Source organism: Thamnophis elegans, chromosome 2 (genome assembly GCF_009769535.1).
Source record: "Thamnophis elegans isolate rThaEle1 chromosome 2, rThaEle1.pri, whole genome shotgun sequence".
NCBI classification, from domain to species: domain Eukaryota; kingdom Metazoa; phylum Chordata; class Lepidosauria; order Squamata; family Colubridae; genus Thamnophis; species Thamnophis elegans.
In genome coordinates this window covers 23596547-23668635 of record NC_045542.1, presented here as the reverse complement: position 1 = coordinate 23668635, position 72089 = coordinate 23596547, and the positions used below count along the sequence as shown (strand labels likewise).

Sequence of the window (72089 nt, the reverse complement as noted above, 5' to 3'; positions counted from 1 at the left end):
TAGGTGGTGATTAAGGAAAAGACTTCTCCTTGCTGAGACAGCTTACCAATATTTTCCTGGGCCTCCTTGAAAAGAGAAACCTTGCACTTGTGGTCCAGCCTTTGTGGAGCCACTGAGAAAGAATCTGGACTGAGTAATCCAGTTTCATCTCTAAAGAGCCTGGGGAGGTTTGCGTCACAGGAGAAGGAGAATGGGCTGATGGGAAAACAATAGTGAATCTATGTGGCCAAAGCAGTAGCAAATGGAGAGATGTTCCATAACACCTATAGCATCACAGTTCCTTGGGGTCTTATGAGACAAGACACCCCCCCCCCCCCAAATCAGTGCATCCTATCAGGCATGACACAGTTCTCAGAAGAGCATCAGAGTGAAGTGTCATTTAAGCATGAAGGCTGCTGTGGGACCCCAGAATTCAAATAATCCCCAATTTTGTCAATATGGATGGGGGTAGGGACACATGGAGAGAAATTGTAACAGGCAAGAAGACCAATCTGGATAGCACAAGTAAGGCAGTTTTCAGGCAACACAAAGGTGGCATTGAAGATGGGAGATCTCTGCAGCATAATATAAGCCTTATAGAGAAACCAGTGTTCCCTGGGGATGCAAATAGGCATGGGTTGAAGCAGTTTTTCTTCAACTGATAGCTGCTGTAGTGGGGAATTTAGAAGTTGCTTCCTTGACATTTATTTATTTGTCTGTAGATTTGATTTGTATTCCACATTTCATTCAGGAGCTCAAGGCAGCATACAGTACATTCCCTTCAACATTTCCACACAAAACCTGGAAACAAAATGTGGGTTCAGCTGGCTCAAAGACACCTAGTGAATTTCCAAGGCTAAAGGGGAATAAAAACTGGGTTACCATTTTTCCTCTGTTTTAAACTCTCCATCCTGAGACAATTTTCATAAGGAAAGGCAAGTCAAGGTATATGTTACAAATAGTCCTCAATTTATAACTGTAGTTGCACTTGCAATTATGGCTGTAAGTCATTAAGCAGGTCTTCACATGACTCATGCATAAGTTGATAAGCAAATACGGTGGTCATAAAGCAAACACCATTGTTGTTAAGTGAATTCATTGTTCACTATGGGGATTTTGGGGGCAAAACTGGAACTGAACACTGGTTTCCAGTAAAAACATTGTAAATTGAGGTTATGTGCCCACAGGATGAGACAAATGACTGTAAATGTGGGCTAGTTGCCAAGTGCCCAAAATGTGGCCATGGGACCACAAGGGAGCTATTGTGGCTGTCAGAACTTTGAATCTGGGTCATAAGTAACTTTTTCAGGGATTGTTGTAACTTTGGTTGTTAAACAATTGGTCATAACAGCATTACAGCAGAGTATATAACCTGAAGCCTTGGCATTCCAAGTGCCTTCAAATTCATTGCAGCATTGGCTTTGGTCCCACCAGTGTCATCACATAGCCTTGGCAAATTATCTCCAGTGGAATGCAATACACAATAGCAAACAGCTTCTCTATCCATTTTATATATTCTTCCATACTCTGCTTTCATCATATCCCCTCCTTTCTATTTTAAATAAAACTGTACCATCTAGAAGTCTCCAATTGATTTGAGAATCATCCTCTCAACCAAACAGCACAATGTTTGATTTCCAAATAGAAAAGCCTTTTCTTCCGGAGATCCTCTATCCATTTAACTTGAAAGCAATTGCAGCTAAATCTTCCAAGGTGGCTCTCAGGTTGAACCTCTCTTGAGGCAGTTCAGTCAGATGGAAAGAGGGAGACAATAAAAGGCTTAATAAATGAAAGCTATCCTTTCATCCTTTGTTTCACAGGATAGTTCTGAAGAGTTCTGAGAGTAGAACAATCAGGGAAGTAAGACCTGAATGACTTACACTTTCTTCTAAGGTCTTGCTGTGATGAGGAAAATGATAGCAAGTTCATGCACTTTCATTTTTGGATATTCGTAGTCCCAATGCTTCAATACTGCTTTCAACATTTTGTTGAAAGCCCCAAGATACCTTGGACAAGCTACCTTTAAAGGAATTTCCATTTAGTTTAGTTTATAGTTTAGTTTAGTTTAGTTTAATTTTAGTTTTAGTTTTAGTTTATTGTCATTGCACCTCGTGCAATGAAATTAAATGCCGTCTTCAGTGTACATTAATGGTATTCTATTTTCTTCATTACTTCTACAAAAATAGAAAAATATTATACTTTTCTTCACTAGCAGTAGCATGCATGCCTGGGCATGCACAGAAGGTCCATGATGACATCTGGGTTGGTGGGCAGAGCCTCACACCGCCACCACTAACAGTTCTCCAGGACCAGTGCAAACTGGCAGCATACCCCCTCTGTTCTATATAATATATATATATATATATATATATATATATATATATATATATATATATATATATATATATATATATATATATATATATATATATATTTTAAATATATTTTTTATTCATTTTCACATTCAATTTTACAATCACTTATATACTGGATATTTGCTATAAAAAAAGAAATAAATAAAATAAAAAATAAAAAGGAAAACACGATTCATCATCATTCAGCATAAGACAAAACCCCACCTGACACTTCCAACCTCCATACACCCCATCTTCCCCCTCCAACTTTCCTTTCCTCCCTCTAACACTCCCCTTTCCTACTTCCCTTTCCCCTCAAACCTTCCTTCTTACACCCTCCTTACATTCCCCTCTCACTCCCTCCTTGCTCCTCCCTCTTCTTTCCTTCTACCTCTCCCCTTGGTGTATTCCTTTATTCAACTCTTATTTATTAATATTGAACTATAAAGATAGAAAATAGGAAACAAAATATGATAAAAAGAGAAAGAAAAAAAAAACCAAGGAAAAAAATATAAAGAAATAAAAAAAAGAAAAGACAACCGTATACAAGTGCATTCTTCTTCTTATTGAAACTATATTACCACCCACCCACCCACCCCCCATAGGTCCCCCTCCCTAGTCCCCCCCGACTTCCCAGGGCCCACACCTGGCATTGTCCTCTGTCAAACCCCTTCTAAAGTATCTTGTGATCCTATGAATTAAAAATAAAAGTAATATAAGAAAAAAATTGATACAAAAAAAATTACAAATTATAAAAAGGAAAAGAAAAGAAAAAAAAAAGAAAAAAGAAAAAAGAAAAAAGTCTTTGTATTAAGCTCAGCCCCCCATCTTTATTAATGTTTAAGCAGTATAAATCATTCTATATATATTTTATTCTCGTCTCTTGCTTCTTTGTTATTTACCCGAACTTCCTGTAGACTCCCCAGTTCATCTTCCTTAACCTTATATTCAAATAAAAATTTATGCAAATTTATGCAGACATCAGTTTTCGATCTAGCTCAAAATGATCTCACCAAACTTTCCTTTCTAGTAGGATTTAAACAGCGTGGATCATTCCACCTATTCAAATAATAATTTACCCAAGAATCAGTTTACATTCTGTCTCGAGATAATCTCACCAAGCTTTCCCTTCTAATAGAGTTTAAACAACATAGATTATTCCGCATGAATTTTACCCTCATCCCTTGCTTCTCTGATATTTACCACAACTTCCTGTAGTCACTCCAACTAATCTTTCTTAACCTTATTTTCGAATAATAATTTACACAAGAGTCAGTTTGCCTTTTAACTCAAAGTAATCTGATCAAGCTTTCGCTACCCCTCCACCTACCCCGCGTTACCCGGCTCCCTTCCTCCCAAACCAAAATTCAGTAAAATTACCATCTCCACTCTCTTCACTTTAAAGTCCTGAACAATTTAAGTTAAAGTTCAAACATATAAGTCCCGTGAAATGTGTTCAACATCCGCTCCACGTAATTCAGTCCCAATATCACACCACCAGTATCCAATTCCGCTTTTTCAACCGGAGAGAGATCGCAAACCCCCATTCAATCCACAACTTTGAGAAATATTTTGAAATGTCTAACAGGAAAACATCGTAGTCTAGAGACTGAATATCTTGCAAATTGTTGGGTCTAAACAGGATTACCGTATCTTAAACCAAACAAATATTTTGAAGACATAGCTAAATCCTCGATCTCCGCTCTTCTGCTTCTCCAGGAGGGGGAGAGCTACACCCTCCATCTTGCAGCCATGTGGTCTGCTGCTTGCCTTCCCCTCCGCCTTGTCTTTCCTCTTTTCCGAGTGAGTCAGGAAGTCCCGCCTTCAAAGTCTTATAGTAGAAATCTTGAGCTTCCGAAACAGAATTGAGACGAAATCTTTGATTCTCAAATGTGACCGTGATGCCAGCTGGTGCTTCCCATTTATACTGAATCTGGTGTTTTCTAAGCTCTTCAGTTAGAAAAGTATAGTCTCTTCTTGCTTTTAACATCTGGGATGGTATTTCTTTGAAGACAATCAAATCCTGCCCATCAACTCGCAACCTATTGTTGTAAAACTTTTGTATGATCGCATTTCTGGATTCTTTTGTGGAGAAATATATGATTATGTCCCTCGGGAGCTGTTGCTGTTCTGCTACCAACAAATTCTGGTGATAGATTTTCCGAATCTGCCAATCAAAATTAAATCCCGGACTTTCCACCGCATGGCTGAAGGCCTCAACAAAAGTCTGTTTCAAATTCTCTCGCTCCTTTTCACGCAATCCTCTGACTCTTATTGCAAATGCCTTCCTGTTAAAATTTATCATAACGAGCTGTTCTTGAGTATCTCTAATTTTTTGTTGTAATGTTTGCATGTTAGTAGTCAAATTAGAATTAGCCTCCTCCAAACTTTCCAATTTATTCTCCATTTCAGCGGTGTAATCTGTCAGAGCAGACACGGCTACAAACGTATTCGCCTTAATTTGGGCAATCTTAGTCTTTAAGTTATCATATAACTCCAATACAAATTCTTTAATTTCCTGTTTAAAGTCATTAAGCATTTGAAAAAAAAATTCCTGTGTTAAGAAATCTCCAGTAGAGGGCGTAGGAGACAAGGGCAGCGATTTTGTAACAGATTCTTTAAGCACATTCGTAGAAAAACGCTTCGGCTTTGACCTGGGAGCCATCATGAGTAAAGAGATAAACAAATAAACAGCGCTCTCGCTCCCCTCAATTTCCAAAAAAAAAATTTGTTTGTAGATTTTGGGTAGTTAATGAGGAATAGTCTCCAGGAAGGTAAAGCCGGCTAAGTACATCCCCTATCAGTCACCAACGGAGAAAAATCGCCATTTTGTAATGCATTTAAACAAAGAAGCCTCTAGGACAAACGAGGCTGGTGTTTAAGATAGTAATAAAAGTAAAACCTCTCAGGGGTGGGACCCGCTCGTATTAATCATAACTTCAAACAACTTTGCTTTGTCCTGAGGGGGGAGTCTCCTGTCTAGGGCTGCAAAAAAGGCAGCTGAGAAGAACTGGCTCGAGATAAGGGCTCAGCTAACGCTGGATCTAATCTCCGTCCACAGCCAAAAAAAAGGAAGAAGGCTGTGAACTACGAATAGACCCTAGCCACTGGGCTTCTCCCTGCCCCTTTCTTGCCAAAAAGGGGTGATATCTTTGATCTTATTTAGATATACAGACCAGATCTCTGAGAGGACTCCATTGAGCTCCCGTCGGTGACAGGCTCCTCCCCCAGAAGTCTTATATAATATATTTTCTATAAGAAGCATAGTTGGAAGTCCTTATCTTTTAAAACCTGGATCCTCTACTTCTTCTGGCATTTGGATGATCCTCAAGATTCTGTGGTTTTGACTCAGAAAAGAGTTAGTTGGTGCATAGCCTACTTGGGAGCTTCTCAGAAGTATCTCACCAAAAGCTGGCAGAATCTCACCAAAAGCTGGCAGGATTCTGGGCCTTTCCATATAGTTGAGTTGAAGTGTTCTCCAATCATCTTTGAGTCGATTGGCCAAAATCAAAAAGTGACCAAAAAATTAAACTTGTATATAATTTGTTATCCCCATTGCTGATCCCTATCATTTCTCGGAAAACATGTTTGTCATTTATTGGAATAATAAATTATAAGACTATACAATAATATTAAATATATATGGGTGGCCCCAACCCTTTTAGCCTTTTAGAAGGCATTGAAGACCTGGCTGTTTCCCCGGGCATTTAAATCAGTGAGAAATGAGCTCTGCTACTATTGATGGAGGTGGGGTTAACAGTTTATCCTTGAGCACTGGGAGCTGGGGATGAGAGTTATGTTTGTTTTATTCTTATATGCTGCCCAGAGTCACTTGTGTGAGATGGGTGGCTGAATAAATAATATAAATAAGGAAATAAATTGCATCATGCAGAACTATGCCAGAATATACACAATAGCTGGAAGCACCTGCAAGGGTCCATATATTGGATTAAGGTGCACGTTGGTCCTTCTCCAAAAATGTAGAAGCAACTAGGGAAAAAAATAACACCCTTCCTGTAGAACAGAAAGGAAATAAAAAGAAAAGTGGATGTACAAAAGATCAACTTCTGATTGATAAAATGGTTTTGGAGAATTGCAAAAGCTGATAAACCTATTAAGGATACGGTCTGGATTGATTACAAAAAAGGTGTTTGATTCATTACCAGACAGTTGGGTCATCTGTGTGACAACTGGTGCCACTAAAAACATTATGTTTATAGAAAAAATAATAAAGTAGTGGAAGACAGAATTGGCAGTTGAAAATGAAAAATGGCTTGTCAATTTCCAGGGTGACTCGTTATCACCCTTCTTATTTGTCACTGCTATGATCCCACTTTCTGTGATTTTGGAAGAAAGCAAATCTTGGCTATCAAACAGCAAAAAAAAATGCTAATAAAATCTCACATTTGCTTTACATAGATGTTCTGAAGCTTTATGAAAATTAGAAATAAAAACCTAATCATTAATAAAACATAGTAAGAATTCTTAGCATGGCTAACAGAGTGGAATTTGGCCAAGAGAAACTTGCTACCATAACAGTAAATCAAGGTAAAATTACAAATAAAGGAACTGAAATGCTGAATGACTAAACCACCAGGAACCATCAAGACTACAAGTATCTGGTCTTTTTACAGTTGGAAAGGATCAAGCATGGACAAATTAAAAATGTGATCAGTAAAGAATACATCCAAATAGAGAGAAAATTGCTAAAAACAAAATTGAATGGTGGAAAGTCATCAATACCTGAGCCATACCTGTGATAGGATATTTTGCTGGAATTATTGACACAAGCTTAATTGGACAGTTTGCACCCAAAAGTAAGCAAGCTAATGTATACACTACGCATTACATCCCTATAGTGATGCTGATAGTTTATACCTGCCACACAGAAATGGAATAGGGGTGGGTTTCTGTCGGCATTATTGCTGATTCGGTACGTGTGCGATTTGCACAATACATTAAGAATGTCAAAAATATATGATGCGGTGACCGGAAAACCGGTTCGCAGGCGGGGCGAGCCTGCCGTCCCTACCAGTTCAGTGACCCAGTCATAATTTCCACTACCGGTTCGCCCGAATCGGTGCAAACCGGTAGCAACCCACCTCTGAAATGGAAGCACGCATTTACCAACTTGGTAAAAAGTTGGATATAATTCTTTTGACAAGTATAGATTTGTATAATCCCTGTATATGATTTTATACTTTTGATTGATATACTGTATTATTTATTTATTTTAATTTAATTACCACATCTCACTTTCAGATTTGTATGTTCATTTAAAAAACAGTCTTTTTCATCTATATTGGAAGGCACTTGTTTTTTAAAGAAATCTTTTCCAAATTAAGAAAATAACATTAATTGTAGAGAAATGACAAAATTATCCACTCTGGAGAAGAAGATAAGGAAACAAACTATATGGCTCTAATGGAAATCTCTTTTTCCTGGGAGGCAATCTTTCATTAACTAATTTCAGGTAGACAACATAATGAATTATGGGTGTTTTTGAATTTTAGTGTAATCCCATGCCATCAGCCAATATGTATTTTAAAGCAATTTTTAACCTTTCCTGTTTAATATAATATTGCTCTGGAGGTTAAAGATGATTTTTTTCTTTTTTGGTAGAAGGACTGTGGATAATTGTTCTTTTGTTGTTAAATGATCTTCAGCTTTGTTCATGTAACATTGTTGGGTTTAATTGTGTTTTCCACTTACTAAGGGATCGCTATCTAGAATAAGAACAGATCTGGGTTTTAAAGCTAGATCTTATATGTTCAAAACCTGAGCTCCAACAATTATTTCCTTGTTTTTTTCTTCTCTAAAATTTTGAGAGAGACAAAGATGCTACTTTAAACAATTCCTTCATTCTCTTAGGATCCGATCTGCATGTTTGCAGACTCCTCTCCATCTATCTCCATCCACATTTGAAAAACAGCTGGTAACAACTTCATTCTTTTTACCTACTTTTCCTGGTGAAGATTTATTGGAAACGTATTTCTCTTTTGTTGATTTAGCTTGAAATAAGGATTTCAAAAATCTAAATCAGCTTGACTAAGCAGTGCCCGAAAAAATGTTTTCCAGAAAGCCTTACTTCTACTTCAAGGGACATTGTTAACACTAAAAAAGGTAAAATCTTGCTCAAATTGAGTTTCACGTGGAAGGCCATGATTTATTGGTAGCAATATGAAAACTTTTTCAATCTCAGAGTCTTATAGCCCTGGAATTTCCTACCAGCCCTATACTAATCAGGTTTAACCTTGCTTAGTTGTTTTAAGGGTGGAGGTGGTTGGTTGCTACTTGCTGTTATTGCTGCATCATCCCAGATGATACAGCCATTGTCCTTTGTGTATAAGTAGTCCTCGACTTAAAACCACAATTGGAATCAGAATTTCCATTGCCAAGCAAAGTTCTTGCTAAGTGAGCCATGCCATTCTATGACCCCTTTTGCCATGGTTATTAAGAGAATCACTACAATTAAGTGAATCATATAGTCATTAAACAAATCCAGATTTCTCCATTGATTTTGTTTGTGAGTAACTGGCTGGAAAGGTCATAAAAGAGGATCACGTGACCCTGGGATGCTGCAAGTGTCATAATTAGAAGCTAGTTTCCAAGAACCCGAATTTTAATCATGTGACCATGAGGATGCAGTGATAGTTGTAAGTGCAAGGAACAATACAATACAATACAATACAATACAATACAATACAATACAATACAATACAATAGCAGAGTTGGAAGAGACCTTGGAGGTCTTCTAGTCCAACCCCCTGCCTAGGCAGGAAACCCTATACTGTTTCAGACAAATGGCTATCCAAAATCTTTTTAAAGACTTCCAGTGTTGAGGCATTCACTACTTCTGGAGGCAAGCTGTTCCACTGATTAATTGTTCTAACTGTCAGGAAATTTCTCCTCAGTTCTAAGTTGCTTCTCTCCTTGATTAGTTTCCACCCATTAATTCTTGTTCTATCCTCAGGTGCCTTGGAGAATAGTTTGACTCCCTCTTCTTTGTGGCAACCCCTGAGATATTGGAACACTGCTATCATGTCTCCCCTAGTCCTTCTTTTCATTAAACTACACATACCCAGTTCCTGCAACCATTCTTCATATGTTTTAGTCTCCAGTCCTCTAATCATCTTTGTTGCTCTTCTCTGCACTCTTTCTAGAGTCTCCACATCTTTTCTACATCGTGGCAACCAAAACTGAATGCAGTATTCCAAGTGTGGCCTTACCAAGACATTATAAAGTGGTATTAACACTTCATGTGATCTTGATTCTATCTCCCTGTTTATGTAGCCTAGAACTGTGTTGGCTTTTTTGGCAGCTGCTGCACACTGCTGGCTCATATTTAAATGGTTGTCCACTAGGACTCCCAGATCCCTCTCACAGTTACTACTATTGAGCAAGGTACCACCTATACTGTACCTGTGCATTTTGTTTTTCTTGCCTAAATGTAGAACCTTACTTTTTTTCACCACTGAATTTCATTTTATTAGATAGTGCCCAATGTTCAAGTTTGTCAAGATCCTTCTGTATCTTAAGCCCGTCTTCTGGAGTGTTGGCTATTCCTGCCAGCTTGATGTCATCTGCAAATTTGATGAGTTCCCCATTTATTCCCTCATCCAGATCATTGATGAAGATGTTGAAGAGTACTGGGCCTAAAACAGAGCCTTGGGGTACTCCACTGCATACGTCCCTCCATGTAGATACAGTTCCATTGAGGACTACACGTTGAATGTGGTTGGTCAACCAGTTACGAATCCATTGGGTGGTGATGCTGTCTAACCCACATTCAGTCACAAGTCATTTTTTACAGTGCCATTGTAACTTTGAACAGTCATTACATGAGTGGTTGTAAGTCGAGGACTACCTGTAGTTGCCTCTGCTCCAGCTTGTGACCACAAAGAATTTTTTAAGTGCCCATAGTCGGCTCCATAGGCAAGTCATAGGAGTGCTGGAGACTTTAACCGCTGCATCCCTCCAATCTTAAAGACATTTAATTATGAATATCAGGCCTCTGCAGGATTGGATGGTGGCAATTTCATATCCCATTTGAAATAGCACTGCTTTAAATTGAGCTCACTAGGGAATCGACATGGGGATTCACAAAACCTGTAGGTTTACCCTTTCCGTACACAGAAGGGGTCCTATCTCTTGTATGTCCAGCAATCATATATCATAGCTTAGGGATTGCTAATAAGGGAGCCTGCCTATTTTAGAAATGATCTAATTTTCTATATATCACAGCAGTTTCCCCTATTTGCCCAAAGCAACCTCTTAATCATTAGTAATGAACTGTGTCATTGTTAGAATTATCAGTGTTGCTCTCTAAAGATGACATTGGGAAAGAAGGTGTTAGGGTTGTGAGTGTGGTAAGACAGCAGCTTTTTAGAGGCCACATTATCCTTCATGCAAGATACCAGCCTACACAAATATGGGGTCATATTACTCAAATTTCATGTGGATGTACATCCATGTCAGTTTCTTCACAACTACAATCTTAATAGAAGTTTTTAATATGTTTTCTTTTAAAATTTCAGCCTACGTCTTTTTAGACAAAGTTAAGCTTGCAGTGACTCTCTGATACATTCTTGGATGATCATCATCAACAACAGTATTAATGTGCGTGCGCAAAAGAGAAAGAACACACTCAGATGATTTCTTTTACAGCAGAAAACAATGTAAAGCAAAAATCTTACATTATACTTTCTCAGTTTGTTTTAGGCCTGTCTGTTCCCTGTTCTCTCTGCTGAAATACAAATGTGGGTATGCATATCTCCGCTTAGCTACCATTCATTTCATCAGGGTTTGCATAGATGAATTTCCCCCTGCCCTAAATTAGAGATCTAACCTGGCACTAGATGGATGGTTAATTGGCCCCCATATTAACATTTACAACCTTATTTCTAACTAGAATGAACCCAGCATCTGTTTTTAACCAGCTGATTCCTATCTGGGCTGAATTATGAACTCTCCCTGCTGCCATGAATCTCCTCCTTGCGGAGCTGTTTCAGATATTCTGCTTGCTTCTGGCCTGCCTCCTGCCTCCAGGCAGAGAAGGCCAAGGCTTGGGAAGAAGAGGCCACTGTGCTGTGGAGGCTCCCTCCAGGGGGGCCAGGGCCAGGCCTACCACGAGGCAGACTGAGGTAGCATCCAAGGAAGATTCAGAACCACTCTGGCTGACTTCTCATCATAGGTGGAGGGAGAAGAGTTATATTTATCCTTTGCCTTGGGGAATATAACGTCTTGGGCCAACCTTGAGACTATTCTATATATTTTTCCTCCTTGACAGATTTTATTGGCCTGCCTAAGAAAAATGACCGAAGCAGCTGTGGGAAAACACAGGCGGGTTCAAGAGAAAAATATGATTGTCAGGACCCCCTTAAAATTTCATGGATGGAGCAACCCAGATGAATGGGAGGAAAAAAATGCCTGGGAACACCCAGAGCAATGTTTTGTTTCTATTTGCGGGATGTGAACAGATTTACAGAGTTGGAAGGGACCTTATAGGTCATCTAGTCCAACCCCCCCACCCAAGCAGGAGACCCTTCCTACACCATTTCTGACAAATGGCAGTCCAGTCTCTTCTTGAAAGCTTCCAGTGAGGAAGCTCCCACAATTCCTGAGAGCAAGCTGTTCCATTGGTTGATTGTTCTCACTGTCAGAAAGTTCCTCCTTATTTCAAGGTTGACTCTCTCCTTGATCAGTTTCCATCCATTATTCCTTGTCTGGCCTTCAGGTGCTTTAGACAATGTGAGTTGTCTTCATGACAGCTACGTTCCTTTGTGCTCCCCCAATTCTTCTATTCTTCCCTCTATACTGGGATGTGGCTTACAACAGCACTGGGCTATTTTCTTTGGGCCGACAGCCCCCCCTTTGCTGCATGCACTTGAAAATGTAAGTGGTGCTAGGACAAAAGCTAAACTTGATTCAATCCAGAAGGAATTAAATATAGTGAATACGATTAGTCTTTGCCTATCAAGTAGCTTCCCCTTTCTGCATCAACAAGCTTTAAACATACAGGTTGTCTTTAACTTACAATCGCTTGCTTAGCAACCATTCAAAGTTATGATGGATGCCCCCAAAAGCTACTTATGACTAGAGGTGTGTTTCTGCCAGTTTGGCCTGGATGTGGTAGTAGTGGAGATGGTGATGGGAGTAGTGTAGTGGTGGCGGCAGGAGGCTCCACCCAGACGCTTCTACACATGCGTGCACACAAGAGAACCAGTAGTAAAAAAAAAAAGACCCAGTTTCAAACTTATGATGACTGTAGTACTCCCATGGTCACATGCACAAAATTTGGATTGATTCACCCTTACAACCGACTGATGGAATTCTGAAACAGCCACTTATTTTTCCCATCCTGCCCCACTGAGTCCCCGCAAACATTGGGCCTGCTTCCCACCTGACTATTCCCCCCCCCCCATCACCAATTGCTGCCTTAGCTTTCATGGATCTCTGGAGGTCTGTTGGGGCAAGAGAGCAGACTGGTCCACCTCTTAGCATCCCTAGGTTGTGTGGCACCATCCCAGAAGTGGGCACCATTTTTGAGCAGCAGCATGCAATGGAGGCTCACCTGTAGAAAACTGGGGAAGAGAGCCTGAGGACACGGCTTGTGGTTTAGTAGTGAGTGAGGTACATGAAGCTCTTATTCTTAGCTGTGCAGCCCTAGCTTAGAGTTTTACTTGCTCCACAGCCTGGAAATGCTTTAGGTATTTCACTTGCTTAAACTAGTATTTTTCATACACACCAACTTTAGGATATATGGACTTCCAGTTTCCAGAATTCTGAGTGTTAAAGTCCGAATACCTTGATGTCACCAAGATGTCACCCCCCATTTCAGTGAGGAATGGAGCACCTGCTGATGATGTTGAACTATCTGCTAGCTGAGGCTGCTGTGAGTTGTGGTTTAGCTGGCTATTGATTTCCTCAATGGAACCCTCATCTTTGCTTTAAGTGAATCTAAAATAGAAAAATGCATACATTTGTAATTTGGGTTTTCATTCCTATAAAATATAGGCTGGCTGAAATGTTGAAGTTACAATGAAGAGAAAAGGTGGCTGAATTCTAGAAGTATCAGCATTACAAAACCCCACTCCATAGGTAAAAACTTCAAATTTAGGATTTAAGATTATTTAAGATTATATAGAAACCTCATAGTGTGAATGTCTGTTTGGAACAGAGGTGGTATTCAGCAGGTTCTGACCAGTTCTGGAGAACCGGTAGCGGAAATTTTGAGTAGTTCGGAGAACCATAAATACCACCTTTGACTGCCCCTGCCCCCATCTATTCTCTGCCTCCTGAAAATGGGGATTTTGCAGTATCTTTCCCCTGGAGTGGGGTGGGAATGGAGATTTTACAGTATCCTTCCTCTGCCACGCCTACCAAACCACGCCCACAGAACCGGTAGTAAAAAATTTTGAATCCCACCACTGGTTTGGAAGTTACCGTAAAATTAGAATAGAAAACTCACTAGTCCCAGCATGATCAGGAAAAAGTTTCCATTGGCAATTTGAAAAGATAGAAAATCAGGCAGATAACCAAAAGCAAGACTGGATAGACTGTCGACTGGGCTCAGTGTTTTCTTAGAAATCCTGGGATTCCTAGCTTCTTGGACGCTAGGATGAATTAATTCAGTGAAATCAGCAGATGATGATTCTTTCAGACTCCAAAACATCCTCTACAGTGAGCAGTTTCAGGAGAATTACATCAAATAGTTAATATTGCATTTTCAGCCTATGCAGGATGCTTAAATTTGGCCAGTGCTCCATGTGCACTGAATCTGAAAAAAAACTCACTGAGCTATGTAATTGCTTTTTGTGTCTTTTATTTTGTATGTGTCTTTGATTTTCTTTCCCCGTGAAAGCTTTTTAAACATGGAAGCATCTTGTCTTTAATTCACAAGGAGCTCTTCTAAACAATAGTATATTCCTGGCAGTGCATTGAAGTATCCTCCTTCCGCATTAAAACCCACCATGTTGAAACAGTAGGCTTGCATTTGCAAATAATTTTATATATCTCCATGTGACAGTGTTGTATCATAGTCAAGGAGATGCAATTTCAAGAGAATGAAATGTTGCTTCTGAAACAACAATGGACTGCTGTTTTGCATTTGGAGGCATGGGCCTGTGCTTCCTCTTTAAGGATATTTTCCATTTATCCCACTTCCTGGTTTCCTACTGTGGCCATGTGCTGGCAGAGCCCAAGTGCAGAATTGCTGGTGCATCATTAGGAATTTGGAAGGCAATAGAAGTTTGCCACATTGTTTTATATCCTTTTAACAACTCACTTCCCTTGGCATAATTCCCTTCAGATTGCTCCTGGGATTTTATTACAAAATAAGGCCAGCTGTTCACCAATACATGCACAAAAACACATGGAGCATAGACAAGAAAGAACATTAACAGTTTTGTTTTGCAAATAGCTGGAAGGGATTTTATTTTTAGTTTTTTTTTTAAAAAAACCTTTCCCTTATTGGCCAGCTTGAAAAGAAAGAAAGTATTGATTGGCAGACAGTTTTCTGCCTTAAATTATTGGCTAGAAAAGGCAAGCAGCATCTTTTCTGCCTGACAGTTGCCTCAGTCTGTCTAATAGAAGGGCTGGCCCTGGAAATCATAGTCATGGTGTTCAATTGGTTCTTACTTGCTGGGTGGGAGATATGCAACCCTAATCCATATACTTACATTTTGCAGATTAATTGAGGAGAACTACAGGAGAGTGTAAAGATGCTGCAAGTGGACAATCCTCTCCAAACTGCTGCTGCTGCTGTATTTTCTTTGGCTCACAAGGGCCCCATCTACACTACCATGACAACTGGTGTTCTGCTGTGGAGAATAACTAAAACCTTATTAGCTAGTTATTTGAACCAATAAAGGAGAATATGTGTAGCTCAGGGTTGACATGAGGGGTCCTTGGTGCTCTCTGAGCTTGCTTGTTTTCTTGCAGACGTATCATTACCCTAACTAGGTAACATCATCAGTCTTTAGCTGACTAAAGACGGATGAAGTTACCTAGTTAGGGTAATGAAACGTCTGCAAGAAAACAAGCAAGCTCAGAGAGCACCAAGGATCTCTCAGTTATTTGAACCTTCACTCAGTTTTTGCTCTTCCAGCTTCCTGCCCCTCTCTTCCTGCTCTTGCCAGCATTAGACTCCTTGGACTCTCCTGGGGCAGGAGTTTCTCTCTTGGGATAGCCTATCCAGAGTTATAGAAAGAATAGTTATACTAACCTGAAGGAACACATCACAGGTAGTCCTCACTTATGATCATAATGGAGCCTGCACATTATCGTTGTAAGTCAAGATGATTGTAAAGCAGGTTGCCGCATGACTGGACCCAATGTTACGATCTTTTTTGTGGCAGTTGTTAAACAGCTGCTGTGCTTTTAAAGCTACTGCTGCAGTCATTAAGTGAACTCATTGTTTGCTACGGGACTTTTTTGTGTGTGTGCCAAACACTGAAACTAAACACCAGGTTTCGTAAGAATGTAAGTCACAGTCATATGTTCACAAGATGCTGCAAATGGCTATAAATGTGGGTCAGTTATGGAGTGACTGCAGGGGAGAGATGAGGCGTCAGAACTTCAAACCAGGTCGTAAGTACCTTTTGGGAGGGAGGGGTCTGTCATAACTTTGAACAGTCACTCAGTTACCAGTCATAAGTCGAGGACTACCTGAGCAATCCTGCCTTCCACATGCCAGGTAGCTCCATCAACAGTCTTTTTCATCTTTTTGTAAGAAAAATATGATGGAAAAAGAAACAATAACTATTGTACATTTATTCCAGGACATACACGAAGTCATAGGAATGGATCATGAATGAGAGCACATTTCTACCAATTAATCCAGCTTTTTCACCTTTTCTCCATTCCCCCTGAATGGTTCTGGTTTTGTTCCATTCTTGCCATGTCTGTTCCCTTGCTATTTCAAACATGTTATATGCGCATGTGCCTGCATATTCCTCGTGTATTGCTTTTACATGCGAACTCTAGCACATCTGCAGAGAGCCCGTCCCCTGGAATGCGGTCCTTGCACTGCATTAGCCAAACAGATGCCAAGCATGCCTTGTCCCTTTCCTTCCTTAGGCCAATAGATGGCACCATTTGCACAAGGCTGCTTTGTGAGGCCAAAAAAAAAAAAAAAAAAAGAGGAAGAGATTTCCATTAATGAAAGAAAAATCTTAACCCTTCCAGTTGCTAGGGCACAGCCCTGCAGAAATGCCATCTTTTTTCATAGCATGGAGATGACTCAGTGCAGACATTAAACAAGAGCCTGTATTTTAAAGAATTAGCTTGAAAGGGTGCAAGTACTCTCAATCCCTCTTATACTACATATGCCGTCCCTCGGCATAGCTTTGCATCAGAGCCCTGTGGTTGCAACTACATACCATGTTTCCCCGAAAATAAGATATTTTCTGTTGAAACCCCCCCCCCCACAAATAAGCACTTGGCCTTATTTTCAGGGAGGTCTTATTATTTTGGGGATGCAGGAGGCGGCGAGTGTGATCACCTGGCTGCTGCTGTGTTGCAATATTTTCAGGGGGGCTTATTTGAGTGTGTGTGCTCAAAAGCCCAATTGGGCTTATTATCTGGGGAGGTCTTATTTTTGGGGAAACTGGAATTCTAGACCATGGACATAATAGTTTTAAGCAGTGGTGAAATTTAATTTTTTTTACTACTGGTTCTGAGGGCATGGCTTGGTGGGCATGGCAGAGGAAGGATACTGCAAAATCTCCATTCCCACCCCACTCTGGGGCCAGCCAGAGGTGGCATTTGCCGGTTCTCTGAACTACTCAAAATTTCTGCTACGGGTTCTCCAGAACCTGTCAGAACTTGCTGGATTTCACACCTGGTTTTAAAGTTAGGGAGCATTCTAACAATGATATTTTACCCTTTAAGGTGTAATATATTTATTTCAGAATGTAGAAAGTGAGGTTACAATATTTGGGGGCCTTTCATCTGAGTTGGATCCTGGATTTTTACCCCAAAGTTCTCCCCTAACAGCACTGCCAGGATATGTTACCAAGATCCCTACCATGACGCTTTGGAAATAGCTGGATGAGGGGACCCTTAAGAACCAAATCCATATCTAAAGTGACTTTGTCAGTGGAAGATTGCAGCCCATCTAGAAAATGAAATTTCACTAGCAATTTTAGCATTCACCCAGTAAAATGTTTAAAATAGCACGAGAATCCTCTATTAAGAGCAGTCCTATGCAGCATGCACCATGCACCAGCAGTAATGGCCTCAAGAGTTTTTGAGGCTCAGGTGAAATTATCACCGGAGGCCCTGATGGAAGATTGGTTTTTATAACTTTACAAGTAACCTTACCTTATGCTGATGTGTCATTTCTTTTTAAGATTCCTCAACCCGTGACAGAACTGTGAAATTACAGTAATCACAATTCATAAGCAAAAGCAAACAACGCAACATTAAATTCGGTTCTTTATCATATCATGAAGACTTTACCCTATTTTCATAGAACTTCATCTGATACTGTAAGAGAATACAAATGGATCGCTTAACGGAATGGTTATAATTAATTGAAATGAAATGTACCTTGCCCTAGGTTTTATTTTTGATTTTCTGAAATTAGGCCAAAATTACCTCACATGGACAATTGCTAGGTGACAGCATTTTAGTTACATCTTAAGAAGCTAAATGAGATGGAAGATAGTTAGCAATCGGATAAGATAATTTCAGGAAATTTGAGGATTGTGTCTTAGAATGGAAAGTTTTTTTTTTAAAAAAAAATAGCACACAAAAAACTGGCCTTGAAAGAAGATAGTGACAATCTACTTCCATAATATTGCCAAGAAAATGATATGGATTTATCCATGAAGTCATCAAAAATCAAACTTCGTTCAAATACTTTTTAAAAAAAATGCCTATTCACTGGCCATCTTGAGCCTGGCTGCCTTCCAATTGTATTGGATCCTATCATATCCAACAACTTTTGTTCTTTGAACAAATTGTGGAGCTTTGGAGGGAGGCAAATTTGTTCCAAAAGCCACAAGTTTGAAAGAAAAAAAAACTTGCTAGTGCAGCCTTTTGTGGTAAAAGCACCATTACCAAAAACCATTATGAGGGGTCCTTGGAGTTCTCTGAACTTGGTTGTTTTCTTGCAGACATTTCATTACCTGGAGCAGGTAACATCAGCAGTGCTAGCACTGATCACTAGCACTGATGATGTTACCTAAATTGAAAGATCTGCAAGAAAACAGCTTAGCTCAGGAAGTATTAAGGACCCCTCATTTCAACCTTGAGCTACAAATATTCTCCTTTATTGGTACCAATGAGCATTGCTATGGATCGGATAGAACAGGGTTAACTATCTTCAGGACAGCATTTTCAGGAGAATTCCTGCCAAACTTGTGAATCAAAATTGGACATCTGCTTGATCAGTTGATGAGGAAAGGAAGGAAAGGGATGTACTTTGAGAACATTGGAAGACATGGAGGCAGGAAGCATTGTTTTTTTTCATTTAACTTGAAGTCAGGGTTCATATAGTTCACTAGTGACTGTGGTTGGTTTAAAATGGTTTTTTTTTTTTAGAAAACAAAGTAGGGTAGTTTCACACATTAAAATTAACCCCAGCAAAGTATATTATGGTTTGATGTGTTGTGTAATGCCAAGCTAAGTAAATGTAGTCCTCCTGTTGTCATCTGACTGTTGATTAAAGTCAATTGCCAGAACCAGATTGGTGTGACAATTACGTGGGCCTAGTGTAATCCTTCCCAAATTTCTAGGAGTTAGGAAACCCAGTATTTTTACTCCAGTTTTACCTGCACTAACATGTTTACTCTTAAAGTGTGCAAGTATGAAAACGGCCCACATTCAATGGAGTCCCGTCCCCCCACCCCCGCACCCTATATTTCTAATGAGTTCTTGCTCTGTGCATGTTTTCCAACTAGAAGAATGGCAATGCTCACATGCTGAGAAGCAACAGAACGTTTTCTCAAATAGGGGTTTCCCTACCGTGCATCTGCTTGGAGAGTGATTGAATAATCCAAACCATTTCAATGTCGACTGAGATGCATTCTGTCTCTTCATGTGAAAAAGCGAGTCAAGATTTGCCTAGTTCAGACAAACATCTTTCTCAACCCGCCACTATCCTACTGAAATGGACTATTACTCCCCATAGTCAGCATGGCTACAGGTGATAATTCCACGATAGCCCACCACATCTGTAGGGCACTGACTTGAAGAAGGGGGACATCATAATGGCACTTAATGTAGTCTTGCAAATAACCCTTACCATGTCTCAGTCATTTATTTATTTTTACTCTCACACAGGTTATCAAGGATGATAGCAATGACACTTAGACTTATATACTTTTTCATAGTTTCTTTACAGCCCTCTTTAAGCTGTTTGCAGAGTCAGCCTATTGCCCCCAACAATCTGGCTCCTCATTTTACCAACCTCTGCAGGAGGGAAGGCTGAGTCAACCTTGAGTCTGGTGAGATTCAATCTGCCAAACTGCTGTCAGCCGGTGATCAGCAGAAGTAGCCTGCAGTACTGCACATAACCACTGCACCACTGCGGATAACCTTATGAAGTGCTTCTCAGCAGGAGGGTAGTGTTGTCCCACATGTTGCTAGGTTCAGATTCCCATCAAAGCGGCTAGCATAGAAAATGATCACAGGTTACATCATAGTTTATTATCTCAGCCTTGCTGGATATACTTTTTGGAGACAGCTTTAATCTGATTATGGACAGGTGGCACAAATGGGGTAGGTCTGCTTGTTAATCTGGATTCCTTCACCCCACCACTGCATTTACACAGTCCCTTAAAGCACTTGTCATGCATTAGCTTCAAATCCTTACAACAACTCTGTGAGGGTGGTCAGCATTGGATTAGTTCCTTATAGTGAGAGCAGATTAAATCCTCTAGGCAGGTCCAATGCCTTGCCCATATATCAGTCAGTGGTCCAGTCTTTCCCTGCAGAACTGGATTGGCGTCAGCTGCTTTCAGGATGCTGTATTGATCTGTGGAAACAGTTCATTTATAACCATTGGGTAGTTGAACTTTCACCCTGTCGTTTCCTCCTGATGTTTCTGGGAATTGCTGGAGAGAGCAAGAGATGTGGGATTTATTTAAAAGGACTTGGAGGGGTGGGGGAAGCAGTGAGTGACAGCAAGAAAGCTTTGCTGGTAGTTTAACACGCTTTTGACTCTGTGTTGTGGGTAACCAGTCAAGGTAGAATGTGGCATTAGAGAGATGAAAATGGATGAGATGATAGTTTAGTTACACTTTACATATCTTTGGCAAGTTCCTGCACTTTAGCTACATACATACTTCATTCATATCAGATGATTGCTTTCATTTATGCAGTTCAGTTAAATTGGGAACTTAACATTGGCAGATTTGGTATACTGTGCTAAGTCACAATTTGTTAGAAAAGCCACACAATAGTCTGAGCTCACATATCACATTAATTCAAAGCCAGCAGGCTATTTTATACTGTCACTCGACTTCTAAAATCTAATCTTTCCATCAAACTTCAAAATCTTTCATGCAGACTGAATTCTGAAATTAGATAGAGAATTTAGAAGAAATGATTGCAAGCTGTTTTTCCACATTGGAATGAAATAGTGTTGCCTGAATCTAAAAAGAGGTCTAAAGAATAGTAACTCCAAAATGAAGAATGCTATGGAGGAAATTTTATGAAACACAGGCAGGCATCTCTCTAGAATGACAGACTCCTAATGTTAAAGGGCACATACTTCTTTGAGGGGGAAATGGAAAACCAACTCCCTGTCTCCTCCTGGACAGAAAAACAGAAAGTCTGAACTTTGCAGAAGGGGGTCAGCTTTCTCCTTTCCCTTTAACAGCAGCCAAATCACCAGAGCAAATATAAAAGGCAGTTTAAGCACTACACTGGATTCCTAATCCTAGAATAAAGAAGTACTTCAGAATAGAAGAGCTTAACTTATTTTGTTTCAAAACCAGATGATTATTTTTTAAATGAGTAAATCAGCCTATTGGTCCTATGTGGTTAATATTCTACTCCTCCCCAAGTTGATGTCCTCCAGATTGGACCCATAATGCAAAATGGATTGGCCTTGCTGGCTGTGAACTATGGGAACTGAAGCCCAAGGTCTATGGGAGAATAGATAAAGAAAGGCTGGGCAGCATCCCGAGGTCTCAAGCAGAGACCTTTCCCAACGCTGCTGTCTGAATAAGCACTATTAATTCAAGACAGCAGGGCTCAAGAGGCGGTCTAACAGGCAAAGCATCTGTTGAACCATTGGGAGCCCAGCAGATGAGCTTCTGCTCATCAGAGCTGTCATTACCTTGGGCCGCCCCAGACTAGGAGAAGCTGCTCTCCAGAGGCCAAGAGGGTATCTGCCCTTTCAAAATATTTGCGTCTCAGAGTGAGTGGCAATCCTGATCCTTTAAACACCCACTTGTGGCAGGCAACCCACACACAATGGCCTGTGGGTGGGGGGAGCCGGAGTCTGTTACAACACAGAACCGATAAGGCCTGACTGTCGACAGAAACAGCAGGGAGAGCCAGTCGCTTCTGCTCATTATCAGGCGGCGTGGGGAATTTCTCAGGAATGCAAGGGAGACGAAGGTGGTATGTCTGGATCAGCATGTTCCCATTCTCTGGAGTTTCTCTGGGAAGAGAACGTTTGGAGAACTGACTGCACAGTCCTCACTCAGAGCAGAAAGTATGTCCCTGAACAAATCTATCGACAATATTTGCATAGAATATTAATCATTTTCCCTAGCTAGATTTTGTAACAATTTCCTATAAATTTGCTAAACTGTAACCAACATTGATGCAGAATCATTAATTACATAAAATATAAATAGTTATGAAAGTATGGCTGTGAAAGTTGGACCATAATTAAGGCTGAGTGCCAAAGAATTGAGGCCTTTGAACTATGGTGCTGGAGAAGATTCCTTCGAGTCCCTTGGACTGCAAGGCGATCAAACTGGTCAGTCCTAGAGGAGATCAACCTTGACTGCTCTTTAGAAGGCCAGATCCTGAAGATGAAACTCAAAGACTTTGGCCACCTAATGAGAAGGAAGGACTCACTGGAGAAGAGCCTAATGCTGGGAAAGACTGAGGGCAAAAGAAGAAGGGGACGACAGAGAATGAGGTGGCTGATTGGAGTCACTGAAGCAGTAGGAATGAGCTTAAAAGGACTCCAGAGGATGGTAGAGAACAGGAAGGCCTGGAGGAATATTGTCCATGGGGTCGCGATGGGTCGGACACGACTTCACAATTAAAAACAACTAACAACAACAATAAATAGTTAAATGTAAACAGTTTGGGTTGGACTTTGGCCCCAAAGGATTTAAACACTGGATCTTCTAATCCACTTCGCAACCAAAAAGTAACCCTACATCACAAGTGAGTTCATATACAGCAAAATTAATACAATCATAAACCATATATCATGCTACATCATGGGTGTTAAACTTGCATCATCATGTTGTCACGTGACATATCGTGACTTTTTCCTCTTCACTAAACTGCGTGTGGGCGTGGCTAACACCTGACGCATCCAGCTTGCTGGCCGCCAGTTTGACACCCCTATGCTAAATTATAGTTTGTTTAACCTTGATTTCTAATCCACTTTTCTTTCAGGGGTTTGAGGCAGATTACATGTCCTCGTTTCCCACAACAATCCTATTTGATCATGCTTTGTTTAGCTATGGTTTACTGAATAAACCACATTTGTGCATTCACACATGCATGCTACATAATAAGCCATACTTTACAAACTACAGTGGCTGGGTTTTCATGAAATCACACAAGACAATTACAGTACAACATGATTTATTGCAATGCGTGAAGTTAAAGCCAGTGTTGGAAGGAGCAATTTGATCCAAGAATACAAAAATTCAATATTTCTCCATTTCTTGGCTCAAGATGCGTGGCCCATTTCCTTTCAAAAAAGCTGATCCTGAGGCTTTGCCACATATTTTGTACTTAATCAACATTTCCTCAACAATTTTGGTTGCAGAAAGATGAAGCGATATCAGAATACTATACAGAATTCATATTATTTTCATGGTTACTGCAGAGATTCCCAACTTTTTTGTTTACATGGAATCTATCTTTACTGAAAGTATTTGAGGACCATATGATCAGGGTTGAAAAGGGTCACTGGGCATCTTGTCATATGCATTTCTTTCCATATCATCTTTAGTAGTCAAAATCAAGATTAATTTCTTTTGATTGGCAAAATCTTGTAGGATTGCTAAATCTCATTAGTTTTCCTAGCCCCAACTTTTGTGAGTCTGGATGAGAATGTCAAAATCCTGTGCAATTTGGAATATTTTTGATACATTTAAAATAGTTATTTTATGTTAGCATGTGAACATGGAGCCACCCATAATAATTTTCCAGGCACCAGGTTGAGACACAGTGAGTTAGTTGATCTTGTCTGGATTTGGAAATTAAACTGGGTCAGGTCTGAATAGTATTTGGAAGGGAGAACACCAGGATTGTAGGCTTGACTGAGAAGTTGAAAAAAAAGAGCAATGGCAATCCATTTCCATACTGAAGCCAACAAAAGTGTGTAGAGATAACTAGAATGTCACTACTATAGGAAATGGACTCCCTAAATTATGGATTATAAATATACTCTGATAAAAATACTGATGAAAATTGTGAAATCTTTCAATACCAGTGTATGGGAGTGGGGCAAAATCAAACAATGGGATTTCTGTAGTTTTTCTTCACAAACATTATCAGATTGCCATTATCGAAGAATGTGTGGGAGGAGAGGCTTAGAAACAGGCAAATATAAACAAAATTATACAGCATCCATAAGCAGCCTGGGTGTTCAGATGTCAAACTACTGAATTGAATCCAAGTTTATGTGCATAAAATGTAGCAGCAATCCCATATGGTTCTCTGCAGGAATTCTGAATAAAAAGAATGGTGTCAGACTGCAGAGCTGAAGCCTACATATGCTCACTTGAGAGTAAGCCCACATTTGCTCAATGTAACTTCTTCACATTTATTGTTGATCATACACGTATGTATGTATGTAAGATTATAGTCTAAACAAGGACATTCCATTACTGTAGTTATTAATGAATTAGAGAAGCTGGTTCAATTTCCTCAAGCTCAATCCGGGTAAAGAACAGAACCATCTATAGTCAGAAGACTTAGAGGTCTCTTATTTCAAAAACTCTCCCTTAAGAATGATTAAGTCTGCATTAAGACATTATTGTTATTATCATCCCCGACATGGGAAATTAAAGCAATCTGCATATGGAAGCCACTTGGAAATTTATGGCCAACAAACATGGTAAGCGAATATGGGGCTACTGAGAAGTAAAACCCACGGACTTAGTACGTAGTGTTTACAAGAATAGCAGCTTTCTATATACCTGTGATGGCGATCCTATGGAACGTATGTCACAGGTGGCACGCAGAGCCCTCTCTAGGGGCACGCGAGCTGTTGCCCCAGGTCAGCTCCACTGTGCATATGTGTGTGCCTCCTGCCGGCCAGCTGTTTTTTTGGGTGTTTCTGCTGTGCATGCGTGGGGGGCACATGCGTGGGGGGCACATGCGTGGGGTCATGAATGCAATTTTTGGGGTCATGCAGAGGTTCATGCATGCATGTGCAGGGGGAGTGTTGTATGCGCGCTGCATTATGGCATGCAACAACAATATTAGCCATCACTGCTATATATCATGATCATCAACTTCCATCTATGCTTGAGTACAACTTCATTGGCTCTGCTTGCATGCTATGCAGTATGGAAATTATAGTTTCACATTGAAGACCATCACAGGGATGGATAAGGAGGATTGTTGTTTAACAACAATTGTTGATCTTGAAAGACACCAAGAACTGTTCTTTGGGGAACTGAATGAATAAGAAAGGGGACATCATGGTGGGACATGTTTATTTAAAAAAAACCCAATATGATGCAGAAATGAATAGAATATGAAACAGGTACTCTGCCCATGTTTAAGCCCTGCTCTTTATTTGCACATTCAAAGATCACCTATTCTAATGCTACCCGCCCATCTAAGGTCTCATTCACTGCAAAGATGACGTTCTCCAGAAATGTCGGAAGCTCATTTTTTTTGGTTCCGCTAGAGTTTATCGGGAGTTGTAGTTTGAAGAGGACTAGCTCCCCACAACTGGTCGTAATTGTTCTTTTCTTTTAAACTACAACTCCCAGCAGACACCGCCACCGCCCAGGAAATGTACGTAGATGGCCCGATGCGGAGATCGCTGGTGAGTGTCCGTAGAGGGTGGCCCTGAGAAAAGAGGGGGAAAGAGCGGAGGGCGGTTCTGAGAAACGAGGGGCGGCAGCGGGGAGGAGAAGCTTTCCCCTCTCTCGGCGATTGCTTTACTTTTGTTCGTGGCTGGCAAAGTTGTTTCTCTACTGGGAGGGCTGGAAAATCTGGGTAGGGAAAGAACGTAAGCTGACACACCCCCCCCAACACACCCCCCCCCCCCCACACACACAAACACGTCCGGCCTTTGGGTCTTGCCTCTTCATGAAAATCTGTTCTTTATCTCGGGCTCCTATTAATTTGGAGTAAATAGCTTCTAAAAATTGAAGTTCTTTGCCAGGGATCCAAGTAGGTAGTTGGTGGCTGGCCGTCTCACTTAAATTGGATTACTGATGCTTCAGATGTGCTGAAATACCTTCTCAAAATGCCTTGCAGATGGACAGTTATTGTTCCTCCTTGATGTCACTATTACACATTTTTGCATTAGTCCAAGCTCTTTCATCAAGGTTAAGGAAAAGATACTAAGAAACCAAATGGGTGGGGAAATTGCTGACTGAATTAAAGAATCATCCCAGTTTGGCAAGGTGCTATCATTTTAATTTTAATTGTATTTATTTTATCAAGCATGTATAAGAATAGATATAAGTATAAACATGATTATGAATACAGGAAATGGATGCGAGTAAGGGGATAGTAGGACAGGGATGGTAGGCACGTTGGTGTGCTTATGCACGCCCCATACAGACCTCTTAGAAGGTCAACAGTAGACAGTTTAAGGTTAAAGTTATGGGGGGCTTGGGGATGAATCCACAGAGTCAGGTAGTGCATTCCAGGCATTGACTACTCTGTTGTTGAAGTCATATTTTCTGCAATCAAGTTTGGAGCGGGTTTACATTAATTTTTTATCTATTGTGTGATTATGTATTGTTGCGGTTGAAGCTGAAGTAGTCATTGACCTGACCGGTAGAGCATTGTAGCAGATAATTTTGTGTACTATGCTCATGTCAGACCGAAGGCGGCTAGTTCTAAGTTGTCTAAGGCCAAAATTTCAAGCCTGGTGGGTATGAGGTATTCTGTTGTGAGCAGAAGTGTGCAGGACTTTTCTGGTCTGGAGCAGGGGTATCAATACACTACAGCAAAGTTACCGGATAAAACTCCCATTATCCATAGCCAGCCCCAATATGGGTGATAATTGCCTGCATTATAGAATAAGTCATGCTGTCTTGAGCTTAGCTGAACTTTCCTCTGGATGAATTCTGTTGCTCTTATGTGATATAGTAGAGAGTTTACTGAGTACAACAGCTATTCAAGAGGAAAAAGTCACATCGACTACATTTCTTGTTCAATTCAACCACAATCTAGGAAGCTGTGATTTTCTATTGAGTCTTGGATATCCGAAATAATTTACTACTGCTCTTAGGTTTACGACTTACGGAGAGATGATGAAGAAGGAAAAGGGAAGAAGGGAAAAAAAAACAATTCAGGCACTGGTTTTTTAATAGACAGTTTTATACTCCTTTGTGATAGGAACAGGCTGCTTGCAGACCTTGGTAACTCTACAAAATAATCTTGTGACATGATCCTTCTTTAAAATGGCTTAACTATAGCCTTGTTGGTTTTATAGGGTGGGCTCTTAGCCATTTGAAGCTTCTTTCAAGACAGCTACTGTCTCCCCTAAAACTGTCAGTAAGGTATATGGGGTGCTGGTTGATACTCTGATTTACTTGGTTCTTAATGCACAGAAACTTCATGGAGCTTTTTAAAGATTTGTCAAACATAAACAAATTCCCAAGAAAAAATTAACATTTCAATTTTGCATAGGAGAAATCAACTCTTGATGTTTTTATCTCAACAGACTGTAAAGTTATTATACATTCTATATTCATAATAAATTTGATTTTCTTCAAAGCCACCCCAAAACAAATCAAAACACTGAAATCTTTAACCCCCCCAACCCATTATCATAAAATCTTATTCAGAAAAAAACCCCAGGCTTTTTATCACTTCAAGGCCATAGAATTGGACGTGTAGAGGCCTTTTCCCACTTCTGTTTAACATGCTCTCTGCCCTCCTTGAGTTAGCAGAAAACTATAATGGCATGAAATTTGCTGATCCCACTGCTGATCCCTAGCCTTCTTCTATTATCTCTTTTCCACTGCTGGTCACCTGGCATTCCCTCCAAAATAATAGCTGACAAAGTCTAATGGGCTTCCTTCACCTTGAGTTTGTCCTTGGATGGACAAGGGGGGAAGAAGGAGGGAAAGTTTTCTTTAAATTTTCTTTAGCAGTTGGCTGCTTACCCAGGAGTTGGGGACAAGAGAAAGGCAGTGTCACAACACAAAAATAGATATATGGCCTAGCATGTTTGTATCATCGTTAAATGAAAACCCAAACACTCTATTTTAAGACTGAAAGTGCCTTGTTTTGTGCTGTCAGTATTTTGCTGAGTCTTGTGAGGTGCAAAAATCCCATGGGATGCCTCCACAGCTAGAAAGGAACTGCATAGTACATTAGAATGTGCACAACATTTACTTATTGTATTTATTAGATTTTTACTCCACCTTTGTAACTTTATAAGTAACTCAAGGAAGCAAACATATCTGGTATTCCCTTCTATTTTTCCCACACCCCCACCTTTTGAGGTGGGTTGGGCTGAGAGAGAATGTGATTGACCCAAGGTCACCCAGTTGGCTTTGCTGCCGACGGTGGGACTAGAATTCACAGTCTCATGGTTTTTAAGCCAACACCTTAATCACTGTACAAAATTGACTGTTTTTCCAGAGATCCAGCCACCGATTTAACCTGTTGTGCGAACCAGTTTGTTGCACTGACTAAAGCATATTATGTATTTGGGCACGCCATTATAACTTTGGTTTTAGAATTGGGATTAATTCATATATTAGATGAACTGAGCATATTAGTCCAGAGCAGTGTTTCTTAAACTTCTTGATCTCTCTTTTAAAATGTATTTAGGACCCCCCCCCCAAAAAAGCTTTCGCTTGTATGGATTATATTAATATTCATATAATATTTATATAAATACATCAATGTTATTAATAAAACTGATGCATTTATATACTATTTATATATAATATCATTAAAAATAATATAACATTATATCATTGAAAATAACAATATTAAACCCTTTAGATATGACCCAACCTATTTTTCATGAAAACCCTCCTTTTTAACAAATAAAAATAGTAGCAAAAACAATGACATTAAATTTTTGCAAATATCTTCAAATTTTGGTTTTGCAGATCTCTCAGATGGTCTTGCGGGACATGCATTGGGGGCTTAGAAAATTCCGAATTATGTCACTGTTTCCTATTCTGTTTTCTCTAAAGGTTGTTTTGCATGCTGACGCTGTCTTGCTCTCCTAGTATATCAGAAAGCAATCAGCCCTATGCAGTTACAATGAGAAAAAGCACAGCTATGTTGAAACAGCACACATGTGCCTGAAAATGAGAATTGTAAACCAACTGTGCAATAAGACAAGGCAAAATATTTGTAAAAGATCCTTTCCAAACTACATTAGAATGAGTGAAATATCTCCCAAAGTTCTTGGGCTTCCATGTTAATTCAAAGTCTATCCCTTAGGGTTGTCTCCATATGTAGCTGCTTCTCTTTGAGGGTGATCCCTATAGAGCCGTGATGGCGAACCTACAGCTCGCGTGCCCGGAAGTGGTACACAGAGCCGTTGCCCGTTGCTCTTCTGGGTTCTGGTGTGCCGGCCAGCTGGTCTTCCAAGTGTGTGGGACCGCTGGAAACTGGAAGAGCAGCCGCCTGGTGCGCATGTGCTTGCTGGGAAGCTTTCCAGTGCGCACGCATACACCACAAACTGGAAAATCATCTTCCTGACACGCGCACGCAGAACGGACAGCTGCTCTTCCAGTTTCCGGTGTGTGCGTGTGCGCACACCCATTCCTGTTTCAGCACTCAGTGCTGAAAAGGTTCTCCAACACTGCTATAGAGGTAGCCAGTAAAGCAAAGTTCAAGAGGAATTATCTTGATTTTTTTATTTTAGCTTCCAATGTCCTCAAATCACATTTGGAAGAATTTGGGCTTTTGAAATGCTTAGACACACAAAATGTAACAGTAAGACACAGGTGCAAAAAAAAAAAAAAGCCGATCAGATGTTCTCCAGTTGTGTGGACTCTTCAACTACTGTAATTTGCAGCCATTGTTGCTGTTGTGTGTGCAGATAGATACCAAACAGGATGAAACCAGCTATTGATTGCTCCCACAAGCAGTATACACAGTATTGGGCTGATCTGTATATGTGAAAAGAAGCTGCCATCTTAATTTCCAAGCTGTGCTTCATTTGAAGACAAAACCATTTCTTATTGTTCCCACTATGAAAATGCATCAAGTCAGACTCCTTTTTTGTTTCTTCAAATGATCTTGTTATTTTACAATAAATCAACAGGCAGGCACCCCCCTGATTGAAGCAACTGAAACTCACATGCCGCATTATCTTGCATAGTGTTACATCTAATAAGGTTTATTTTTAATTTATAAAAGGTATATCGCTTTTCATTTATTAAAAACAATCCCAAAGCAAGGGAAGTGATGAATTAAACCACATTTCAATAAAATAACTTGGCGGTAACTTCTGTAAAATTGCCATCTTGTAAACACATTGCTTCCCCAATTCCCACATCTTCAAAAACACAAAACAGCTAGAACTCCATCACACAAAGCCATGTAACAAAAAACACAAATGGCAAATAAATGGCACAGTAGCAGAAATTTAGGGCTGGGCAAATTGCCCCTGTAATTGGCTCAGCACCAATTACAACCTAACAGGAAGTTAATTCCAAAATCGGAACCTTGTATTACAGTAATTGTATTAGAGTCCTCCTCATAGTAAACCCCTCTCTCTCAAGAGGGTGTATCCGTTGTGGAATATAGTTCTCCAGGGAGTATGAAAAAAATAAGCTTCTCTGACAGGTTTATATTCTCTCTCAGTAATATTTAATAGTCTTTGGAGGGCATTTGTTTTAGTTCTCCACTATAAAATGGCCAAAACGTTTTCTTTCCAACTCTGCCTTCCATCTCCATCCAGAGATGGAGGGCGTACGTTTTCCTGAGAGTACTTTTTCTTCAGAAGGACAAATAAAGTTGTACCCTAGACATTCGTGGCTAGGATCATTCTGCCTGCCTGCTGAGGAACTGCCTGTCTGTAAATTACGCTTTGTAGGATTCCCTTGGCTTCCTCACTTTTTGCCTCCCAAATCACTTGTTAAGCACTCTCACACCCTGGGATGCCACTGATGGCCAAATGGGAAGTTGTTAATTTGTGCTTTGGGAGCATGGAGTTCTCAGGCTGTTAATGTCCAGAGCTTCGTAGATTTACGCTCTGTGCAATTGGCAGGGCAGTGAAATCTCCCAGCCGCCGTAGCATTTTATGAGACAAAGTTTCTTCTGAGGGTTTGAAATAGGCCAAGAGACGGAGGCCCCATTTTCATTTGGCAGAGAAAAGTAAGACTGATTCTGGCTACTCACTGTTCTCTCCTCTCCCTCCCGTCTTTGAACTTTAGAAAATATCTGTGATTGTGCATGATGGAAAGGCATAGAATGCAAGCAGAAGTTTCAGAATTAACTACACGTTTCTTTTTCCTCTTGATTGTTGTTGAATCTGGATTACACAGGCACAAAGCTTCAATCTGGCATAATGAGTTTGCCCTTTTGTTTCTGTGGCCAATTCAGCATGCCAGTTGTAACATAAAAATAAACAATGGTGTTGGGGGGTCACAATATCCAAAATATTGATTCTTCTGATACAAACATGTCTGTAATGGCAAGCCTGGAAAATGGGAAATCTCACGTCGGCTTCTAGAAGCCCTCTGAATTTGCACACTACAGCGCTCCTTCCTATCCAGTTTGGTAGGGATTCCACAGTCTAGTTTCTTGATGGAGAACCTATAGCACGCGTGCCGAAAGTGGCATAGCAGAGGCCTCTGCGGGCATGACAGCCGTTTCCCCAGCCCAGCTCCACTGCGCGCCTCCTGCCGGCCAGCTGGTCTTTGGGTCTCTGCCATGCATGCGCAAGATGTTAGGTGCATGCGGGGGATACAAGAGCGCATGTGTGGGGGAATGCGTGAATTGCATTTTAGGGCCTTGAGTGGGCCTCCCGCACCCCGTTTTGGCTTCCAGGTTGGTGCAGGAGGCCTTCCAGGGCCTACGTCCTATTTTGGCCATGGAAGGCTTCCTGCACCAACCTGGAAGCCACAGCAGGGTATGTGGGCACCCCTTGAGTCCCCCTGTACCCCGTTTTGGGCCTGGAAAGCCTCCTGCACCAACCTGAAAGCCAAAAATGGAGGGGGAGGGGTGCATGTGCGGGGGAGGGGCACGCAGGGTGTGTGTGTCATGCATGCATTTCATTATGGAAAAGTGGGCATGCACCCACTTTCGGCAGGCAATGACAAAAAGGTTAGCCATCACTGGTCTAGCTGTTTACTAGCAAATAGAAGAAAAATGTGAAAAAGTAAACAAATTTTCTTTTTGGTAACATGTCACAAGGAAGGTTATTATTACTTCTTGCTAGAATCAGATCATTATCTCTGATTAGAATTAAAACTGAACATTAAGAGGAATAAGATTGTAAAAATAAATCTCCCAATAGTTACAGTGGAGTATGAAATTTAATTTAAAAACCCGGAGTGATGCTAAAACTGCAAACAGAGTCTTAGGGGGAATCTGTCACAGAATGGAACAAAAAAGAAAACAGATCACAAAATTTAGGCGCCTATGCTGCATCAAACATATGACAACTAAACTTACATAGGGAAAATAAACATATAGTCTTTGAACGCTGGAACTGACAGCGGTAACAGTAAACTTAGGGATGGGGGCTTGTTTGCCACTTCTCTAAACTACCTCTGTAGTTTATAATCTTCTTTTAGATCCTGCTGTATCTCAAGATCAAGAGGAAATAAGGAAGGAGAATCTTTTTGGTGGTAGCCCTGTGACGAGTTTTTCCTTTAAGGACAGAGTTTCTTTCTAAGGATGTGTGTTGAAAGAAATGTCCATCTGGATTCAGTTCCAAATGGAAACATGGAGGCTGCTTGGAAGGATGGTATTTGGTGAAGCAGAACCACTAAGCATGTGTGATTCTGGGTAGCTGACCACATGGAGGAGAGAGAGTTATACCCTCTCTTGGGCCTTGCCTTTGAGCTTCCTGTTCCTGTGCAAGAAATTTATCCTATTGGTTTTCAGACCTCAAGGGGGCTATGCTGGGGACTTAGGTAACTGTAGGTAGTCTTTGTCCAAGGTTGGTTGACTCGTGCTGGGTGATGCAATGAAGGGGCTTTGGGCAACTCCTATTATGGCTGATAATCCTATTTTTGTTGGATCTTGGGTATTTGCTTATGAATAGACCTTTATCTCTTAAGTGCTGAGGTGCTGTGGGCTATTGAGGCGGGTGGGGGCTGCTTCCTGCCTCAAAAAAACCACATTTCTCCATTTCTCATCCAGGGAAATATAATATTCTGCCTTTTTAATATTTCCTAGAATATTTCATTCTTCTAGGAGAGGGATGGATGCTAACTTTCTACAGATAGTTAATTTTAGATGAGCTGTGACCCTCTTTTTGTGCCTTACTAAATATTTTGCACAATCAGATTTTCTCAACAGCCTTTGATCCTTGTTTTGTCAGGCTGACTGTGCTGTTCCAAGGGTTTTTTGTTGAAGTCCCTATCTCTTCCGAGAGGGGGCTAAACCCATTCATGAATTTAAGGCTTAGTACAATTGTATATCAGATGAGTTAGGTTTGTTAAATTGCCAGGATTCCTGGGTTTTCAATTTAATGCAGGAATTGGCTATGGCTAATCTAGAAAAAAGAAGGTCTAGGGGTAACAGAATATAACATTTCTTTATTGGCCAAGTGTGATTGGACACATACAAGGGATTTGTCTCTGGTGCATAAGCTCTCAGTGTACATTACAAGCAACAAGTGAATAATAGCAGTATTTCAGTATTTGAGGGGCTGTCACAAAGAAGAAGGAATCAATTTATTTTCCAAAGCACCAGAGGGCAGGACAAGAAACACTGGATGGAAATTAATCAAGGATAGACGCAACCTAGAATTAAGGAGAAACTGCCTAACAGTGAGAACAATTAACCAGTGGAACAGCTTGCCACCAGAAGTTGTGAGTGCTTTGTCACTGGAGGTTTTAAAGAAGAGACTGGTCAGCCACTTGTCTTAAATTGTATAGGGTCTCCTGCTTGAGCAGGGGGTTGGACTAGAAGACCTCCAAGGTCCCTTGCAGCTCTATTCTAATTGACTGATTGAGGTACTTTTCAGAGGTCCGAGCCCACTCTCTTAACCTGCTAAATGAGATCTTTAAGAATCCACATTTGGGGTTATTTTGGAGGGTAAGACTGAGGCATGACGTCTCCAGGCCTCACTTAGAACACCTTCTGAGTAATCAGCCGCAGAAGTGCCTTTGCTGAATAAATATTCTCCCGTTGAAGTGCGGCTCTTGAATTTTATTTTATCTTTTTTCCAGGACAGCAAGTGAGCACATGTTGGGAGGTGGCTGTCTGTCTTTAATCATAGCACCAAGCCTTTATAGGTTGTTTACAGTAATGTTTTGTATCTTGAGTGAATGCTTTACTAATTATGGTAATAAAAAAGGCAATAAAAGGCACGTTCCCGGTGGAGGAATATATTTGGAGGCCTTCCCTGGTTCACTTAGAAGCGGAGCCGTGATAGGAATTGCCCACCGGCTCACTCAGCGGTGGAAGAAATGAGCGAACTGCCATGGATCAAGGTGTGACGTGAGGAAGGGGGTGCTGTGATGGATTGGAAGGAAGGGGAGGGGGCAGAATTTGAACCCCTCCCTGAGTGGTGGTGCTTAAGGGAGAATGGGTTGGTTAAGATACAGCTAAGCAAGGAGGGAGGGGTTGGGGGGGCATTTGACCTGGTCCTTGTGCACAAAGGAGGATGTAATCTTAAGCACGAGCTTTGGTGTTTTGTTTTTCATTTTCATTTTAAAGATATAGGCAGTCTTCACCCTAAGACTACAATTGGGACCAGCGTTTCCATTGCTAAGTAATGGGATTGTTAAGTGAGCTGCACACTTTTTTGCCACTGTAGGAAGTTAGCATCCACCCTTCTCCTAGGAAAATGAGATATTTTAGGGAATATTAAAAGGACAGAATATTTCCCCTAAAAGGGAAGCAAAAACTCAGGCTTTGTCAATAGGCCATTAAGGCCTGAGCCAGTCAATTCTACATAACAAAGATTATCTACCTCCTTCAGGCAGAACCATAGTAGGAATTGCCCAAAGCCCTTTCATTACATCATCACTCAGCAAGAGTCAACCAAGCCTGGCACTCAAAACACAACCTACAAAGTTACCCCTGCATGGCCCCACCGGAGTCTGACAACCAATCAGAACACAAGCTCAAATTCAAAGCCCAACAGAGGGCATAAAACCCAGGCACTCCCAGCATCTCTGCCCTTTTTCTTTCGCCCAGGATCTTAAACCCTGTGATTCTGTCCACCATTAAACCATCTTTCCAAGCAGTCTCCATGCTTCCAGTGTCTTTCTTCCCACATGGAACTGAACCCAGATGGACATTTTTTGTAACACCACAGTTGTTAAGCCTGCATTTATTAGTGAATCGCATGCTCATGAAGCAAATCCGGCTTCTCCCATTAAGCAAAGCTGGTTTGGGATTTCTGTGGGGATGCTGCGATGGTTATAAGCACAAAGAACAGTTCTAAGTTACATTTTTCAGTGCCGTTGTAACTCCGAGTGATTTCTAAACGAATGGTTGTAAGTCAAGGACTGCCTGTACAGGTAGTGCTCAACTTACAACAGTTCATTTAGTGATGGTTCAAAGTTACAAAGGCACTGAAAAAAGTGACTTAGGACTGTTTTTCACATTTACAACCATTGTGGCATCCCCATGGTCACATGATCAAAATTCAGACACTTGGCAATTGACTCATATTTATGATGGTTGCAGTGTCCCAGAGTCATGTGATCACCTTTTGCGCCCTTCTGACAAGCGAAGTCAAAGGCGAGCCAGATTGACTTAACAACTGTGTTACTAACTTAACTGATTCACTGGCCAGCTGTGGCAAGAAAAGTCACAAAATGGGGCAAAATTCACTTAACAAATGTCTCACTTAGCACCAGAAAATCTAGGCTCAGTTGTGGTTGTAAGTCAAGGATTAACTACCTTTAGTGACATTGGGTCTTACACAGCTTTGCAAACACATCTATTTGTAGGATAGCCAAGGCCCTCTACTGCTTGGAAAGTGTGCGAGGCATTGCACAGTCCCTGAGAGGGTTTAGTGAGGACGTAAGCCCAATAAAGACAACCAATAATTTTTCCCTCAGGTAATTGCTGCCTGCATGGCAAACAGAAATTCAACAGGAGAAGGCTCTCCTGCTATGCAGAAACCTGCCTCCTATTGAATTTTTGGATGTTATGTGGATGTCGAACTTCTGGAATTTTTGTAGGAAAAAAATATTCAATTTCGTAATTGACAATCTGCCTGGCTTTGGAATAAAAGCATTTTTATCACAGCAAAATAATCACTGCACATGTTTGGCAATTCCTGGGTTGCCTGCATTGTTTTTGTGAATTTAGATTTTCCAATTAGGGCAAAGGAAATCTGGAACGTTCCATCATAGATTAAAATGTCTGAACCAAAATAATTTCCATAATTACATTATGATTTCCCCCCTTTCATTTCAGCAAGCGGTGCTTCCTAAGGCTGTAAGAAAAGCTGCATTATCACTACAAGTTGTAGAAAGGCAATATTAGAATGGGGTATTAGAAATGCTTTTGGACATTTCAGCAAAAGAATCAGCCTGGTAAGAAAAAATAAATAAAAGTTCTCCATAAAAACTGTATCAGAAGTTTGCCATGCTTTATTCATTTTCCTTAAGAATGTACAAATATTTTTCAGGCCAAGGTTTGCACCAGTCTCTGCTGCTGTGGTTAACAAGTTTGTTAACTATCTTAGGATCATTCTCCTTCTGAGGAAGTTTAATCAAGCTTACGGTCCAAATGCAATATTTGCATTCAAATTATGCTGAGAAAAACGAGTTGTTGTTTTGTCTGCACAGACTTGCTTTTTCCATAGTATAAAGAATGTTTACATGTTTATTTTGAGAGAAATTACAGCCAAAAGATGAATTAAGCTAGGACTCAGTTACTGTTGACATTTATACATAAACCAGTCCCTATTTAAGGTATGGATGTTGGAGAGCATCAAAAATAAACAGCAAAACTTAGAACGAGGTGTGGCTTAAGTTTAGCGAGAAAGTAGGTTTATTCATGAACAGGTCTTTTACCTTTCTTCATACCTGGTTTACCTTAGCATACATATATTGTCTATCTGTCTGTCTGTCTGTCGATCGATCAATCGATCCATCTATGCAAGGTCACAAGAGGTAGAGAGACCTGACCAATAGAATCACCAAGAATTGGAGACAACTGAATGGATAACATTATCATCTATAATCCATCAGTCTGCCTATCTGTTTGCCTATCTGTCTATTTATCTATCACGTTTCTGAACCGCCCATCTCCCTCAAAGAGAGAGGGAAATTTATATACATACATGCATACATCTCGGGAACTGATGCTTCTTTTCCTTCTGTGCCAGGTGGAGCAGCTCCAATGAACTCCTGGGAGGTTCCCATGAACTTTCTGGAAGAAGGTGGACTGGCTGAACGGTTTCTTCACATTGAGCGAGAGCAGATAGTCCGCCTGAACTCTCTCAGCTTCCTTGATCCTGTCCAGTATGTTTATAATCCTTTGGATTATGCCTGGGAGCCTCACCAGGACTATGTACGTAAATATTGCCATTCCCGGAAAGAGGTCCTCTTCCTTGGGATGAATCCAGGGCCTTTTGGAATGGCTCAGACTGGGGTAAGCAAACAACCAAGGCTGAGGCTGGGAGGGTAAGAGTCACAAAAATAGAACTGAATCTGCAACAAAAGACAGATTAGGATTGGGCATGTATACCATATGCCTTCAGTTTATACAGAATTCATCTAATGTACCCTAATATGTAAGCCACCTGCCTCTCCTTAAAAAAGCTCCTTAAGAAGAAAAGTCCATTGCCTTCCAAAGTGTCTCTTTCATTGTCCAATTGCTTGTATGGTAATATTTAAGTCTGTTTCCTCCCCTTGCAATTTCAATCGATGGATTCAAATTTTCCCTTCTGGGGCTACAGGAAATAAATTTGCTCCACTTTCTACAGGATATCAATTTAAATACTTTTGAAAATGACAATGGAAACCTTTAAAATTTCCTTCTTGAAGATACTAAAGGTAGCCAATTCTTTCAACTTTTCCTTAAGATCTTTTTACCTTTGTTTGTTTTCTCAATTTGTAATGTAAATGTAATGTACTCGTGTAAAGCATAGGTAGTTTGTCTGAATGAGCAGAAGGAAATGCCAGCAGGGAGGAAATAGAGGTTAAAAAAAAACACCTTGCTGGTACCCTTCTTTACAGTGATCTTTTCTTCCTTGAAGTTGGGTTAGATATCTGTAGTCCAAATCTTGGGATCTACCATTCTGTTTGAGTACTAGTCAAGTAAGCTCAGATGAGAAAGAGTTCCATGCACAGAGGTGCTTTTTCAAAGGCAACTGGATTTTGTTTTTCTTTGAAGATGTTTTGCTTCTCATCCAAGAAGCTTCTTCAGCTCTGACTGGATGGTGGGGAATGGAAAGATTTATACTCCTTGCAGACTGCTGGTTATTTGCATTCTTTTTAAGAGTCGTTGAGGCCACCTGGAGGTTTATCTGTGTCCTCAGGGTCACCTGAGTAGTGCAAATGGGTGTGGAGCCTTGGAACTGTTGAAAGGACAACATCATCTATCTCCAGCCTACAACACAGAGCTTAGAACAGTTCCAAGAAAGTTCCACACCTATTTGCACTACTAAGGTGACCCTGAGGACCAGTCATGTGCGGTGAGGTTTATGGCTGGTGAGGCAGTCTTCTCCCCTGACATCCCACTGTCTAAAGCGCTTTCTTTCTTTTGCCCACCTGAGTTCTGACAGGCAGGCGAAAGAAAGCGCCAGCCCACCGCTGGCTTTCTTTTGCCCGCCGCTATGTTGGACATAGCGGTGGGCAAAAGAAAGCCAGCGGTGGGCTGCTGCTTTCTTTCTTTTGCCCAGAGGTGGGCAGCTCAGGCAGGCTGCCACCTCCGGGCAAAAGAAAGAAAGCACCAGCGGGCAAAAGAAAGCCAGCGGTGGGCTGGCACTTTCTTTCTTTTGCCCAGAGGTGGCAGCCTGCCTGAGCTGCTCGCCTCTGGGCAAAAAAAAAGAAAGCGGCAGCCTGCCAGCAGAGGTGGGCAAAAGACCCGCCTCTGCTGGCGGGCTGCCGTGGACACAGGAAGAAAGCTGGCGGGCTGCTCTCCCTGCCTCTCCCCCCTTCCCTCTCTTCCCTCTCAAACAAACTTTCAAATTGAGAGAGAGTTTGTTTGAATGAAGAAACAAACACACGCATACACACACACACAAATTACTTATAAATTACATTAATTTTGAATTCCTCCCCCTCCCTCCGACCCACATACCTTTTCCAGCTGTTTCACAGAGGATTTCAACTCTGCTCTTGCCTGCCGTCATGAAAATGTAAAAATGTAAAAGGAAAAAGGCAAGAGCTGCTGAGGTCAGGCTGGGCTAGCTGCTGCCAGAGTCCCCAATGGATGACTCTGCTTAACTGTTTAAAAAAGCGTCTAAAAAGACGCCCTCTACAGGAGGAGGCAAGAGAACCATGTGCCTCATCTACATAAGGAATGTTTCGGCTTTTAACCCTTTCTTAACTCTGCTCGAGTAAAGATAGACTAAATGAAGCACATAGTTCTCCCGCCTCCTCTTGTAGAGGGCACTTTTTTAGAGGCTTTTTTAAACAGTTAAGCACTAAGCAGAGTCATCCACTGTGACTCTGGCAGCAACTACCTCAGCCCTTTTCCTTTTACATTTTTTTTTCTTTTCATGATGACAGTGGTGAGGCTCTGCCTCCTCTGCCTCCCCTGACTGCACGTCACTGCTGAGGACACAGATAAACCTCCAGGTGACCTCAACGACACTCTAAAAGGATGCAAATGACCAGCTGTCTACAAGGAGAATAAATCCTTCCATTCCCCACCATCCAGTCAGAGCTGAAGACGCTTCTTGGGTGAGAAGCGAAAAATCTTCAAAGAAAAACAATAAAGCCTAGTTACCTCTTGAAAAAGCACCTTTGGGACAACTATGACCTGAACGACTGAGAATCTCCATAGGTAATAGGCTAGTAGCTCCTACTAGCAGGAGCAAGTGGAGGAAAGTGAATGGTTGTGAGAGGGTCAAGTAGGGCTCTACTTTTTCTTCACGGTAGTCTCAGCTCTACTCTAATTCTCAGAGAAAATACTCCAAGTAGGTGTATATGTAGTAACACATTTCCCCCCCTGATATCTCATATATAAGCTATTTTGCTATTTTTTTCTGCAAAAGGTCTGTACCTCTCTGTATTTTTGGCTTGGTGGGTTTTTCTTGTCTCCCCAATTTTCTACGTGTGACATTTATCTTGTGTGCAGTATCTGCATTCAGTGTCTCCTCCCACTGTAGCCAGGTTAACACCTAGACAGATAATTTAGTTTCTGCTTTGATGCCATGCCAGAAAGGAAATGGGTAGGGAATTGATAATGCGGTGAAGTGCTTGCTGAGATTCTGTGATTTAAACATGAGAGGGTGTATGTGTAAATTGACTGATTATTCTCTGAATGACAGGGCGCAGAAACGATTGTCTGCAGCAATAGGAAGGGAAGAATGAAGAGCTTTGTGCTCTTTTTCATGGCTTAAAGGAGGCACACACCACCCTTGCTCTGAGCTACAGGCTTCGATAGGGATCGTGTAGACAGGCAGCGATCCAGTGTGGGGCATCACTCTTTCTCTAGGGCAGGGGGGGTCAAACTCAATTTCATTGAGGGCCACATCAGGGCCGTGGTTGACCTCGGTGGAGTGGGTGTGGCCAACTGGGTGGGTGTGGCCAACTGGGTGGGGATGGCCAGCTTCACACCACTCTGGCATGTTTCCTCTTCCCACTGGGTAGACTGGGCAGATGCCATGCTGTCCCAATTTTTCCTCTTCTCATTCGATAGATCGGGTCAAAGCAACGCTGGCCGGCCGGCTTCTTACAGCTTAGTGCCAAAGAAATGGCTTCTGATCTTCTTTACAAAGCAGTTATAAGTACAATTGTAAATGTACCCCTTATTCTATGGTTACAATGTAACTCTCTTCTTTTTTATAATCAACCCTATCTAGTCATTAAAACCATAAGATCCTGAGATTTTTTTTTCTGTTTTATCCAAAAAGTCCATCAGAAGTTTTCAGTCAGCAATAAATATAGATACTGTCTTTTCTCTTGAATGAAGTCAATTTAGCCATCTCAACAAGTTTTGTCATTTTCACCAACCATTTCTCCATTTGGCTAATGCTAGATCATTCCATCTTTGTGCATGTAATAATTGCACTGCAGTCATCATACGCAAAAATAAATTTCCATGATTTTTTTTTCCTATCCATCCCAAACGAAAAACCTCTGGTTTCAATTTTATATTAATGTTTTAAATACTCTGAATCAGAGTGTGTATTTGAATCTAAGTTTTTCCAATTATTTTTATACCTCCACCAAATATGATATAATGTCCCTGCTTGATGTTCACATTTCCAATAGAAACTTGAAGTGCCTTTATTCATTCTAGACAAATTCTCTTGTGACATAATACTAGTGGTATATCATTTTATAAAAAAAATCTCTTTAAGATTATAGAAGTGCACACTTCAGTCCTTTCAACCATATGTTTTCCTATCTTTCCATCTATATACTAAATGTAAATGTTGGTTAAAACGTTTTAGTCCATTTTTTTCTACTTGCTTTTCTATTTCAAATTTCATTGAAATACATTTAACAATTACATGTTCCTCATTTGTACATAAGCCTATTTCAAATTCAGTGTTACAAAATTCAAAACTATAAACTTTTTTGTCCACTTTAAAGTTTTCTAATAACTGTAGATAAGAAAACCATTAGCAACTGTATCCCTCTGCCACCAATTCTTCTCCTGATTTTATTTTATACCCCCCTTGACAAAATTCTAGTAACTCACAGTAAGTTAGCCGTTTATGTTGGCCTATTATTTTTCATCTATAAAATGTGTCTTGTGCTGAGAGCCACAAAAAATGTTTTACCTGAAGTTTGTATCTATCCCATATTCTCCATATAGCATATATCTAACAAGGATTTTTAACATCCACATTAACCTTGACTTTGTCGTACGACAAGTATCCATGCCACTCGAATCTCAGGTCATGTCCTTCTATTTCTCAGTAGCACCCACTCTTTCATCCAAACCAAACAGCAAGCTGCAAGATACAGTTTCAAGTCAAGTGGACCCAATCTTCCTTTTTCCTTTACATCTTCTAACACCTTATATTTAACTTGTGGGTTTTTCTGCCCTGCCACACATGTTTAGATAGATCCTTCTGCCACTGTTTAAATGGTACATCGGTTTTCAAAACAGTTATTTTCTGAAACAAGAATGCCATTCTAGGCAAGACGTTCATTTTTATCAGAGAAATTCTCCTCAGCAATAACAATTTTAGTTTTTGAGGATCTTAATGTTAAATGATCTTAACATTTTTCATTCCATAACATAATTGTTTTGAAACAACACAGTTCAATTTGTTATAGCGGTACCCAGATATTTTAATACAATACAATAGCAGAGTTGGAAAGGACCTTGGAGGTCTTCTAGTCCAACCCCCTGCCTAGGCAGGAAACCCTATACCGTTCCAGACAAATGGCTATCCAACATCTTCTTGAAGACTTCCAGTGTTGGGGCATTCACAACTTCTGGAGGCAAACCATTCCACTGATTAATTGTTCTGTCAGGAAATCTCTCCTCAGTTCTAAGTTGCTTCTCTCCTTGATTAGTTTCCACCCATTGTTTCTTGTTCTACCCGCAGATGCCTTGGAGAATAGCTCATTCCTCCTCTGAAGTCCAAGTAAACTATATCGATGACATTCCACTAATTTTGTCACTTTTTATTTTGTTCTCAATCATAAAATCTGTTTTATTCATCAGTTCTGTTTGATTTTCCATTTTCTTATTTTTGTTAAACATGTTTGTCTTGTAATCTTGAAACCTGTTATTACATCCAATTATTTGAATTTGAATTTAATTCCCTTTAAAGGGTCCTCCAAAACACATACCAAATCAGCTGCAAAAGTCAACTTATAGGTTTCTTTTTTAATCTTTACTTCCACATTCCTCTCATCTTATTTTATAACTGTTCCGTATTTCAAGAACCAAAATAAAGGAGAGAGGAGACATGACCCTGTCATATTTCTTTTTTATGATTTGTGTTTTCTGTATAGTGTAAATTGATTTTACCCATTTTATAAAATTCTCTCCAAAATTCATCCCTTGCAAATTTTGAACAAGAAAGCCCAATCCAGATTGTCAAAGGCTTTCTCTGCATCTAAGAAGACCAACAGCTTGTTTTTTTTATTATGTTACTCCAAATATTCCCAAATGTCCAACATATTTCTAAGATTGTCCTTTAACTTGTCTTTTTAGGTAAGGAGCCACATTGATCCTCAGGCATAAATTCTTGCAAAATTATTTTCCGTCTATCAATTAGAACCGCAACTTGCAGTCATTATTCAATAACAATAGTCTATCATTTCTTGTTAAAATCAGATCTTATCCCTCTTTAAGTATTAGTGCTATACTGGCGTCTTTCCAACTCTCTGGCATTTTTTGTCCCTGTAAGATTGTGTCATTATCTTTTATAAAGGTTGCTAAAGTTCATCCTCAAAACATTTATAATAAGAGCCTGATAAAAAATCTGGTCTTGCCACCTAACTTGGTTTAATCTTTCTTATAGCTTCAGAAGCTTCCCTTATACTGTAGTTATAGATCCATTCACGATCTCTCTGTATTCTTCTGTAACCCTCAGTAAATTTTGTTTCTTTAGATATTCATCTATTTTTTCCAGAGAGATATTATTTCTTTTATACAAGTTGAAATAATATTGCTGAAATATTTTGTACAGCATTTACCTAGTAGTGGGATTCAATTATTTTTACTACCGGTTCTGTGGGTACGACTTGGTGGGTGTGGGTTGGTGGCCGTGGCGGGGGAAGGATACTGCAAATTCCCCATTTCCTCCTGATCAGCTGGGACTCAGGAGGCAGAGAATAGATGGGGGCAGGGCCAGTCAGGGGTGGTATTTATCAGTTCTCTTAACTACTCAAAATTTCTGCTACTGGTTCTCCAGAACTGGTCAGAACCTGCTGAATACCACCTCTGGCATTTACCATATATTAATGCAATATCCATTAATGGGGTATCTCTATCTTGTAATTTCAATATTCCCTTTCCTTTCTTTGCTTTCCCTGTTTTGTTTGCAAACTCATTTTTTTTTCCTTTACACAATTCCTTTTTAATTTCCATTTCTCTTACAGTACTTTTATCCTTTCTTGCCTGTTAACTTCTTTGTATCTTTTTTATTTCTTTTCTATTTTCTTTTATTTCTTTCCTTTTCTTGCACTTTTAGCTTTCTCTTCAATTTCTTTCTTCTTCTTCCTTTATATTCATTTTGTCTTCATTTAAATTTATATATATATAAAGACCTTGGCTTTGCTATTTTTTTTCCATAACCCCCTCATTTTTAAAAGGAGACATATATATATCTTTGCTAGAAGTGGTAAAGATCTTTTCCAGCCAAACATTTTCTCAAATGCAAATTCCCCAGATCAAGTAACATCTGAATTTCAAATCAGATCAAATCCTTTATTACAGGTCAACGATCCAGGCTAAATAAAACTTAGTAAATAAAATGTACAAATTAGAGCTACAAGGCCGAACAAAACAGGCTACACAGTAAAGGATTTTACATTTGTGCTATTTTGCTGCCAGAAATATATGAGTTTTACCAGCTAAGAAAATGAATTGTGCAATAGCAGAGTTACTTTAGGGTCCTTGCTTGCTAGTAAGATTGCACCTGAAATTCTTCTGCCTGTTCCAGAAATGGAATTATAAGAGGTGTTAGGATCTCTTTGCGTATTTCTCAATTGAAATTACAATATAATAGAGTTCACCTTTCAAATCAAGCCATTATTACAATGGCAAAGCCTTCCCACACATGGAATTTTTAATATCTGATTTTGTGATTATAATTTCCCAGAGGTGCTGTGAACTTGTGTTAGCTCTTCTGTTATCAGAACTTTTGACTGTGGTGTTTAACTTATCATATATTCCTTAAGGACTCATAGTTCAACACCCCAAAACCCTGCATGTGTGCATTCAGTTTGAAGACAAGTACACACTCAGTGTATGCAGATAAGGGTATTTTGTATCACTGGGGACTGACCAATCCATCAATTTAGATTTCTTTCAGCTACAGATTTATTTTCCAAACTTTCATTTGTCTTGTGCTAATTCTATATCAGCTTGTAACCTTGTCTTTTAAGAAGTCCTCTCCAAATTCCTTTCGTGGTTTTAGGATTATTTATTGATGCATATATTTTCAGACGAATTGTGCAATGTTTTTTCCCCGTAGAATAATATTGAAAAAATATTTTGCAATAATACCTCATTTTTATGCACTGCATTGTTTTTGCATGGTTTACCTTTTTATTGGTAGGGAAATAAAATTCAGAGAAGAGCTGGTATTTCCAGATAACATTACAAAGTTTGCTTAGTTAAAAAAAGTATATTAGATGAGTTTACAATAAGATGTGAACCAAATAAATTTGTTTCCCATATATAGAACTCATTAGTTCTGGGATTCCCACCTTGACACTCCTTCACGCCAGTGTATCTAACAGAATTCTTGCCCCCCCCCAATATTTAAAAGGTTTCTCCCCCCACCTTCCTTTAAAAGTGTCCTTTTGGAGGCTGTCTTAAAAAATCCCTTTAGTTTTCTTGTCAAAGTTTTTCAGAAGTGGTTTGCCTTTGCTCTTTCCTAGGACTCAACAAAGGTGAGCAGCCCCAGGTTACTCAACTGGCTTTGTACCTAAGACAGGACTAGAATTCACCCTCTCCCAGTTTCTAACCTCATAACCACTACACCAGACGGGCCACCTAGATTAAAGGCTACCTTCATTTTAATTTAAAAAAGTAAAAGAACTTCTTGTTGGATAGCCATTTTTCTGAAACGGTGTAGGGTTTCCTGCCTAGGCATGGGGTTGGACTAGAATATCTCCAAGGTCCCTTCCAACCCTGCTTTTGTATTGTATTGTAACTTAGCATTCTGTAAGAGAAAACACAATCCAGAATGATTTCTAAGAATGCCCATGGTTTTCACATAGATTCACTGCTGGCCCGGACAAAGACTGGGAGTAAGTGAGGAGTTTATAGAAAAAGTCTGTGAAGAAGGTAAGTTGGAGAAAGAGTAGCAGTGAGCTACTCCACCCATTTGCCATTTGGCAAATCAGATGCCATAGCAGTTATTTTACGAATGAAAAAGTCCTCACAGGAGTATTTTTCAGAATATAAGACCTTCCCCCCACAAAAGAGGGTGAAAATTTGGGTGCGTCTTATACACTGAATGTAGCCCCACCCACCCACTGGCCCCAACCCTTTGGCCTCTGCCTCCCAGCAAAATGCCTCTTTGCAGCAAACAGAGAAAATGAGGCTTGCGAAGGTTGCAATAGGCTATAGCAGCAATGGAAAAACCTTTTTTGGCTCACGTGCCATAAGGGGGGGAGTGAAGGGGGGGAGTGCACTGGTGTGCGACACCCATAATGCAACGTGCGACCCCCCCCCCAGTGCTCATGCGTGCATGAGAGGCACTGCCCCCCATTTTTTGCATGCTTTTTTTGCCCTCCCCAGGCTCCAGACGCTTTATAGGAGCGTCCAGATGCTTTATAGGAGCCTGGGGAGGTCTTAAACCGGACCTTAAACCGGAAGTGACCTCCGCTTTGCTCATAGGGTCCTTTTTAGTCCTCTGGAGGCTTCAGGGAGCCTCCTGAAGGTCCTCGAAGCCTCCGGAGGGCTTAAACTGACCCTACTAGAAAACTGGAAGTCAGTTCCCGAACTTCCGGTTTTCCCTTAGGGCCGTTTTTTTGCACTCCAGAGCTTTCAGGGAAGCTCCTGAAGCCTCCGGAGAGCCTCGGGTGTGGGAAGGCTCTTTTCACCCTCTCCAGGGTCCTATAAAGCCTCTGACGCCTGGGGTGAGCAAAAAATACCTTTAAAAAAGGCTGAACTCAGCTGGCCAGCGCACGCATGCAACACCACACGTGTCCTGACAAACGGCTCCCTGTGCCACCTGTGGCACACATGCCATAGGTTCGCCATCCCGGGGCTATAGCAATCCCTGCAGCCTAAAACAACTGATAATTGGGAGGCTGGTGCTTAAACTGAAAGTGAAACTTGCTGTTTGCTCCACTAGGCAAATTCTTGCTGAAAGGAAGTAAGTCAATAACTAAAAATGCATATAGAATGTTCAAATTATTAGACTTATTTTTTAAAGGCTACTTTATTATTGTTCTAGACCGTTTAACAAAATGAAGAAGCTTTTTAAAATAAATGCTTGATCCAGTGCTATTCAGTGACGTGCAGTCAGGGGAGGCAGGGGAGGCAAGGCCTCACCACTGTCATCATGAAAAGAAAAAAAAAATTAAAAGGAAAAAGGCTGTGGTAGTTGCTGCCAGAGTCACAGTGGATGACTCTGCTTAGTGCTTAACTGTTTAAAAAAGCCTCTAAAAAGTGCCCTCTACAAGAGGAAGCGGGAGAACTATGTGCCTCATTTAGTCTATCTTTACTCGAGCAGAGTTAAGAAAGGGTTAAAAGCCGAAAAATTCCTTATGTAGATGAGCCACTTGGTTCTCTCGCCTCCTCCTGTAGAGGGCACTTTTTTTACAGGCTTTTTTAAACAGTTAAGCAGAGTCATCCATTGGAGACTCTGGCAGCAGCTAGCCCAGCCTGACCTCAGCAGCTCTTGCCTTTTTCCTTTTACATTTTTACATTTTCATGATGGCAGGCAAGAGCAGAGTTGAAATCCTCTGTGAAACAGCTTGAAAAGGTATGTGGGTCAGAGGGAGGGGGAGGAATTCAAAATAATGTAATTTGTAGGTAATTGTATTATTTTAAGTAATTTGTGTATGTGTGTGTGTGTGTGTTTGTGTTTTACCCGCCTCTGCTGGCGCGCGGGCTGGCACTTTTTTTTTATGTTGGACATATCGGCAGGGCTTTTGGACATAGTGGCAGGGCAGCTTTTGCCTCTAGCGACAGGGCGGCAGGTGGGCTTTGGTTCCATCCAGCATTGATTCTTTGAAGCTTTCCATAGGTCCTCTCTGCTTTTAAACTCTTCCGTTGGTCTAAGGAATTTTTCCTCTATGACGGACACAGCGCCGGGGCATCCAAAAGCGTCTATGGTGGACACAGCACTGGGGCTTTTGGATGTCCAAAAGCCCCGGCGCTGTGTCCGTCATTAGAGGCGGAATGCGTCCCACCTCTATGGCGGACATAGCGTCGGAGCTGCCAAAAGCCTCTTTCTTGGAAGCAGTTGCCTGCTGTCAAGAAAGAGGCTTTTGGCCGCTCTGGCGCTATGTCTGCCATAGAGGCGGGACGCATCCTGCCTGTAATTGCGGTCATAGCGCCAGGGCTTTTGGACATCCAAAAGCCCTGCTGCTGTGTCCACCATAGAGGCATCCCACATCTATTGTGGACACAGCGGCGGGGCGTCTGAAAGGAGCGGAGGGTGAGTGAGGCTCCCGCCGGGCGCCGCTAAGCCAGGAGCGCTGCTGCACGGCTGCTGGGCTCGCTCCTTATGCGGGCGGCGGCATCTGCACTCTGCTCGGGCCGGGCAGCCACAATGTTGAAGGTACAGCTGAGCCCCCATGGGGAAGCGGGCGAGGGGGTGCCGCTGGGCTTCACCTGCCGCCTGCAGGACATCAGCAGCTTTGGGCCAGGGGGCGCCCGCAAGCGCGCCCCCAAACTGGCCCAGATCGGACGCAGCAAGTGCGGTAAGAGGCGGGGAAGGAAGGAGGGTGGAGGAGATGACCTCTCCCCCCCCAACGGCCCCTCTGCAACTTTGCCAGCAGGGCGGGGGACTTGCGACTGCCCCCCTCCTCTCCTCCTGTGGACGCCTCTATGTCGGACACAGCAGTGGGGCGTCCGAATGCCCTGCCGCTGTGTCCGACATAGGGCATCTTTTGCCCGCTTGCCTCACCAGCCATAAACCTCACCGCACGTCACTGGTGCTATTGTATCTTCTTTTAAATAGCAAAGAATAACTATATTTCCAGAAAGCATATCAATTTTAACAGCATCTGTCCAAGTGTCGTCTGAAATGTAACACTACAAACAGTGTATATTGTCTACACTGTTTGCTGTTTGTTGCAAGGAGGCAAATTGCTGGAAGGCAGAAGCAGATTCTCTCCTTGTTTTCCTGCCCAAAAGTTAGGTGCGTCTTATACTTCGGAGCATCTTATACTCTGAAAAATACAGTAAAATCTGAAATGAGTTCCACTGGCCCCCAAAGGTTTGGACCCTTTGGTGTTGAACTGCAGATCCAACTCTGCAGGCTGATAGGCTGCTGTTTCCAGGGGCTCAGACACAGAAGATTCTCAGCCTTGCTTGTAGCTGCCAATGATAAAACCTTAAGGCCTTCCTTAGAATTCCCACATTGTTTAGGGGAAGTCATGACAGATAAATTGGTATGAGTCCAATATAAATGCTGGAGCATAGATATTCTTTGGCTAGCATCCTAGTACATGTCATCTTTAATTATATGTGAGAAAGGTTATGGAGACGAGGAGTCTTGTGTTACAGGAACCTTTGGAGGCTCTGTGCATTGTAGGCATAGAAACATGCAATGTCTCCTCTCCATAGGCGCCTATTTCGGTTTTAATGATCATTTAGAAAAGTATACGGCTCACTTTCAACAACAGCACGTTCTCCATGCAGTCTGCAAAACCTAAAATATAAGAACAGAAATAGTTCTTGCTGCGAAACAGCCAATCCAACCTCACAGCAACAGAGGAAATTTAAGCCAAAAGGGAACAAGATTGTAAAGGCCTAGGAGAATGCTGAAAGGTTAATGGTAGACATTAAATGGGGCTTCCTGGAAGAGGACTTTGAAAGGTGGGGCACTCCACTGAAAAATGGCTGCTCTTCCAGTCCCCACCAGGCTCCCTGTGGATGATGGGGGCCCTGAGAGAAGAGCTTCAGTGAAACCATTATCCCTGGATCAAAGTCGGAGGGAGCAGAAACATTAATGTACAACCACATCAATAACACATTAAGCCTATTGTCTCCATGCTAATTGAGACCTAGGAGCTTCTCCTGAGACATAATAATAGTTGGGGCTCAAAGAGGTAGAACCATTTGCTAATGCTTCAGAGAGGCATGGAGAGGGCATTCTCTCAACTTTGCCTAGGATTCCTGTCTTTCTATTATTTATTATTTCATTATAAACTTTTTTTTTTTAAAAAAATGAATGTTGCGTAGTTTGTTGCATCAAAGCGCAAAAAAACGCAAGTGAAAAAAAGCACCACTCTGCTATAGAACTGAGATCCTTGGTGGGTATATTTGTCCTTTTGCAACATAGGACATGCCCTCCTCAAGTTGGATGCATAGAGTTTCCCAAAAAGGCTTCCTGGTTTGGTTTGGTTTAGCAAGCACCACTCTAGAGCCTTAATTAGCTCTGTGGAATCTGAGTTGCTCAGCCAAACAGAGCCGCTAGTCAGAGCTCAGCAATTTTATCAGTTCCAACAAACCTCTACAGCTGCTGTTTTTTCAAACTGCTCAAGAAAGAGATAGGGGAGTCCACTAGACATGGTCCACTTTTCTATTGCTCCTGGGCCATCCTTGTAGACCCAAACTGAGAAATGTAAATGCAAGACAATATGCTGATGTTCACAGTATGCAGAGGTCTTTTGATTTAGATAGGAAGGTCCTGACTAAAGTTGTTGTTAGTCGCAAAGTTGTGTCCGACCCATCGTAATCCCATGGACAACGTTCCTCCAGGCCTTCCTGTCCTCTACCATCCCCTGGAATCCATTTAAGCTCACGCTTACTGCTTCGGTGACTCCATCCAGCCACCTCATTCTCTGTCGTCCCCTTCTTTCGCCCTCAGTCTTTCCCAGTATTAGACTCATCTCCAGTGAGTCCTTCCTTCTCTTTAGGTGGCCAAAGTACTTGAGTTTCATCTTTAGGATCTGGCTTTCTGAAGCCTTACCCAAACTGGTGAACTACAAGTGTGTTAGGACAGCAGCTGTTGGAATACCCACACATACAATGTCTTCGAGATGTTTAAATAGAAAACAGCACCCAAAAGGGTAAAGAAATGAAAAATCGAACATTGTGTGCAATGTTGAGAAATGATAGTCACACCTGTTTAGCATGTTACCTGAGCTATTGTATTTATTAAGCTGTTTTTGAAGCGTGGGATAGGTAAAATGCGTTCCTCAATAGTCTTCTGTCTTGGAGCTTCAGGCTCCTAGTCCTCTTTCCCCATCTTCCTTCCTTCCTTCCTTCCTTCCTTCCTTCCTTCCTTCCTTCCTTCCTTCCTTCCCTCCCTCCCTCCCTCCCTCCCTCCCTCCCTCCCTCCTTCCCTCCTTCTCTCTCTCTCTCTCTCTCTCTCTCTCTTTCTTTCTTTCTTTCTCTCACTCACATTTTCCTATTTTTAATGGGTTCAAAGCAACCCATAGGGAATTCCAGGCTATCTCTCATCTTTACTGGCCTGCATTGAGACTTGTTTAATTTCAGCATAGTTGTGGCACCACATTCTTTCTTGGCATGTGAGTTGCCCAAACTATTCCCTGAAGTCATACTGAGGAGCTAAATAAGGGAGAATAGAATGGTGTCCTGATGGAGGAATCTCTCCCTACTGGAGGGTTTAATATTTTGAGAGGAAAATGTGTTTGTAATGTGTTCCCCCCCCCCTTTCCATTTTAAGGAGGATGATTTTTTTCCAACTTTGGGGTTAAGTGTCTACTGCCGATGCCTCGAAGCAAATGCAGACCTCCACTTCATGCCCACACTAAGAAACCTTTCTCATAACAGCACTTATTTCTCCTTCCAGGTGCCCTTTGGAGCAGTGCAGCTGGTTCGAGACTGGCTGCAGATAACCGGACAGGTGTTTCGGCCAGCCTGTGAACACCCAAAGAGGCCCATCCGTGGCTTGGAGTGCCCCCATACGGAGGTGAGCGGAGCCCGTTTCTGGGGCTTCTTCCGCTCGGTGTGCACCGAGCCTGAAAAGTTCTTCCAACGTTGCTTTGTACACAACCATTGCCCGCTGCTCTTTGTCAGTCAAAGCGGGCGCAATCTGACACCGGCTGACCTGCCAGCTGCTCAGCGTGAACAGCTTCTTCAGATCTGTGATGATGCCCTGTGTGAAGCTGTGAAATTATTGGGTGTCACGACAGTCATTGGGGTCGGACGCTTTGCTGAACAGCGTGCCCACAAGGCTCTGTCAGCCGCTGGTATCCCAGTACGGGTAGAGGGGGTAATGCACCCATCCCCTCGCAATCCCAAAGCTAACAAAGGCTGGGATGCCATCATCCGAGCGAAACTGGAAGAACTGGGCTTGATGGCTCTCATCGCGGACTAACCTGAGCATTCCATGTTCAAGAAAGCAAAGAGCTTTTGCTTTGGTTCTCATGGCTTCTGGATAACGTCGGAAGCATTAATTCTTCTACTGGACTGATTAGAAGAATCGTCTAGCCTTAGGTCTATATACACTTTTACTTTCACTACTCTTATTTACCTTCCTGAGGTTAATCCATCATTTAGAGATTGGCCAGATTTTTTTTTATAAAGGACAAGGCCACAATATATTGTCCTTGGTGCTAACACTTATTTAGGTGGCTTTAGTCTGTTGGCTACCAGTGTCTTGGTATGCTTCACAGTCGGTATTCATGTTGCAGTTTTGTGCAACAATATTCCTGTTGAGATTTTGCTTTTATCTTTGTCCTTTGGGGGTGATGTGGCTCCTTAACACTACTTATGTTGATGGGCTACCAGTTGAGTTAGCCCAGTATTGTCTACTCCCATCTATAGCCCTTTAAAGCCTAGATAGGCTTAGTTTTTTATATGTAGAGCGGGTGCTCTGACCCAGAGCCAAATTGTGAATCAAGAGGGAGATGTGGGAACTGCCTCCTCGTAATTACTCTTAATGCTGCTGTAATTCACATTTGCATATCAGAAGCTAAGTTCTAGAACACTAGAAAAATTATAAGTAGAAGTAGGAAGAATGAGGTTTGTGGTTCTGTATGTTCCCGCATTACTGTACTCTTTAAGACGAGCAGTTCACATCTTGTTGCTTTCTACTTCTTGATCAATAGATTTTTGGGAAAGGAACAAAGAAGGGGAAAGGGTAGGGGAAGATGCTCCCCTCCTTCTCTTCAGTTCTTAGTTTTGTTTTGTTCTTAATTAAAAATAGCAGTTAGCTACTCTTGGCCAACTGCTGAGTAAGAAGCAGCAGCAGCATTTCTGAAAATACTTGTTCAGGAATTTGAAGGAAAAATGCAGGTGTATTCCACATAGACCAGATTTCCCTGCAGTCTTCCCAACTGCCTGCTATATCCTGGGGGGGGGGGGGGGGGGACGGGACAAATTTGTAGAAACACTCCTTTATTGGTGCTGTAACTAAGTAAGCTTGGATTAAACACTGTCTGAATGTGGGTTTTTTGGTGCTGTCCGAATTTGGTTGTTTTCTTGCAGATGTTTCATTGCCTAATTACCCTACTAGGTAACATGATTGGTGCACTGACGATGTTACCTAGTTGGGTAATTGGGTAATGAAATATTTGCAAAAAAAACATCCAAGCTCAGAAAGTACCAAGGATGCCACAGTTCAACCTTGAGCTACAAATATTATCTTCTATTGATAGTGCCCCAATGTGGCTACTGTTCTTTTGGGGTGTAGCCCCCACCACTGAAGTCCAACAAAATGGATGTGTTGAGCATGTGGGGGGGGGATTTGGTCATCACAGAGCTGAACTTGGTTCAGAAGCAATCCACCTCTGCCACTTGGCCTATATTTCTAGTGCTATCCTATGCAAGTTGTATCAAGTTGTATCAAGCTTGACTTCCGGTTTTCTTTGTAATAATGCAGAAGTGATTTGTCTTCGTTTTCTTCCAGGATTAAAAAAATAAATCCTAGCCGTACATCCTTTGATTTTCATGTCGTCTCTTAGCCAGCTACCATATTTTTCGGAGTATAAGACGCACCGGAGTATAAGACGCACCAAGATTTTGAAGAGGTAAATTTAAAAAAAAAAAATTTTTTTTTGCACTCTGCAGGCCTCCCAAACCTCTGCACGCCTCATTTTTTTTCTGAAAAACAGGGCAGGCAGAGAGTTTGAGAGGCCTGGAAAGTATTCCTGGGGACTGGGGGGGAGGGGGCAAAAATGACCCATTTTTCGTGGAAACGGGCCCGTTTTTTTTGCCAAAAGCAGGGCATGCATAGCCTTTAGGAGGCCTGGGGATGGGTGTGGGCAAAAACGAGCAAAAAAGGGCCTGTTCTTTTTGAAAAAGTGTTCCTTTTTTGCAAAAAACAGGGCATGCATAGGCTTTGGGAGGCTTGTAGAGTGCTCCTGAGGGGTGAGGGGTGGGGGCAAAAACAAGCAAAAAACGGCGCATTTTTTGCTTGTGTTTGCCCTTCCCAGCTCCCAGGAACACTTTGCAGGCCTCCCAAACCCTCTGCACGTCCATTTTTGTGAAGGGGGCAGAGTTTTGCAAGGCCAAAAATGCCGTATTCCTTATATACACCCAGATTTTCATCCTCTTTTTGGGGGGAAAAGGTGTGTCTTATACTCTGAAAAATACAGTACTAATTTAGTCCAGCCGTATTTAGGTTTATTTGGTTCTTATTCAATGAGACAGGTTTACTAGGTATTGCTACCTGCCGTGACTTTAGGAGTTTATTATTTATAAGCTGGGCATATCCTGCAACACAGCAATCCATCTTTGGCTTTGAGGAACCATATTAATAGATAGCAATGCATTGTTTTATGCCAGTCCGGAACATTTAAAGTGACGGTACATTATTTTTGAGCCCTTTTGCTTTAATAGCCTCCAAGCCAAAAATACGATGATAGCGCTCTCACATAGCCAGTAGGATAGATTACAGCATTTGTTATTCTGCTGATTGGAGAAGCGAGCGATGGAGTGTATGTATCGTGAACGAAAGGATCCCAATTTAATTTGGAGCATGTCCATGTTAGCCAGACTGGATGCACTCCGGTAGCAGCAGGGCCACCTGCTGAAAATCTGGATCACATTTAAAGCAGATTAGGAAGAGGATATTCTTAATTGAAAAAAGGAATACTGGTGGGATGAAATAATATATCGCCCGTGCCTCAGATGAACACAAATACAGATAGTCCTCGACTTATGACCACAATTCAGCCCAAAATTTCTGTTGCCGAATGAGATAGTTGTTAAGTGAGTTTTGTCCCATTTTTACGACCTTTCTTGACACAGTTGTTAAGTGAATCACTGCAGCGAGGAAATTAGTGACACGGTGGTTAAGTGAATCTGGCTTCCCTATTGACTTTGCTTCTTAGAAGGTCTCTAAAGGTGACAGCAGGACCCCTGGACACTACAACCGTCATAAATATGGACCAGTTGCAAAGAGGCTAAATGTTGATCATATGACCACTAGGATGCTGCAACAGTCGTAAGTGTGTAAAACAGCCATAAGTCACTTTTTTCAGTGCCAATGTAACTTCGAACGGTCACTAAATGAACTGTTGTAAGTCGGGGACTACCTGCATTTACATTGAACTCAACTGGACAAAAATTATTGGAGAAACTCTGGGATGCCTTTTGCTTCCTTTAACCAAACAGTTATTACCTCCTGTGTAAAGAATCTTGTGCCATATCAGGAGGGCCACCCTAGGCTTAAATAGAGATCTGCTGTCACTGCAGAGGTGGGTTGATCCCGGTTCGGCCTGGATTGGGCGAACAGGTAGTAGCGGTGGAGGGAGGCTCCGCCCACCCGCCCGGACTCTTCTGTGCATGTGTAGAAGCATTGCGTGCAAGCGTACCTGAACCAGTAGTAAAAAAATTGGCAACCCACCACTATGCCACTGTATTTATTTGACCTTAGAAAAGAAAAAGGCATTACTTTCATTGAGATATTGCCAGCGGCTTCCACCTGTACTAAATTAACAGAGTGGTATATAGTGCTTTGTCAAAGATATACCTCCTTTCAGTTGAAGCTACTGAACTCCATCCGTGCATTTATTTTAGCTTTTGAATTTTTCTTTCTTGCCTGTCGTCCCTCTGATCTTGTTGAACATTGACTGTTTAATCAGCATGGTCCAACAAGATTTGGGAAAGGCCATTGTTTCCCCATTCTTGCTCTAATTAACAATAACACAGATTCTAAACATGTAACACACAGAGTTTTGAGGCCTTCCAATTTGTATCTGTAGCTAATCGGTATGGTTTCTCTCCTAGGGATAAGAACCGTAACTTAAGAATCTTAAAGAGAGTTTCTTTTGAAAACAGCATCTGGGTTCTTCTGCTGGATTTTTTTTTCATACTATATTTCAGTGCAGATTACTTTTGGCACATTCCTACGATGGAGAATGTTGGCAGGGGACTGTGGGGAGGAATAATCTGCATTGTTATTGTGAATTATGCATTGCTATGATGGAAAATGTCAAATAAGATGCTACTTTTGGAACACCGAATGGTATTTGCTTGGCCCAGCTATGTTGTCAGTGATTACCTACTCAAAAAGAAAAATTATACTGATTCTTTACCATTTACTGGAATGTGTAATGCTTAATTAATATTGCACCCATTTTATTTCTAGCATTGATGCAACAAGCTAAGAGTCTCACTTTGAGGCAGGATGAGCAATTAACAGCTAATAAAATGCAGCCGTCTCCATTGTGGAACAGAAGCCATTCAGGCCTGGTTCGACTGTGGTGCAGAGGAAATGGCTGGCAACGTTATTACTGCACTGACACTTACTTTTCCATTGGGGTGAATCCTCACCACCCCAACTCCTCCCTTGGTCTTCCCCCACTGCCCAGAATTACTTAGCCCTATTGCACCCTTTGATATTTGTGCAATTTTTAAAAATAAATTGTTCCTTTTTTGTGACCTACATTTTCTTGGATTTCTTTGTCTTGCAGAGAGTGAAAATTCAGTAGAAATTAATGTGTAGGTTATGGGGTGGGCGACAACTCTTTTCTGCCTGCTTTGATGGAGCCAGGTGAGGATGAATGTTATATGGTTTGAAAGCAGGCACCCATATTTCCCAACATATTTTCTGCTACACAGAAGGAGAATTTAATTGTATCCTCTCTGGAGGGGCCACATCCAAGGCTAAGTGTTTCTGAATATTCTGAGCCTCTAAAGAGGGTGAGAGAATGCATTGTAAAAGTCAGCAGCTTACACACAAACATACACACACACACACACACACACGGGAGAGGGGAGGGGGGAGAAAGAGAGAGAAAGAGGGAGTTTGGCAATCCGGAGCATCCTAAGAGCCATGACTGGCTGAGGAATCTAGGGAGTTGAATCAAATCAAATCGAACCTTTATTGTCAATGCACAACATGACAATAAATGCTTGTGTACAACATGTGTACAACGTTGTGCATTGACAATAAATAAATTGAACGAGCCTCCCTTGAAAACACAGAATACATCTCAATAACTCAATAAATAAAAGAAAAAGAAATCCCTAAACCCAAATAAGTAATAACTAGCACACATTCCCATATACATATCTGTATATAACATTATATTACACCGGCATAAACATGTTGCACGTTGGGCTGGCCCTGCAAGTCTATCATATTAAACCTGATTGTGGTGTTATGTTGCGTCCAGGTGTCTGACGGCCCATGGATAAAAGCTATTTTTCAGCCTATTTGTTCGGCTGGCTATGCTTCTATGTCTCCTGCCCGATGGTAGGAAAATAAAGAAATGCTGCTCAGGGTGTGAGTCATCCTTGAGGATTTTCCTCACTCTGCTGAGGCAGTGAGTCCTGGTGATTTCATTCAGTGGGGTCAGGGGGCAGCCCATGATTTTTTGTGCTGTGCTCATCACCTCTGTAATACCTTTCAGTTCGTGGCTGTCAAGACAGCATACCATACCGTAACACAATATGTGAAGACACTTTCTATCGTAGACCAGTAAAAGGAAGTCATCAGATATTGTTCTACTGATTTTTCCCAAGACCCTAAGTCTTAAGGTTAGACACCCCCTAGCCTAGAGCAATGGGTCACTTTAACCAACAACTCAAGAGTTCCATGTTTAGGTCCAGATTCTGCCCTGCCTTTGCTTGGCAACTGTGACGACTTTGTGCCATTCCCCTTCCTATGTTTCATGCTGAGGTTGTCTTGCATCTGTTGCAGATTTTCAGTTATGATCAGCAGGAAGCAAGCTTGTGCAAGCCATAGCTGACATTCCTGATTCTCATTTTATCCTTTTAGCTACCTATCAGATTGAAAACTGCAGAGTTAGAATAGTTTTATTCAATCCAGCAGTGCCATCTTTGCCTTCTAATGTGTATTGCTTGACATGGCATAAGCCTTGTGTTTGTAGCATAATTTTTTTTTTAAAAAATTGAAGCTTGCCTGCCATTTTGTGAAAAAGAAATAAAAAATAGGTGGTAGGTCTACTTCATTTTCTTATAGGGCAGAAAGAATTCTGTACATGCTTAGAAGTACTCAGACATTGGACCAGAAATTTAGATAAATAGCCAAAACTGAAAGTAGGAAGAATAAGCATTCTTTGTATGCAGCTTTCAGGTATGCCTACTATGGCATATGTCCAAGAGGATTGGTTGGTTTTGAGCTGTTAATTCCTTTCTATTTGGTGAGGTTCTCTCTCTTTTTTTAAAAGAAAGCTAGAAGAGCTCTTTGTGACCTTGTTCCCCATGTTAATGTAAGAAAGCATTAAAAATGGTGTCTTAGAACTTGCTGTTGGCTCAGTGCTTATATACCTTGGTGACATATAAAAGGTGTGTCAGAGAGCTCTCTCTCTCCTGCCTCTCTCTCTGGCTTTGAAGTTGCTGCCATCAGAAATGCATCAAATCTCCTACACCAGTGATGGCTAACCTTTTCCAGACCAAGTGCCCAAGGTGCCCATGTGCGAATGCACGCATGCGTGCCCGACCCCCCAAATGCAATGTGCACACACACCCTGCACCCCCCCCCCTAAACTATCTAAATTATAGATAGCCAACTGTATCTGCAAGGATCTTTCCAAATGGAAACCCTCTTGATTTTATTTATGGCTAAAAGGGAATCGACATTCATTCAAGGTAACTCCCCTCATGTCTTCATTTAATATATTTATGGACATATATTGTCTCCCTTCACAGGACCTTCTGTATACATTCTCATCCACATAAAACACCCCACATAGTTTTTGGAGAAAGGTGTCACCGCATTTAAATTAGCCGTATTCTAATAATAAAATAAGAAATTAACTCTGAATACATTTCAGTGTAAGGCTCATCTTTTCAAGAGAAATATATTTACTGCATTTATACTTTTTATTAAAAAAACATTTGTAAAAATGTTTCAGACAATTCTTACAAAAGTAGTGGGTATAGAAATGATGCTTCACTCCAGCTGTCACACAGTTAGTACCATGCTGTTGCTAAAATGGCTTCAAGAGAAGCTTGACATAAGCCAAGATGCAATCAGGTTTAGTTAGGATATCCAAGTAGGTCATAGGTATGTCAAATGTTATTACTTTTACTATTTTTTTTGCTACTTTTATTACTAATCTTTACTACTTTTACAAATAATTCAAGATAGTGAACACATCTAATCCTTTTTCCTCCTCTGATTTCCCCACATCAGCTCAGAGTTTGGCTAAAGGAGAAGGACAGGCTCAAGGTCACCCAGTTGGCTTTGGTGGCTAAGATGGGACTTGAACCCTCTTGCTTTCTAGCCTGGTGCCGTAACCACCAGACCTTTCATACAGTTGAAAGTCTAAAGGAGATGTGAAGGCTATAGCCTTGGCCTTAACCTACCGTGGCTCTCTGTTTTTCTGAAAATAAGACAGGGTCTTATTTTCTATTGACCCCCAAAATAAGTGCTTGGCCTTATTTTCAGGGAGGTCTTATTATTTTTGAGGTGCAGGAGACCCCTTAACCTTGGCCCACGGCCTGTGGCTCAACTGATCCAGAGAGGGACAGAGGTGCTGTCTCTGTTTCTGGCACAATCTTGCCAACCCTAGTGTCACTGGGCCTGCCTCTCTTTTTGCAGCTGCCACTAAGAGAATGGGCGCAGTAGCTAGGGTTTGTGGGAACGGCCTCCACGAGGCTGTTCCGCATGGATGGCAGGTACATGCGGGGCGTGTGGGGCATGTTCCCCCTTCCCCCGCACAGGAAATGGTGGGGACCAGCTGCACATGCATTTAAATATTTCAGGGGAGGGCTTATTTTAGCGCATGAGCTCAAAAACCCGATTGGGCTTATTATCCGGGGAGGTCTTATTTTTGGGGAAACAGGGTAGATAGCTGGCTTATGTATTGGGATTCTTAAAACTGAAACACATTTGATACATTACACACACCCCAAGCTGATTTTTAAGAAAAGTTGAAATACAGATGCATATTTTTTGTATTATGAATAACAGCATTCCACTAGCACTGCTTATTAAACCAATTTATATAACCACCCCTTCTCATAAACAAGTGACTCTGGGCAACATACAACAGAGCTAAAACCAGTTAACACACTAAAAAGGCTAAACACAAAACCAAAACAAAGAATAGTAGATGAAGGGATGTTAAAAATAGCAGACACCAAAAGACATGTTGACATTCTTGATAGATGGAAGGGTCGTGGTTATGATGTCCACACGCAAAAGGAAAAGACCAGCACAACAAAAGTGGCAAAAGTTGATGAGAAGTTGTAATAAAAGGGCTTTAAGAATGCACTGTTTTCTTTGCAGAGCGAATGCCACTTTACTTTGTATATTTGTAAATAAAGGAGTTTGGAATATTGCAAGTCTCTCTTTCCTCCCTGGGCACTGATGGGACACTAAAGGTGCCCCATGGAATTGCCTACTTCTAGAAAGTGGCAGTCAAACATGGCTATATGGTGTTGTTTCTCTAAGTCCCAAGGCAGTCTTTCCTTAGAGTCTGAAGTCATTACCTCACCCCCTCCTCTCCATCCCAGCCAACCTACCCCATCCAGCTTTTGATCCCCTGCTGCATTAACCTGAAATCTGAGATTTTACTTCGGAAAGAAGAACAGATGGGACTGAGGGCTGGAGGGGAAGCCACAGGCTGGTCAATGGAAGGTGGGAAGCAATCAAAGCAATTCCCTACCTCTCACTTGCATCAAAGATCACTTTGTATCGAATTGTCTGCCTTTTTTCAGCATCCGGTGAGAATCACTTTTTGGGATTAAAAAACCCCCTGACTTCTAAATACTGAGGTGATGAAAGAATTCACTGTTTTGGCCTGACCAAAATAGAGAAATTTGAGATGGAGTCTGCCATTTGGAGGACAAAAACATTGCAAAAGTCACATAGGAAGTATGGCAAAAGACTTGTTCCCAATGGTATTTTTTTTATAAATAGTTGGTTTCCGCCTTTTCAGACACATAAACCACTCTTAGCCTCACCCATTTCTGGAAACCTGTTTGAATTTTCCACTACATGTGTCCATCTTTTTTTCATTCTCTCTGGTTTTAATTCTCCCAGTTTAGTACAGAAAATTAAAAAAAAAAATCTGGTTTTGGGAGAAGTCTTTGCTAGAAGATTCCTGTTTTGAACATATGGTTGGTTGTCCTTAGGTAACACTACAAAACTACATGCTGAAAGTATTCCATTTAAACTTGACCCTACAAGATTCAGAAAGTGTTGTAAATTGCTTCTTTTATGCAGGCTTTCAGTGCTGTTGTAAATGATAATTGTTAGAAGTGGTTTGTTTGAATTTATTGGCTTAGAATGCTACTGAAAATTACTGGTATGGTTTTACTTAGCTTTGTCTTTTTATTGTCAATTCAGCTACTCCGATTTCATGGAATTCATAAAATCACACAAATTCTGCTGGACATTTAAGATCAACATACTGTGAATCTCCACAGTGCCACTGGAATGGTTTTGTCAGCAAATCCACATGACAACTCTTTTTTAATAACTACAGTTGAACAGAAATGTGAAGACTTTATGTAATCCAATTTATGTTCATTTTGATGACGTATTGACCATTATGCAATTAAATGGCTCAAGGTTTTCAGCTAATCAGATGGCAAGAAAGCACTAGTGGTTAAGCACATGGCTAGGAACCAAGAGACTGTGAGTTCTAGTCCCATCTTAGCATGAAAACTGGCTGGGAGACCAGTTATTCTCTCTTAGTCCACCCCATCCCACAGGGTTGTTGTACGGCTGCGAAGGCGAACCTATGGCACACGTGCCACAGGTGGCATGCCGAGCACGCTCTGCGGGCACGTGAACTGTCGCCCCAGCTCAGCTCTACCGTGCATGTTCGCACACCTCCCACCAGCCAGCTGGTTTTGGGGTCTCTGCTACAATGCACAGGGGTGAGGCGCATGCAGGAAATGTGCACATGATTGGAGGGTGGGGGGAGCATGGGGGTCATGTATGCATGTGTGGAGGGCAGGGGGAGTACAAGAAGGGGTCATGTGCGTATGCACGGGTGGTGGTGGAGCACAGGGGATCACGTGTACATGTGCAGGGGTGGGGGTCATTGGGGTTGCATGTCCATGCATGGGGGTGGGGCACACATGGGAGTCACTTGCGCATATAGGGGGTGGGCGGGGAGGAGCACAGAGGTTGCACACACACATGCGGGGTGTGGGGCATTGAAGTTCAGCATACAACGACAAAAAGGTTAGCCATCACCGTTTGACGGAAACTAGGGAGAGGAGAGTGTATTAGAGATCTCAGCTGCCTCAAGTTATTTATAAAAAAGAACAAAGGCAGGATTTAAGAACTATTAAAAGAATTATGCAGCAGTGTTATAAAGCCAAATCCTTTGGCTTCTGTCACACTATAAAATCATCACGTCAACGCTGCAATTTATCTAGCTGGGATTGTGTAAAAGGAAAACTGAATTAGGCTATGGGCCCTTGTAATCTGTCTCACGTGCTGTGTACATTTGCATAACCAATCTTTCTCCCACTTCCCTAAATCTCACCCCAATTTGAATCTTACTTTAATCTAGTCATTTTATGCATCTTATGCTTTTTAATAAAATTTATTAGAAAAGGTGCCATCAGACTCCTGATTTTTTGCTGGGACTACATATACTGCATATTGAAAGAATTATCACAGATAGCCACCCCACCCCCACCCAAAAAAGTGCAGACGTATCAGGAAGGACGAACAAGAGAAAGAGAAAGAATGGGAAGGACTGTTCCCAGATGTTCCCAGAGGTTATTCTTTACATCCTTTTGTCTTCATTTCTTCATTGAAGCCTCATCAGATTCACTCTGCATGTTACTCTCAAAAAAACCTCTGTGAAATAAATTGAACCGAAGAAGAAATAAGATAGATCTAAGATTGACTAGTTAACATCGCAATGTTTGAAGGAATGTTAGGACTGCTAGATTGATAGTCCAGAGCAGGGCTGTAAAATTCACGGCCCATGAGCCAGATGCGTCACAGGCTGGCCACACCCCTCACCGGGTTTAATGAAGGGGGGAAAATTTGTGATGTGTCATGTGATGACACGAGTTTGACATCCCAGAGGAACAAATATTACGAGATACACATACTTCCAAGGACACTGAAGAAGTGCTTTGTAATCTGAATCATAATGACACTTGAAATCACTTGAATTATTCAGACCACTGAAGTTCCCACAGGTGGATCAATTTCTTCACTAGAAATTAGCACCTGAGCACTGAACTTACAAAGAGAGACTGAGGCTACTCTTCCATTTTGCCTGTTCTCTGGGATTTCACTGATGGTTGAGCCTTGAGATGGGGCACTTTTCCAATTTTTACAGCATCAGTACCAGGTGGCTTGTGAGTTATTTATGCTTTAATTGCAGAGGGAGATGTTCATGATGAATGAGACTTCCTATTTAACTGAACAATTATATGAAAATTACACATATTTATTCACTAAATGAACCTTTAATCAGGAAATTGACTGGCTATGAATTCCATAGGCTCTTGATGATAAAACAAGTCCTGCAACATTGGTGCAGAAATGTTGCAAAAAATAAATCTACTGAAACATTGGAAGAGGTGGGAGCTTGTGTCTATAAATTATTATTTTTTAGCACGTATCATTGACCATCAAAATAATTTGTTTCACCCTATTATAATTGTCATTGATCTTCTTATTACAATGGAAAACTGTGGCATGGTAAAGTGATTTACAATCATTTTGGACAGAAAAAATCAGTGATAGTTTTTGGAGACTAGATAGATGATCAATCTCCTATTCACTGGTGTTCAATATGATATCTCGATTGTTTCTCAAAAATATAAATACTGTTGATTCATACTGTATTTTTCTTCTTTTTAATGCTGCGTTTAGTGGCTGCAAGGCCTTAGATCTCAGTTATTTAGCATCTGATTGTTTGCCAAATGTGTGAAGTCTTTTAAAAAGTAATCTGTTGATTTTAATAATATAGGCTCTGCCAGGTTAATTATGGTAGATGGGCTGGCATTGCTAGATTAATCAAGTCATGTTGTCATACAGTTATTTGTGTAGATTTTAAAGTGTATGATAAGTGTATTCAGCAGCTTTGGAAAATACAATTTTTTTAGGGACTAGGGGTGACATGATACCAGTGTTCCAATATCTCAGGGGTTGCCACAAAGAAGAGGAAGACAAGCTATTCTTTAAAGCACCTAAGGGCAGGACAAGAAGCAATGGGTGGAAACTAATCAAGGAGAGAAGCAACTTAGAACTGAGGAGAAACTTCCTGACAGTTAGAACAATTAATCAGTGGAACAACTTGCCTCCAGAAGTTATGAATGCTCCAACAGTGGAAGTTTTTAAGAAGAGATTGGACAACCACTTGTCTGAAATGGTATGGGGTTTCCTGCTTGAACAGGAGGTTGGACTAGAAGATCTCTGAGATCCTTTCCAACTCTTGTTATTTTATTATTCTGAGAAGTAACTTTGTACTGCAGAAACAAACCTTCTGAGGGCTGGGTGCTATGAGCTATCCTTCCCTCTAGAGAAATTGTGCCAGAGAAACTCAACCTTTGCTAAATGCTTTTTTAATGTCCTAGTCTTCTTTGACAAGACTTCTGAGTAATGCATATAAAATGCCCCTGAACTTTTCCTCAATCCTTTCCTTTGCTGTAACCTCCTATGCCTGAGGTCCTTCCTCCAGAAGGCTTGATAAGAGATTCTTTTGGAAGACGTAGGGAGCAAAATTGCAATGGTCAGAAAAGATAAGCATAGTAAAAGAGAGAATACTTTTGGAAGGGAATTGGTGGAATGATATCAATGGCTCCTAAAATCTCAAGTCTTTGCTTATTCAAAGCAAAGGACTTGACCAGATTTGAGGTGCCCTGTTTTAGCAATCTGGAAACCCTTTTGCCTCAAATCTCAGTTCTTGTTGGGATGCTAAAGAAACAGCCTGATTTATATGGATTTATATAGCACTAGCACTACAAATAGCACCTATATACCACTTCTCAGTGCTTTACAGCCCTCTCTAAGCAGTTTACAGAGTCAGCATCGTGCCCCCAACAATATGGGTCCTCATTTTACCCACTTTGGAAGAATGGAAGGCTGAGTCAACCTTGAGCCTGCTGAGATTTGAACTGCCAAATTGCAGGCAGTTGGCAGTCAGCAGAAGTAGCCTGCAGTACTGCACTCTAACCACTGCAACACCATGGTTAATATGGACATAAACCACTCATTGGGTTTGCTTAATTTACCTTTTGATTTTATAATCAAGGCTACTGCTCAGTGTCAGAACATGTGTGAGGAACTTAGGAACTCCTCTCCAAAATATTCTACTTGAAACTGAACATATATTCTGTGACATACGACACCAAATCCAGCCTTGCTCATATTTTTGGGGCTCTGATTGCTGTTGTTGTTTTCAATTGTAACAGGAAGCAGGGGCACAGAAAGTTGGCTTCCACGAATGGAAGCAGCATGAATCATTTTTCTTGGCCAGGATCTCCAGATACATTGCTGGTTTGGCATTCTTCTCCTCTGCTGAATCCTCAGTGGTAAGGATGTCCAACCTGCCTAACAAAACACAGCCTTTTGTGCAGTCCCCAACTTACTCCAAAGGCTACTTCCCACATTATAATATTTAATATGACAAAAGGGAAATGTCTTTTAAAATGTGAGAAGTAACCAGGCTAAAGATTTTTGATTAAATTAATTTAAACTCAAGTAGAGCAAATGGGAACTTTGGCCTGGTCACACACAGCCAATATACATTTGACAAATTAAATGCAACCATCATCTTCCCTAAAAATTGTGCACTCCTTGGCTACTGTCTTTTCCTGGGTTCAGGAACATGACTTCCTGTTGGCTTGACGCCGATGACATCTTCCTTCACCCTCTCCTTGCCCCCCCCCAATACCTTTCTTGAACTTTCCAGTGATTGAAGGGGGGGAGAGAGGAAGCTTTTTCCTCCTCCTCCTCCCCGAGGGGTGGGTGTTTAAGTAGACTGACAATCTCACCTGTGAAATGTACAAACTAGATAAATGATTGTTCTTAAGCATTGCCTCCCATCTTTGGAAGATAATTAGAGCTTCCTGTGAAATAGAATGGCGAGGCCTGCTAACCACAAGCTATGTTCTGTCCAGGGAAATTGCTTTCATGCAGGAGCAATTTTGCTCTGAGCTATGGGAGCCTGACAGTGATTAATTCGTGCACAGCTGGGATGCTCAGGAAGAATCCATGTTATGCTCAGTGGGTAGAGATGGGTGCAACATTGGAACATGGGAGATCCTATTAGCTCTCATGAAAGCTACTGCCTTATTCTTACTGCAGTGATGAGACCTATTTTTGCCAACCATTCCACACCGATAGACCCAATACAAGAACCTTTCTTTGGGCTCCTTGAATGACCTGAAACCACTTGCAAAATGAATAGATTGGGGAGGAAGGGACAAAAACTTGACATCTTTGGTGGGATTTCTTCCAGGAGCAGAGGAGGTCCACATAAGGGAAATGGGTTGAAATCACTTTCCGTACATGTGTTAATTCAAAAGCCCCCAGATGTCTGCTTGGGGTTTTGTCCCAACTGCTTCAGTTGTGAACTCTCTCACAAAAGAGCCTTATTAAGATCACCTTCCCGGAATGACTGTGCTGGGAGGAAAATGCTTATTATGGAAGTGGCCGAGGGTAAGAAAGCACTGATAAGCCATCGAAGCTAAGCAGATTTAAGGTTCTATTTATTGAAATGGGGGGGGGGAGTTAAGTACATGCAGTATTGTTTCCATAATATATAACAGGTTGATCAGAGTGTTTGCACTGTTGGAAATTTAACCTTGTGGATGTTTAGACTCTCTCTGTTCAGCTGGGATTTCAGTTAGCAAGATTTAGCGGTCTAACCAGATGACCAACATCTCTATTCCCCCAGCCTTCTCAACCTAGCTTAAAATGAATCAAAGACTGAGATTATTTTGACTGTCGGCATATCTATTCAGATATTTGGATGTTGGGCATGTGGTCATGTCTATTTTTTGCAAGCTACAGATAATTGTCACCCATCATTCCTTGCCCCCCTTTCCCTTGACACTGCTGAGCACACCACAACTGCCCTCTCCCCTGCCCTAGGCCTGACTGCTCTTCCGCTTTCACTTCTATCTGTTCTGTGCAAACTTCTTGAACTGTAAGTGATATGGGATGTTTTTGGAGCAACACTTTTCAGGCTGTAGTGAAATTTCCTTATTTACAGGAACAATTCCAATAGCAAAAGATACACAATATAGCATTGTATTTCCAAGGCTCAGATAATGACATCATGCAATCAACAGTGTCTCTCAAATGCTAAAGACATGTCTCTGCTTGGGAGACTGCTTTGCACAGCGGTGGGATTTACTTACCTTCCCTACTGGTGCACAAAGGTGAGCTCGCTTTGCTCGCATGCGCCACGCATGCGCATGCGCACCGCCTTCTGCACATGCACAGTGCTCACACATTACGTCGGGGTGGGTGGGCAGAGCCTCCCACAGCCACTGCTACCAGTTTGCCTGAACCAAAGAGAACTGGCTGAATACCACCTCTAATGCCCACCCTATCTATGTCAGGGGTGTTCCATCTGCCTTTTACACGTGACATTTTTCCCCAGATCAAATATTCCAGTGACATCCCTCTAGTTATACCATGTTAAAGGGCATGTCATGGTTCTTCTTAAACCTTTAAGGAATTTACCTTGCCTTTCTACTCCGTGATATATAGGTTGTCCTCATATTACAAGCGTTCATTTAATGACTATTCAAAGTTACAAAGACACCGAATAAGTGACTTGTGACCATTTTTCATGCTTACGACCACTGCAGCATCCCCATGGTCACATGATCAAAATTTGGATGTTTGGCAACTGGTTCGTATTTATGACAATTGGAGGATTATGTCATCACCTTTTGCAACCTTATGAAAAGCAAAGTCAATGGGGAAGCCAGATACACTTACTAACTTAACAAGTACAGTGATTCACTTAACATCTGTGGCAAGAAAGGTCGTAGAATGGAGCAAAACTCACTGAACAACTATCTCTCTTAGCAACATAAATGTTGGGCTCAATTATGGTCGTACGTCAAGGACTGTCTGTACATATTTATTGCCATTTAGACAATGGCAAAATTCAAACTTATAGCAGTAATAGCAGTTAGACTTATATACCGCTTCATAGGGCTTTCAGCCCTCTCTAAGCGGTTTACAGAGTCAGCATATCGCCCCCACAGTCTGGGTCCTCATTTCACCCACCTCGGAAGGATGGAAGGCTGAGTCAACCTTGAGCCGGTGAGATTAGAACCGCTGAACTGCAGATAACAGTCAGCTGAAGTGGCCTGCAGTACTGCACCCTAACCACTGCGCCACCTCGGCTCTGTCAAACTTGTTTGACTTTAGCAGGATGCTGCATCTTGTGCATGTAGACTGCACCCAAGGACCAATTTTATGACAGCATGGCCATCATATTTATTTATCACACAAAACCACCTCAGTAAATGCTAGCCTGTGCCATGATGAATCTGTAGCTTGTTTAAAGAACATAGGCAATCATTAGTTAAGATGGTAGTGGAAGAGTGAGATTTTTTTTTAGTGCCAGGGGCACCTCTCAAAGAAATGCCTTTGAATATTAGACAAGCCCAATCCAAAGTGCACTGAAGATGTCTCCTCAAATGGGGAACAAAATGTTTGCAACCAAATCGCCAAGCTCAGAGCTCAAACCAACAATGCACCTCTCAAAGATGTACCACATGTGATACAAATTATGCCAATTTGGGAGAAGTTGTTCCATGAAAGACGGTCATTTCCTTTTTGTTTCCTATGGAGGCAGTGGTAGGCTCCCCCCCCCCATTTTTTCTGGGTTCAGCTCACTTTAGAGCTTATAGTACAATTTTTATTGACTGTTGCCTGAGAATGGTAGGAAACAACTTGTCAAGTTTTTGGAAATGCATTACTGCATTACATTAGGGCTGTAATGGTAGGCGATAGTGATCTTGAGTGACAGAGGAGGGGCCACAGCCTGGTCAATGGTCTGATAAACAAAATTTGAGTCAGAAGGAAGAGGATCAGAGGAAGCAGCTGTGAAGCCCCCCCCTTAGTTTTCAGGAGGGGAGGGATACTTTCAAACTTGTGGGATTCTGTTAAAGTAACGTTATAATTAAGATTCAGATGGGTGTAGGGGTTAAGGTGTCAGCCTAGAAACCAGGAGACTGTGAATTTTAGTCCAATCTTAGATATAAAAGCTGATTGGATTCTTTTTCTTAGTCCAACTCACCTCACATGTTTGTGGGGAAAATTGGAGCATGAAGGAATATTACCGGTATATATATTCTCTGGCTTGAGTTACACATTCAAAGTGATAAAGTTGGGATCAAATTCTAATAGATGGATGGATGGATGGATGGAGGGACGGACGGACGGACGGACAGACAGACAGACAGACAGACAGACAGACAGACAGTATTCCTGGGAGATGCTCCATAGTTTGCTAACAAAATGTTTGCAAGAAAACAACCAAATTTAGAGAGCACCAATGACTTCATAGTTCATCCCTGACCTGTAAATATTTTCTTCTTCTTCTGACCCTCGCTGTGGCTTCTTGTCTGGACTACCTCACAAGGCTGATGAGCAGTCAGAGGAGGCTCATGGAGCTGAAAAAATAAGGGCTATTGATTTAGGGGTCTGGAGGCAAAAATGCACATCCCATTTGCAATGCTTCTCAAGCTGATGATGGTAACAATGCCACCATCTGACCAAGGACACGACTCCTATGACAAAGCCTGTTTTCTACAATTCAATTTTGCTTCCACCTTTGTGCAGTCGTTTTCCCCCACCCCCATTTTCTTTTTCTCCACTATAACTTTATAAAAGTAGGATTTCATATATTTTTTATTTTTTTATTTATGGACAAACAAAAACAAACAAAACATAAAACATAAAACCTTCACCAATTACATATAGCATGTCGTTTGGTTACAGGCTTTTGTGCATCACCACTTTCAGTTGTATATAAAGTCACAAATTATCCATCAGACATACATAGGCACATTATTATCATTATACATCATTTGTTCATCTACAGTTTTATTCCTTCATTTTGAACAAAATATTCTAAATATTGGAGATTATATATATATATATATATATATATATATATATATATATATGTGTGTGTGTGTGTGTGTGTGTGTGTGTGTGTGTGTGTGTGTGTGTGTGTTTTGTGCTGATAAATAATAAGTCTCCCTTTATTTATCAGCACAAAAAAAAACACAAATATAACAAAGGCAACAGTAAAAATATTGGGTTTCTGTCGTGATGGACTCTTGTGACGAGCCGATAAACAGATGATGGAAGCAGTTAGCTTCCTCCCATAATTGGGGCTTACCAGGGGTTGTAAAAAAAATCTTATATATATATATATATATATATATATATATATATATATATATATATATATATATATATATATATATATATATCTCACACACACACCAACATTCCATTGCATCATTCTTAGTCTATTTCATAATAATATGCCTTTATAATATCATCTATATCATTCTATTATTCTTACAGTATAAAAAATTCTCCAACATTTTTCATTTCCATGTTTTTTTATCTAACCACTAACAAATCCTATACCTTATAAAATTGTTCATCTTTTTGTTCTCCAATTTCAAATGTCAATTTACTCATTTCAGCACATTCCATTATTTGGAATTATTCCATTATTTTTCGAATAATTTCCTCCTGCATTGGTATTTTCTCCTTTTTCCAATTTTTTGCAAATACAATTCTAGCTGCCGTTAAAACATTTACAATCAAATATTTCAAATCTCTGTTGTATATTTCTGGTATAATTCCCAATAAAAAAATCTCTGATTTAGTCTATGTATTTTTGTATCATTTTCTCCAACCACCTGTGGATTTTAATCCAGTATCTTTTAGCTTCTATACAAGTCCACCACATATGGTAATATGAACCCAGTGTCTGATGACATTTCCAACACTTTTCCGATTTGTTCTTGAACATTCTTGCTATTCTTGTCGGGGGTAGGTGCCACCTGTAAAACATCTTATACAAATTTTCCTTATATGCTGTTGACATTGTCATTTTATAATTTTGAGACCACAACTTCTGCCACTTCTCTAGTTCAATCCCATGTCCAAAATTTCCCTCCCCAAGCTATCATAGGTTCTTTAACTTGTTCTTCCTCTAGCTTAATCTCTAATAAGTGTCCATCTAATTTTTAATTACTTTTTCATCAGTACCTGTCAGAATTTTATCTAGCTCAGTCATTTTATCCTAGAAACCTCCCATTTTATCATCTTTGTCATATCTAGATTGTATTTGCACATATGAAAACCAATTCACCCTTATTCCTTCCTGTTCCAACTCTTGCATAGATTTAAGTTCACCCTCTGCATTCAGTATTTCACCATATCTAACTGTTTGTTCCTTTTTGTATATTACTGGATATGAAAAGGCTTCAATAGTTGATAGCCATACTGGATTTTTTAAGTAATGTTGCCTTTTGATCTTCTCCCAATTTAATAGCAAAGCCTCCCGTAAATAGTGTCTTCTAAAATACCCCTGCCTTTTAGTTCCCTTGTACCATAAAAAGCATGCCATCCCAACAATAAATCATGTCCTTCTGATGAAAGAAATGTCCTTCTGGGTTCAGCTCCAAGTGGGGAAGAAGACACTGGAGACATGGAGGCTGCTTGGAAAGATGGTTTATTGTTGGACAGGGCCACATGGCTTGAGTCCTGAACAGAAAAGGTGATCACATGCTTCAATGTTGGTGGAGAAGAAGAGAAGGGCTGAGGGAGGGGCTTGCTAGGTTTTTTATAACCTGTTTAGTCCCACCTCTCTGTTTCCTGTTCCTGTGTAAGAAATGTATTCTGATTGGTTGTCAGACTCCCAGGGGGCC

General features: G+C 41.1%; 1 protein-coding gene across 3 annotated transcripts; it reads left to right on the top strand.

The window, feature by feature from the left end:
* Window positions 1-24803: 24803 nt before the first annotated feature.
* Window positions 24804-53111, top strand: SMUG1 (single-strand-selective monofunctional uracil-DNA glycosylase 1). 3 transcript variants are annotated; one of them, XM_032211378.1, is made up of 4 exons: window positions 25521-25548; window positions 36270-36388; window positions 37186-37451; window positions 51610-53111. In XM_032211378.1, the coding sequence occupies exons 3-4, from the start codon at window positions 37200-37202 to the stop codon at window positions 52135-52137; spliced, it is 780 nt and encodes a 259-aa protein (XP_032067269.1). In that variant the 5' UTR covers window positions 25521-25548; window positions 36270-36388; window positions 37186-37199; the 3' UTR covers window positions 52138-53111. The 3 variants fall into 3 exon arrangements, with proteins under 3 accessions (XP_032067270.1, XP_032067269.1, XP_032067268.1); XM_032211379.1 differs by lacking the exon at window positions 36270-36388 and having other exon boundaries at window positions 24804-25548; XM_032211377.1 differs by lacking the exon at window positions 25521-25548 and having other exon boundaries at window positions 35674-36388.
* Window positions 53112-72089: the final 18978 nt, after the last annotated feature.

Excerpts from the sequence above, each read along its gene's own strand:
- SMUG1 (XM_032211379.1), top strand. The coding sequence starts at position 37,200 with ATGAACTCCTGGGAGGTTCCCATGAACTTTCTGGAAGAAGGTGGACTG. Across the intron at positions 37,452-51,609 it reads TTGGAATGGCTCAGACTGGG|GTGCCCTTTGGAGCAGTGCA; the intron begins GTAAGCAAACAA and ends TTCTCCTTCCAG.